This window comes from Hydractinia symbiolongicarpus, chromosome 12 (genome assembly GCF_029227915.1).
Source record: "Hydractinia symbiolongicarpus strain clone_291-10 chromosome 12, HSymV2.1, whole genome shotgun sequence".
Lineage (NCBI taxonomy): Eukaryota > Metazoa > Cnidaria > Hydrozoa > Anthoathecata > Hydractiniidae > Hydractinia > Hydractinia symbiolongicarpus.
The window spans coordinates 9,445,835-9,502,500 of record NC_079886.1 but is presented as its reverse complement, the minus strand read 5'-3'; the positions used below and the strand labels follow the sequence as shown (position 1 = coordinate 9,502,500).

General features: G+C 32.6%; 5 protein-coding genes and 1 long non-coding RNA gene across 9 annotated transcripts in view; 3 read left to right on the top strand and 3 right to left on the bottom strand.

Annotated features, from left to right (window-relative positions):
* The window catches only part of LOC130621952 (apoptotic enhancer 1 protein-like), a 3,327-nt gene extending 503 nt beyond the window's left edge, over positions 1-2,824 (bottom strand). Inside the window, exons 1-3 of one of the 3 annotated variants that reach the window (XM_057437328.1) lie at positions 2,732-2,750; positions 1,408-1,460; positions 1-1,015 (exon numbers count right to left, since the gene is read on the bottom strand). The exon at positions 1-1,015 is cut by the window's left edge and continues 503 nt beyond it. In XM_057437328.1, the coding sequence (XP_057293311.1) occupies positions 1-974 (974 nt within the window). In that variant the 5' untranslated portion in view covers positions 975-1,015; positions 1,408-1,460; positions 2,732-2,750. Of the gene's footprint in view, positions 1,016-1,407; positions 1,611-2,731 lie in introns of those variants that run through there. The other 2 variants (XM_057437329.1, XM_057437327.1) reach the window with 2 other exon arrangements.
* Positions 2,825-10,749: 7,925 nt separating this feature from the next.
* LOC130622459 (zinc finger protein OZF-like) lies at positions 10,750-12,201 on the top strand. The gene is made up of 3 exons (XM_057437919.1): positions 10,750-10,894; positions 11,001-11,154; positions 11,493-12,201. Exons 1-3 carry the CDS (start codon positions 10,862-10,864, stop codon positions 12,083-12,085), a joined length of 780 nt encoding a protein of 259 aa, XP_057293902.1. The 5' UTR covers positions 10,750-10,861; the 3' UTR covers positions 12,086-12,201.
* An 8,771-nt stretch (positions 12,202-20,972) lies between these two features.
* On the top strand, positions 20,973-25,426 carry LOC130621723 (uncharacterized). Its single transcript, XM_057437060.1, has 7 exons — positions 20,973-21,099; positions 21,226-21,538; positions 22,074-22,164; positions 22,821-23,007; positions 23,479-23,819; positions 24,341-24,471; positions 24,582-25,426. The coding sequence occupies exons 1-7, from the start codon at positions 21,062-21,064 to the stop codon at positions 24,597-24,599; spliced, it is 1,119 nt and encodes a 372-aa protein (XP_057293043.1). The 5' UTR covers positions 20,973-21,061; the 3' UTR covers positions 24,600-25,426.
* Positions 25,427-30,178: 4,752 nt separating this feature from the next.
* LOC130621722 (uncharacterized) lies at positions 30,179-34,286 on the top strand. The gene is made up of 4 exons (XR_008980913.1): positions 30,179-30,311; positions 33,039-33,075; positions 33,167-33,226; positions 33,416-34,286. It is a non-coding gene; the product is annotated as an uncharacterized LOC130621722 (long non-coding RNA).
* Positions 34,287-35,877: 1,591 nt separating this feature from the next.
* Positions 35,878-36,855, bottom strand: LOC130621231 (melanocortin receptor 4-like). The gene has a single exon (XM_057436543.1). The coding sequence runs from the start codon at positions 36,853-36,855 to the stop codon at positions 35,878-35,880; it is 978 nt and encodes a 325-aa protein (XP_057292526.1).
* Positions 36,856-38,542: 1,687 nt separating this feature from the next.
* LOC130621720 (uncharacterized) lies at positions 38,543-53,638 on the bottom strand. 2 transcript variants are annotated; one of them, XM_057437058.1, is made up of 6 exons: positions 53,419-53,638; positions 47,162-47,245; positions 45,838-45,941; positions 45,600-45,695; positions 44,899-45,158; positions 38,543-40,620 (listed from the first exon to the last, which is right to left on the bottom strand). In XM_057437058.1, the coding sequence occupies exons 1-6, from the start codon at positions 53,515-53,517 to the stop codon at positions 39,116-39,118; spliced, it is 2,148 nt and encodes a 715-aa protein (XP_057293041.1). In that variant the 5' UTR covers positions 53,518-53,638; the 3' UTR covers positions 38,543-39,115. The 2 variants fall into 2 exon arrangements, with proteins under 2 accessions (XP_057293041.1, XP_057293042.1); XM_057437059.1 differs by lacking the exon at positions 53,419-53,638 and adding an exon at positions 50,429-50,464.
* Between the last annotated feature and the right edge of the window lie 3,028 nt (positions 53,639-56,666).

Sequence of the window (56,666 nt, the reverse complement as noted above, 5' to 3'; positions counted from 1 at the left end):
TAATCCAGAATTAAAATGCGTTCGTAATTTATAGATAGCTGAAACGGAGTCACATCTCCATTGACACTTAGCAACGGGTCTCCACCGCCGATGATTATTTCGTGTGTTATATACAAATCGCCAACATAAACTGCTAAATGTAAAGGAGACCACCCATCCTTTGAAGGCTTGTTAATAGGCGCGTTGTTCTGAACAAAAAATTTCACAGCATTTAACTCTTTTGAAAATATCGCTGTATGCAATGGCGTCCATCCGTTTTCATCGGATAAATAAACCGAATAACCGTTTCGGGTTAATGTCTTTAAACATTTTGTGCAGCCTTTATACGCAGCTTCGTTCATTAAAAGAAACTTTTCCTTTTTGTCAAAATCTACAAGAAGTCGTCGTAGTAAGGTCTTTAGTCTTTTACAGTCGTTGAGTTGGATAGCGAGCAACATATCAGAATGTGTCTGTTTTCTTTCTTCTTTCGATTGGAGATTGTTTGGGTCCGATTTTCGACCAATAAACGGTGAAGTTAGGGAGGCGAACCTTTGCAGCGGAGATAATATTCTTCCTTCCTTCAAATTATTCGGAAGACTGTTACTCTTCTCCTCATCCTCGTAAATAATATCGCTATCTTCCGAAACTGTCGAATCTCTTGATTTACGTCGAAACATCGATACCGGTACATATTCATTTTCCAAAATTTCACTTTGACCAAGATTGAAAATTTTTGCAAATTTCGAGCTAGTTTTCTTCTGTTTTGTTAAACTTTGCTCACTATGTAGGTCTAAACTCTGCGCATGTCTCATCTGAGGATTTCCAGAAGTTGACCGAGACCTCCTTCGCTTACCCGAACTTCTTTGATATACAGATAAATTATCAACGCTTGTTGACTGAGAAACTCTTTTTTTCTTAAAATCCATCTTCGGCAAGCTTGAGGTTTTCAACATCACTGTTGATTCGTCGTCTGAAAATACGTCATTACCTTCCATTTCTGATGGTTAAAACCTGATATTTCTTGTTAGGGATGGTTCTACAAAAAATTAAAATAATCAAACAATTTAGTTAAAAAAGTTACAAATAAATACTTAAAAATAATCTTATTAACATGATATAAACGTTTCGTGTTAATAACTGATCACTAGTGGTGTAAAAAGCACAGATGCAGTTACTTGATGTATGACAAGAATTTACACAGGATTTCCTCTATACGTAGCGACAACATTGTGTGCTTCATAATAATCCTTACAAATTCACTCAATAGTATAAATTGTAATATATAAAAAAATATTGTTTTTAATCTTATGCATCTGTTGGATTAAATTGCTTGACTATATAAAAAGATGGCGAAATGGTATTAAATTCTATATTTGTACTGGGAATAATACATCGATGTTTATTTCTGTATTGGAAATAAAACCTTACCGTAGGTATATGAGAAAATATACAATGTTGAAATTGTCTCGGAATGACACCAACTTTGATCACGAGATATATAAAAAGATATAATATTAAGGGAATAGGTGAAAGTTAATACAGAATGCTAATCTTTAATAAGACATTGCATATTTTAAAATGACTTTGTATTAATACCAAGATCAGAGGCCTTCCTTATTCTCAGCAGTTCCCAACCTCTGTCTCAATTTTCAAAAATAAAAACACACTGAGTAGGGAATAATTGCATGATGGATGGAATTAAAACATGTTTTTATTTTATTGATATTGGTGAAATGACGCATAAAATAAAATGATTTTTAAGAAAAGAATTTCAATTCGTTATTAACAATATAAAGACACGGAAAGAATATGAAGCTACATAGCTACTTCAAGTGAAGTCAACCTTATGTTATAAAAGTCCAGGGACGAGGTTGGACTAAATTTACTTTCAGAATAAAGATTGTGAAGACTGCTTAAAAAATTGAAATTAAAATTTCAAAACGTATATAAGCACGAGGATTACTTGAGACATCCTTTTGTGAAGAAAATGTGTGGTATGCAAAAATATTGAAGTTATTAAAAATTTTTGAAACGTCCCCCAGAGATTGTTTTATTTTGAACTGTCCTTACAGCATACCCTAGAGACGGACATGTAGGTATCGAAGAGGGATCTATCATATTGGATGATGATGACAAAACTATTGAATATATCTCGATTGTATTTAAACAGTGCAATAAAGTTCACGCCAAAATATTATTTTGCAGGCCGAGAGCCGAAAAAAAAAGATATGATCTAACTTCAAGAAAAAACAAAACAAAGTCATTCAACTAAATTCCATTAATCGGATCACTTCAGGATGATTTACTTATCAAAAATTCTACACTATCGACAATCCGATGTTTGGAATGGAGGGGTTAAATCTTTTGGCATTAAAATATTTCATACCATGAAACATCAATTTCTTGAAGAAAAGAAAGTTAGTTTAAATTGATGCGTCACACGGTCTCATGTGTGAGTTCTTAAGATTTTAGGGATTGGCTGAAACAGGGAGGGAGAAAGGAGGTAAAATCTAAACGTGGAAATGATTTTTACCCCAGACTTTTTCGATGTCATTAGTTCTACCAAAAGAAAACAAAGGTAAAAAAGTAAAAATAGAAACCACACCTACGTTTACCCACTTTTAAATATAAATACATCTTTTTTTCTTGTTAAGAAGGAAAGGGAGCTACAGCTTGGGGTCAAAATACCTCATAGGTCAAAATTAGATCCAAAAGATCACTGACACGTTTTTTGAAAATCACAACGAGTTACCGTTTAAACTTGGTGCTTCCATGCGCATGTTTTTAAACTGATGTTACTATATCGTTTGTATAAACAAAATTTCTCTCTTCATGTTATTAAAATCGCATATAATATTACCGTGCAGTGTCTCAAGGTAATTAAAACTTTGTTTCCAAATTAGCACAACGATATAAAACAAAAACAGGTTGCTAAATAGGTAATTTGTAAAAAAAAATTAAATTTCTAAAAGAAAGAAAATTACGCACACAAAAGACAACCGTTGTTCACATCTTGTTCTTATTAATAGCGACCTTCTTTTCTCAGGGAACTTTCACGCGTGAGGATATTTAAAATTTATACTGTTGGAAACAAAATTTAATAATTTTATCAAAAGTCAGTTTTAAGCTGAACGATTATCAATGACATTTAATAATCGTTCAGCTTAAAACTGACAGTTATGTACTTTTAACTTATTTTCGAACACATTGAATTTTAACATATTGCTTTACCTCATCTTTGTTGGTATTGAGCACTTTCTTAACAGAAATAACTTTTGAAAACTAATTTCTCAAAAATAATATAATTTTGAAAATACTGCTTGTGCAATGTTGGTGTGACTCACAGAAATTTTATTACACCATACACGATATTATATCCTTTCTCCTTTTCTCTCCCTGGCCCCTTTGCGTTTTTTATATGCAAGGAAACAGCGATTTAGACCCTGGTACCGCTGGCTATAAAACCATTAATTTATGAGTAATATACACTAATTTATGCAATCAAAAATTGCGGAACTTCAACGGCCAAACTTTTGATGGTAAAATGTCATAACGCTGGATTATCCAATGTTTAAGGAACTTTTACGATCAAGAAAAATTTAATATACAGATAAAAAAATAATCTACTTTAGGGTTGAGACAAACGATCTCCTAAAAAAGAGGCTCGAAGTTTATCTTAAACAGCTCTGCGGTCGAGAACACCTTTGTAGTTAGTACTTCCTGAGAAAGATCTGCGTTCTGCCCAAGAACATTTCAAACTTTAAAAAGAATTGCTTAATACAGCATTGTGACCTAAAATATTGTGTCAAATTTTAGGAAAATTTACAAAGAGGGTAAACCTAAATGCAAAATAAATGCGGCCTTATTTAATACATACTAAATCCTATTTTCGATGACCATGGTGGCTATGACCCTGGGTTGGTGGTTATGGCCTTAGGCTGGTAACTATACAACTTTTAGCATCATTTCACTTCTCATGGACCCTTTTACCCTGAAATTTTATTTTCTGTTCTAATGCAGCACTTATAAAGTAATCTTTGCCTATTCTGTATATTTCTAAGCGAAGTTAAAAGATTACAATCTGTGTAAGAGTGTGATAAACGCATTGTTTAACCTAACACGAGCATCATAAACATGCGTACGTTTACATGGATTTCTTTTCCTCTAGATGAATCAGATGTTGGCTGTTTGCACTATCAGAAATTCAATCATCTACAATCACAAACATTTTTGGTATATTCTTTCTCCTTATTTCTTTAGCCGAAGCACTGCACACATAATGGAAACGCAACAGTCCGCATTGTTTACAAGATTGAATAGAATAATAATTATGTCGGATGTGGGCTTTTTTGTTTGTTAATCACTTTGGTTAGCGTGGATATTAGTCCAATTAATTTCTCCACAAGAGCTTACAAGTCCACTTGTAAAAGATATGCCGTGGCAAATTTCTTGCTGGTAGCTAATACATGTGTTCACCCTGCAATCTATACGACATGAAACGACAGATTCAAAACATTGATGGAAGAGATTAATTTAAGTTCATAAAACGTGACCATAATTTCTAATTTTTGGCATTGATAATTTTCATATGCTGATTTGGAATTTAGTAGCTATGGGATCACCTCTTGGCCCCAGCCTTGCTAATGCTTTTCTTTCGCACCACGAAAAGACTTGGTTGGATAATTGTCCATCATCCTTTAAGCCAGTGTATTATAGAAGATATGTTGATGATGTTTTTGTGTTGTTCTCATCTCCTAGCCATTTGCCTCTATTTAAGGACTATCTTAATAGGCAACACATCAACATATCTTTCACGTCTGAGTGCGAGGCCGATAAAACTCTTCCGTTTCTTGACGTATCTGTTTCTCGCAATGAATCAAAGTTTGTAACATCTATCTATAGGAAACCTACATTTAGTGGTGTTTACACGAATTACAACAGCTTTTTGCCGGAAGAATATAAAACGGGTTTGATAATGACATTGATTTTTCGGATATTTAAGATTGTTTCTGATTTTTCTAGGTTTCACTTAGAAATGCAAGATCTTAGGAACATTCTGTTAAGAAATGGCTACCCATCAAGTTTGATTGATCAATGCATTAAGTCTTTTCTCGACAGAATGTTTCAAGATAAGAAAGTTTTCAGTACCGTACCTAAGTTAGAAGTTCTTATTATTTTGCCATATTTGGGTAGTATAAATTAACTTGAATTTTTGGAGCCTTTTTTTTGACCTGATTTTATATTTTTTAGACAAGGATTTACAGTATAAAAAAGGGTAGAATCGAGTCCGATAAAACTGACTATGAATGCGCACAAAATGACAAATTATTTTTAGAAGTAATGACATAATTTGATCAAATTTGAGGAGAATCTAAACGAATTCGGGAGGCTTTAATTTTTAAGACGATTTAGGAGAATTTAGAAAAATTGCCCATCTTGTGTTGCACTTAGGATAGCACTTTATCGCTGCTTGTATATAATTATTTTAAAAACTCAATAAAAGAAAAATAAATGACAAACCTAAACCAATTTGCATATATTTTGATTTTTGTTGTCAACCTCCGGCTCCGTCGGCTCCGTCCCGTCAGAATACCATATCCTGGGGACAAGGTTGTTTAGTTGTGTATCTTTAAACCTCTGCTACGGACACTAATTAGAGAGGGAAAGGAAAACTGAGCAAGCGAGAATGGGGTGTGTTATTAATCCATGATTTTTTTATTTCGCGATCTGGGAACGGTAGTTATATTTTTGATAAATTATCTTAACAGTAACACTATTTAGACACCCAGGGTTTTTTGACTTTTTGATATAGGAGAAAAATGCCCTTGGCACGAAGATGACTATTTAGCTGTCCTAAGTAAATTTATTCTCACAGGTATCAATTTTCACGAAATTTACGAGTTTTCATTAATTTCGCAAAAATTGTTCCCGCGAAATTTGCATTTCGTTATTTTTGAAAAATCTCATTTTACTATGTCTGTACCAGAAAATACCTTTGAAAATGGGGGAAATATATTCGTGAAGGCCGGAGTAAACTGACAAATACAGTGCTGGTACAATAAGTAGTAACGGCTCAGGGGGCACATGACCCTGGGGACGTGGTCGACTAAGTAACTAACGACTAAATACCACGAAAATCATTTTCTCTTAACCCTGTTTCAATCTAATGTTGAATCTAGAAAATAACAGCAGAGAATTTTTCTCGTAAAGAACCAGCTATTTTTAAAATCTTGCGTGCTAACGTCGGCGTTTTCCCGCCCATCATTATTGGAGTTTTTTAAAATGTTCAATTTCAACGCCCATGCTTAAACTTGCACGATTACACAAGTTATCTTCTATAAACAAAAAAATTCAATTTATCTTCCTCAATTTGCATGGAGTAAACATGCTACTTGAGAAAGAAAGATAAAAATGAAATTTTATTTTCTAAAAAACACACAAGATGTTAATAAAATATTAATTTATTTGTAAAAATCATAACTCTGTTTGGATTGTTTATTAGTGTACTTTAACTACGCAATTCAATTTTCTTTTAACAAAAATGTAAATTTAACTGATTTAAAAGTACTGTGCATTTTGTCTGTCAGCTAATTAAAGCTTCAAGTTTTTTTCACACGGTTTTATGTTTCGAATTTGATAAAACATTTGTGTTCTGTTGACACCGACTTGTAGTATTTTTACGTTGATAATAGAGCGTTGGTGAACAGGTGTAATTTCGAATGAAAACGGCAGATGTTTTCGAGTAGAATTTAACGACGTATAAATGTGTTGTGCCAGAAGATCATTCAACAATAAAAAAAAATAATTGAAAATAATATGTCTTGTTGGAGCTTAGTTAGTCGTAAATTTTCATGCCGTGGTGAACAAGTCGGCATTGAGAAATCAGACTGGTAATGTTTAGGTGTTAAAATGTTAAAAACAAGAACGCACGCTAAGGAATTATTTCTGCAGTACATACCTAGTATAATGTTCTGTAGGGGAAATTCAATACAACATTTTAAAATTAGAACGCATTCTTTAATTTTTATCGCGGTGGGGAAAGTTAGAGTTACTTATTCTCGGTAGTAAAGAATATAAAAAATCTTTTTACGATTTTTTGCATTATTGCGTCAGTATTGAACATAGCAGTCCCAGACCTCCTACCGCGTTACATTTTTCGAATATCTCAATCACCTTCTTTGATATTGGAAACAACATCATACCTAGGAAATCTATCAAGTTCCTAAAAGAGTCTAGGCTTTACTACCGAAGAATTAGATCTAAAGTGAAACCACCGGTAAATTTCAATATGGTATCCTAATTCCAAAACCGCGGGTTTGGAAGACAATTTCGTACAGCGAACTACTCTGTAAGACAACCTTGTCAATTGGCTCTTTTATATCCATGTTATGTTGATACAACGAATCGCTACCACAACAGAGCAATTCCGTTCATTCCAAATTTTCTTGATTTTTTTCTGGAATCCACTTTTTTTATTTTTATTTTTTATTTTTTATTTACTAGTCGATAAAGCCCGTGGAAAAGTCCACTTACGCAGGATAAAAATGAAAAGAAATCCAAGCGTCATTTGAATTTTGATGACGTCGGCAACCCATCCACAAAAAAAATTAGAATCTTGCTTTCACGTTTCACTGCTGATAAAAAATGTATATCATCATGTGCTCTTGGTGAGCGATTATTGAGATATAAGGGTTTAAAAATTTTGCTGACGTCAGCAATGGCCGTCAAAACCCTAAAATGTTTTTTTAGAAATTTGTATACCTGTTACCTTTATCGCATAGATCTTGAAACGCTGATTAAGAGAATGTATAGGATCATGTAACTGATAAACGGTTGCAGAGATATTAGGGTTTAAAGGTTTTTGATTACGTCATCAACCCGTCTATTCCGAAACGGATTCGGGGACACAGGCTTGGAAAAATTACCAGAATTGGTCCTACGTGGTCCCTAGTTACCTACGCGGTGACAAATTATTGACGTCACCACCTCGTTTCTAAGTTACTTGGCCTAAAGTTTTAAGTGCACTGTCATGGCTTCATTAATTTAATATAGGATACTGACGTTAAAGTAATGTTATTGACGTCTCGCCGTAACGTCATAAAATTTAACATTTAAGACATACTTTTCTCGGCGACTTCAAAGAAAATTTTGGCGACAAATAACGATATCCACTATGACTGTCACAAACACTCTGTATTATTATATAAGAAGTATCTGGAATTTTTTTCACTTAATAATTTTTGTGGTCAAACCATTTCAAAAATGTTGTGTGTACACTCTTTTTTTAAAGGCAAAACTTTATAAGCAGCACGAGGCTGGAATGTTATGAAATTTTAACCAAATGATAAAGTCAGATTCGGATGGATAAGTTAAGGCTTTTTTCCCTTTACGCTCGTACTTGACTCTTAACAGGAGATATAAAGTGTGTGTGTGTGTGTGAATTCCTAGGAACGAGGTTGGAAATGATTGGTTACTTCATTTGGGACATTTAAGCAACAGCTAAGTGACAAACGAAACTAAAAAGTCTTAAGCAACAGCGTGGCTCGAACAAAAATTAGCGTAGCTATAAAGAAAAATCTCTGCGCGTATGTCTTCATGACAATGACAAGAAGTGAATTTCAGAGCCATAGCGAGATCTTTTCACATTTTTTTCCAAATATCTCCTTCCTCTATTTGCTCTTATTAATATGTTTATGATTGTCATCATATTTTAAATCATATTTACATCTGTCAAAATATATTTAAAATAAAAACTCAAGAACCTTGTTTGCTTTTTTCGTTTTAATATCAAAATGTCTCTTGAAAGTAAAATGAGTATTTCAAAAGATGTTACTAAATTATCTTTTGTAACTTAATGATTCTGCTTCTGTTTTTTTGTAGTCGATCATTTTGTGTCAACAACCAAATCAAACTGGTCTGTTCTCTTCACACGCTTAAATCTTTTATCCACCATAATATTAAATTTCGACAGATTTTTGTTAATTTTATTTTCATTGGTGTGTTACTTCTTCACTTATTCCACCTACACAAGTTTTTTCTAAAGAACTGGTCAGTAACCCGTGAAAAAATCCACGGGGTCACCTGTCGGAAAAACTTACAGGGTTGCCCGTCTTTAAAGTACACGCTATTTCGTGTGCCCGTAGCACGACGTGTTTCTTGCGGACAGACAGAAAGACCGAATACAGTTATTATTAAAGAGACTATTTAGTATCCCTGTCGGAAAAACGTACGGGGTCGCCGTCTTTAAATTACACGCTGTTTCGCATGCCCGTAACACTACTTGTTTCTTGCGGTCAGAGAGACAGAATACTGCTAATATTAAAAGAGATACATTAAACATTGGAATGCGCAATCGTTTTAAAAAAGACCACTTTTTCCTGATCAAAAAATATCTAACTTTCCAGGAATTTGAGCAGCAATTTGGGGCTAAGAAAAGGACTTAAGTTAAATGGCTCATGCTTAGTACTTTTAGGTAGCCCAACATAACCTCTTTCCAAAACACTTTTAAATTCAATTTAGCCCTTAGAGTTATGGCGGTGCAACTTTGGGTCAGTATTTGCCCAAGTTTTGCACGGATATTTCCGTGACCTGTCGCCTAGGGGTTAATTTGTTAAACAATTCCTCGTTTGGAACCTACGTATGGGCATAGATAGTTTGAATATCCTAGATTTTAAAAATGACTGGAATACTTAAATAAACAAAATATTTAAACTGAATTTGAGTTTGGTTTAAAATTTGGTTTAAAGTTTCAAGTCCAAGTATTTTTTTTAAAACAAAAAAGTCGGCTAAAAAAAGCTAATTTTTAAAATAATAACAAATTCAACGAAAAAATGTAGGTAAACTAAAAACCGAACTTTAATGCACTAGAGAAACCAAAAATTGCCAAAAAAACAAAAATATAAAAAAATATTAATCACCGTGCCATAAATTTATCCACTTTTTAATAACGTAAAATTACTACGTTTATTTATGTTTTTTTGTTGTTGCTGACGTAATGCCAAAGGTGGTTTTCGCCGAGTTGGTGTTGAGTTATTAAACCAATTCGTTGCTTTATACATTAAAGGTATATCATAAAGTATATAAAATTTGAACATGAAAAAAAGGTAAAAAGAACTACCATCCTTAAAACATTCTAAACTCTTTCATTTTCTGCATTATTTCAGGTTTGCTGAGATTGTTCTTTTTCGCATTCGAATCAACGATATGGAAAACAAAATCAGATTTGACAGCATGCGGATTGATTTAATTGTTGGTGAGATATACTTTAACCTGAAATTCAATTATGCTAAAACGAAAGATTACTTTCCTTCAAACCATCAAAAAATATTCATTCAATTTTTTGGTTTGTCTATACTTACTTCTTTTATTACTTACTACGTATAAATCCTTTCATAATTGACTGTTGATGGTTTGTTTGTTTGTTTGTTTGTTGTTTTTCAGTTTGTTTATTTATTTGTTTTTGTTTGTTTATCTGATGGTTTGTTTGTTTTGTTTCTGTATTTGTCTTGTTTTGTTTACACATACATTACTAATTCATCAAAGGTTCTGTGCATCCCCGAACAAAAAAAAAACAAAAAAAGATTACAAACGTTTTAATTGCAATTATTTTAAATTAATTTCATTTTTATTTATTTCTACTTTTTATTTACCGTTTTCATAAAGACTGAGTATGACAACACTTAGTATAAACAACCTTTTTGCGTGTTTACTTTCCAACTAACGTGCTTTCTTATTAACGTTTGTGGGAATTCGTCAGCTTGTTTTAATTTAATCGCATATGTCATTATGAGTGCGATGTTTTTTATTGCATAAAAAGCCTGTCTTACGCCATTCACGAGTAGTAGTTATTCTATGAACATAACGAACACACACAAGCAACTAAATGGTGCAGCATCAAAGCTCTTGGGAGTTTGATGTAAGTTTTCTTCAAACGCAAAACTTTATGTACCTCCTTTGAATAATATTGTAGTTGTACAGCTCAAAATTTACGATTCCTTTACTTTAACGTTCTTTTATTATAGTCTCGATATCTTGGAATGTTGAAACCAATACCGGCCTCGTATAGCCATAGGGTGGAAGATCTGCTCTCGTCATCTAAAATTCGTTGCCGTTGCATGTATTGTACTCCACCGATATGTTATCGTAGCTGCAAATGCGCATTATGTCTTCCGTATGGTAAGTTTTTGAAGAAATTTTGTACTTATAGGATAGAATTTATATTTATGAACAAAAGCCTACTGTCTTACTCAAGCTTTATTTTTGTAAAAGAGCTTTTCGGCAAAGGCAACATTAACGCTGTTTCGGATAATTCAGCGTGATCTATATCATAATACGTCTTTGTGTCTGTCACGCAAAATACTACCGCAAGTAGCGAGATACACGCAATGCAGGATAGAGAGGACGGGCAAACCCGTGGATTTTTTCACGGGCCACCGACTAGTTAGAACTATATGTTGTTGAACTTAGATAACATTCGCTACACAAGCTTCATTTTATTTCTCTACTTTCTTCAGATACGATTTCTAGAAGACGCGATAGCATTGAGAGTGTCAGCAATGCCACCAGAAAGGGATTTGTCCTTGCACAGAAAGAATTGTTCTATCGTACATCTGAACAGTATTATGAAAAATGTCGCGAATGTGAGAAAGAAAAGGAGGAGAAGAGAAGATTCCACAGAACATTAAAGCCCTACGCTAGACCAACAGAAGATATTTTTTACAGCTTTATAAGGAGAAAGTCGTATAGAAGGTATATCCCTGAGAAATCAATACCATTCTTGCCAACAACCTTCTCCCATGACAACAGCAAACAAAAACACAGCAAACGCTTTCAGTGCTTATACTGTGACAAAAGTTTCGGAAAATCCTCCCACTTGCGTGACCATCACAGAACACATAGTGGAGAAAGACCTTTCACGTGCAGCTATTGTGGTAAAGCTTTCTCCCAATTTTCAAACTTGAGAACACATCTGAGAATTCACACTGGTGAGAAGCCATTCACGTGTAAGATTTGCGATAAATCATTTACGCAAAGGGTAACATTAAAAAGTCACTTGAGAACACATTCTACGACAAAGCAGCGTCCATCAAACGAACCTAATTGTTAAAGTTTTTGTTCGAAAACGGCAATATGATTATAATGTAATTTAGTTACAACATTTTTAAAGTTTCCTTCGTACGATTTGTTGCAAAAGAGGAAAAGAAGTATTTTTATTGGTGAACATTTTCGCCTTTGAAATCATTTTATGAAAACAACCCCTATCAATCCAATAATTCTTCACCTTTTTTGCTTATGGCTCAAAAATTATTAAATAAGCTCTACATGTTTCTAAATAGGAAAAATGTAATGAACGGATAATGCACCTCTATAAAAATTCAGAACAAATATTTAAAATGTTGACTTCGCTTTTTCAAAATTCTCATTGCAACATTAAATAGCTTCTTTGACAACTTCTTTTTCGATAAATCTTTTTTCATTTCTATCACCTATCAAATTTGCAACCATAAATAAAATCTCGTAATACTGTCTTATTTGTCTCTCTGTGACAGGCAAAGGGGTTTTCTACAATTTTCAAATTCAAAAATAACAAGAAAACCCATTTGGCTTTAACTTCTTATATTTTCACACCCACCATAACCTACCTATGCCAATTTTATAAGAAACATTACGGGGGCACATTGTAGCCATCTTCACCACAGGTTTCGTGGCTTCTTAATGATGTTCGGTATTAAATTAACTTTAGCTGTCAATCTATCCTATTCTGTATTAAATTTCTTTGAAAAACATCAAGAAAACATCTAGAGAAAATAATTAATTGTTGGGTCATTACTGATTTCCCTTAGACGCTTGGTCTTTTCCAGATTCGTTTTATTTTCCTCTTCGCTCTGCTGTCGAAGTTTCTTTTAATTTGCAATAGCTTGAGATATTGATGTCAACTTATCTTCATGAGCTTCCTTCATTTACTGGAAGGTAAGAGTAAATGTATGTTAACAAATTGTACCAAGAAAAATAAAAAATGCCTCTCTATTGGTTTATATTATATTATGTATTGCACAAACTGGCGAAAAATTTAAAGAGCAAAATGTAGTGGGAAAACTGGTTAGAACTTTTTTCAAACATCCTAACCTTTTTCACAGAATCCATGCCAATAATACCATGAGTGTTTGTGCAAAGTATGATGATGAAGGAGTTGGCGAATGTGTTTAAAGTACGCTTGTTCTAGAAGAAACCAAATGCAAAATACACTTTAACATGCGAAAAAGCTTAAGCAGTAATATTGATAACAGTAATAATTCGTTCTCGTTTTCCCGTTTTTCAACTGAGGAGCGCAGAGAAAAGAGAATGGTCCATTTCTTGGTTTCACTATCGGGCGAAATTTTGCAAAACCGTGCATTGTAGAAAACTCCCAAAAGGAAACATCCTAAAAAGCATACACATCCTTTAAGACAGATAAGAAAAAATGCCTGGACGATTCCTTAATAAACCCTTAACCTCTCCAACAGTCTAAAGTAGACACACAATTTTTTCAGATTCTGCACGGTTATTGCCACTAGAATTTACCTCTGTAAAGCGGACAAAGAAAAAGTTGGACCATAATATCAAAAATCACTTTTTGATTGTTTTTGTTTTCTTATTTTGTCCAAAAAACTGTTTACAATACTTTTTTTCTTATGAAATTAATTTTATTCGATAGCCAAGTTACAGCTTTTTATAGCCATTAACGTGGTAATACAATCCATATCCAGATCCTCGGCTGACGTAATTTTCCAGTCACATCTGTTTCAATATATGATCCTGTCAATTTTAAACCGGTAACCGTAAAGGAATGTGTCCAACACGGCGGACACGTCTCTAAAGCATAAAAAACTATGGTCGCGTAAGCACCCATTTTAATAAAAGTTTCATTGTTTTTTATTTTATCATGACTATTTGCACAGAATAGCAACTTTCTTTTTTTTGGTACTGTCATTAATGAGAGGTCTCTAGAGGGGAAATCAAGCGGTGAAATTAAGCGGCGTAAGCTAAACAACTGATCAATGAGACAACCACGATATTTTTAATGTTGAACGCTAGGTAAAAAGGATAGATTCACAGTTTTATCATCATTGGTATGACGTGACTGGAGACACACCCACGATCTGTCGCACTGAAACAAATGGCTCTACTCTATTGCACAGCGCGACTGGCTTACGATGATGATCCAGTAGATTGTTTGATCCACTTATAGGGCGTAAAAAGATTATTCGTTCACAAGACAAATTTATTCAAAAATGCAATGAAAGCGGAATTCAATTCTACTTTCTTACGTACCCAAAACAACATGTTCGATTAGATCAACTGATTCTAGTACTATCACAATTTCCGCATTAAACTTCAAACCATCATACAATTAATTAATTTCCATTTTCAAGCTTTCTGGAACCATTTTTACAGTCCTTTACGACGCAAAAATAAGAAGTTGGGATCTCTTTGATCAGATCTAAAATGAAGCATAAACAGTCCACAACCAAGAAAAGCAGCTGCTAATAACAAACAGCTCAATTTTTTCGTGCGCACCTTACATGAACCCAATTTAAAACACACGAAACTTTAAACAGCGGGAATTTTAAAAGGTGTATTGACACTTTTATTTGATCCCGTCGGAGTCCTCTATTAATGATTTGTTTGTATTTTGACTTTATATGACCTGCTCCCACAGATAAATTTTGTATAAATGTTGTATATGTATGGAGCTTCTTGTGCGAACTATATTTGGGATTACTGCTTTGAAGAGACTGGATTTAAATTTTCCTCAAAAATATTTCATCCAAAAATTTCTTTGCGTGAAAATTGACCGACTCATTTTAGGACCATGTAAGAGGATGTGAAACCAACATATTTGCTATCCACCTGATTAACCCTATTCGTACCATGACCGGTTAATGGTATCCACCTGATCCGACCTAAATTATTAATATGTGATATATAAAAAGTGGCATACCTGGTCCATTTTATGTTTAGTTTTCTTAGCATGTACAAATGAATTGTTTTGACAAAAGCTATTTTACCTATTTGTTACCGCCTGGCCATAAGTTGCAAAAAAAAAAATCTTATCGCCCCTTTTTAAAATGCCTAAGTTCTGAATTAGATTTTCAAGAACTGGGGCTGAGAAAGTACAAATATGAATAATAGCGTCCACAGTTGAATTTTTTAACCATTTGGATTTATTCTCATTATTTAATGCTCTCGGTTAAATATATTGTTTCCATTTTGTGTTTGATTGCTGAAAATTATTTTTTAAATACTTTGAGCACCCCTTAAAGGGAAATAACAGTTGAATAACGATTTAACTTGTGTTGCACTTGTATTTATGTTTAGCTAATTTTTACAAATGGAATATTAAACTACTTGGTTAATTGAAGTGAATGATCTAATTAGCGGACACCACAGTGTCCGCTAATTGGAGAGTATACTGTATTGTAAAAACAGAGAATAATAGTTGTCAAATTAGTAACACAAGCATATCATATATATATCATATATGTAGTTCTTTATTTTTCTTTGTCTTAATCCACCTGTATTTTGTTCAACATGTCTGCCGCATAGCTACTTCATGCTAAAGATACACGAAATAGCCGTTCTTGAAATATGTATGACAGATAAAAAGTCGATGTCCGGTATCTAAATTTTATATGTTAAATATTTCATATTATTTGTTTCAATTAGCAGATTAGCTCCTATTCAGGTACGCATTTTGTACGCCTTTTGTACACCGTCAGTACGCCGTCAGTACGCCGTCAGTACACCGTCAGTACACCGTCAGTACGCCGTCAGTACGCCTTTTGTACGCCATCAGTGTCAATTTTATTCCACCTATATGTGAAAGTTTGTTATCGCCCAGGCGCCGCGTTTCGAATTTCGCCAGAGACACTGACTGCCGCGCTTTAGGTCTTTCTCATTTGGTTTCTATTGCAAAAAGTCAACATAAGCATCGCGTCCCGTGTTTTTGTTTAAACCTAAAACAGATGACACACGATTTTTCAAATAATAGCTATAAAGATAGATGTTTTGTTTAGCGGCTTGAAAGGTAATTAATGGCCTTTATCCAAGCTGGAGGAATGCTTTTTAATTTCTTTTCGTAAGGATTTTGTTTATTTCGACTTGCTTTGATCTTTTGTGACATCTCTACGTCTTTAACAAAAGAAACGGCGCGTACACGACCATACAACATTAAAAGGTCTTCCAACAAGTTCAATGCAACCTAGCTGGTGAACATTTAATATATCCCCTTTTATTTCCGATTCTGGTGATCACCATCGGTGTCGTAGGACAAATGCAGCTTGTCTAGTCAGGGATCCAGAGATTAAATAAGAAAAATTTGAAGATCAAAATAGCAAAAATGTGGAATAACATGTGACGAACCATTTTTATTATTTTATGCTACTGAACTTACTGAAAAAATTTGCGAGTAATATAAATAGAGTAAAGACTCATGAATAAAGATGAAGCGACCATATTGCGCCTTAGATTTGTTGGCGCCATCTCATTATAACAAACTTTATCGTTCAAAGCTCGTTTGTTGTGTAAAAGGGATTCAAAACAAGAAAAAATATCGTTATTGGTTATGATAGATATTCTTTAGCTGCAAATAAATTTAAACGAAAATTATATATGCTGTTGTTACTACAATATAGATTACCATTATAATGCGTAAAATATTCTTGGTTATCTAATCTTTCCTCCAAGCTAAAACCTTTATTAACTGTTTTTCACACAATCCGCAGGAATGTGTGTTTGGTTTAGCCTTTCTTCGTCTCGGAATAAAAAATGAACACATTGGTGAGTATTTTACGCGGAGCCAATTCATCTGCAAGATTACATGAGAAACTAGCCGAGGCGGTGAAAATTTTATTTATAACGCGGGTTGACATTGATTTTTAAAAGAATGTCTTAAGATCTAGTGCTCATAATGTTGTATTTATTATAGCGTAGTTAAGTCTAGCTTAAGATAAACGTATTTCATATTCCTGTACAAGTTACCGACTCACACCTTAGGTGGCTAGTGTTTGGAAACGAAACTTCAGGAACGAAAAGTTGTTTCATGGCGCGCCGTTTATTCATTTTTGTGCCAAAGGGGCATATTTCGCTTTTCACCGTACAAAATTTTGACTGATTTTTTCTGTCATTATGAGTCTTATCCACATGTGTTGGATGTTGGATGGTTACTGACTGGCTACTTGTCGTGGATTTTAGTCCTTATCCTAGTCTTTCAACTATGTTTTTATATTGATATCATTTTGATATCAATTATAAGGAACTTATTCGGCGATTCGGTTTGACGTCATAACAATTTTTTGGGAGGTGAAAAGTTTCCGTATTTTAGGTGAAGAGAGTGCAGAGCTAGACACATTTTGGAGTTTTAAGAACAATATTAGGAAGTTTGAGGAAGGATAATTTTTCGGAGTTAAATCTACATAGCTAAGCATCATTTCCAGACAGATTTTTATTCTGTTTGCCTTTTGTTAGCTGGTAAATCTTCCATTTTCACATTTTTTAGCATTCTTCCCCCTACGAGCAAGTTTTGTTTTCACAAAGCGAAATTTTAAAAATGGCCGATGTAGCACAAATGTGATTTGTCAATTAAACAAAATGTCCATCATCACTACAGCAACAAAGCTGAACCGAATCGCCGAATAGCTAGCTAGCTATAGCTAAATTAGGTGCATGTTGGAAATTCATTCTGCAGACTTTGATTCTATTTTTTATTCCATCTTATTCTATTTCTAAATTTTCTAACAGTGTTGCTGATGATTTTGTATCTTCATTATGATGATACGATCATTTTGAAATTAGTCATTTCAGATGATTCTTCACCCCAAAAGTCTTGACATCGATCAAATATCATTTTAAGCACAAGGTTTCACTTTATCATAGACAACAACATCATTGGTTACATCACAAATTTATTGCCAATGAAGTCCAGAATTTTGCATTTGTTATGTTGCTGAGATTTTTCAAATCGAAGGGAAATAAGCTGCGTAGGAGCTTTTATATTATTTAGTATGTAGCTATATGTACAGCCTAGAGAATCTTACATTGAAAAAAAAAACACATCACATAATTAAGACGTAAATCACGAAATTAGGACGTTTTAGCTAATTCATCTTTTGTTCAACCGGGAAAAATTTCCACTTTGTTTACTTGTATTTTTGCAAAATTATTTTGTAGAATAAAAACCACGAGGGTGCCGATAAGCCGCGTACACCGTAAAAAGTGCGGGTGATTTCTGGCGAGTTCGGCGTTTTGCAAAAAATTTGGGTATTCGCCTGAAAAAACCCACATAGAACCGAACAATGCCCGAACAAAAAAAAACAAACAAATTATTTAAAAAAGGTAAAAAAATTAAAATGAACTAACTATATGGTAGCGAAGTGCTTAAAAGATCTGTTTTTCATGGTTTTTAATAAGATTTACTTGATAAATAACTTATATATAAACTTTATTAACTCCTTTCTCTTTAAGCGCATGCTTTCAACTGTCGTTCGCCGTGTTTATGTTACAAGGTGTTGCATTTCGGGAATGCTCCGGGCAATTTCGGGAAAGTGCGGGTGGTTTCAGCGGACAACCGTCAATTTAATTCGAAAAATCGCCCGAGCTCGCCCTTATATTTGCGGGCGTTTGCGGCTTATCGGCACCCTCGTGATGAAGTTATGTGTTGCGAGATGAGTCACCAGATCATCGGTGGAGTAATACAAGGATGGTAGAGAAAAGATTTCACTTTCAAAAAATGCAATAAATATAAGAAAGAAAAACAATGTGCTTGCCTATTATATTTTATGTATATATATTAATTATTTATATAATATTGTTATAGAGATTTATGAGAATAGCTGTCAGCTCCATTTTCTCAGTTTTAACGTTTATTGTTGTATTAAATAACACAATTTTTGAGGATGTACTTTTTTCCTGATGTTACTTCTATTACGATATGTTTGTAAAGATTTTTGAGAATCACATCCAAACTGCTACTTTTTATAAATTCCTTGTCTTTCATAAGTGATATTTTTTCTCATTTGCAAATTTGTTACTTAAAATTGCAGTAATATGATGTGCTAATGGTACAAACAGGACTTGTCTATTGGGATTTACAGGAATCAATTTTTCGTATACCAAGTGTTGCATCTTTGTCTTTATTATATATATACTTACAGATATAGTTAATTGTGTATTCCTTTGTTATTCATGGTTTTTGAAAACAATTTATTAAAAGAAAAAAAAAATATTACTGATATTTTTTTAATAGTTAAAATTCTTTACATACAGTGTTTTTTTAAGCGATATCACCCTCTATATGCAAGCACTGCTGCCTCTTATAATAGAACATTTCCACAAAAGCGTAGATAGTTGAAAACCTTCTTGTTTTAACTGACAGAAGGTAAGAATAGCCTTTTGGCAGTTGCGAGTGTTTAAGCCGTCCCACTTTCTTGCATAGGCAGATTTCAACCATGTTCTAATTGATTTATTAGGATTGGATTGTGTTCAAACCGACAGGTTTTCTTGTTTTTAATTGTTTCGGACAAACTATGTGATAAAATAAAGTGATTTGATTAGCTTGAAAATTGTATTGCATGCTAATTTCAATTACCTGTGACGGATTCAAAACACCAGGGAGTTTATTTGTTATGAATTAAATAATTTCTTAGTCCGACAAACACCAATTAACTTCAAATAATAACTCATTTCCGCTGCTCTAGACGTTGGTTTAAAAAATTTCGGAAAGTGAAAGCGTTTTAGAGGTTTTTGTTCCAAATCTTGTGGCTACTGTTTTGAATACATACAGTAGCTAGAACCGCAAAAAATATTAATAATAAACCAATTATTTTAATATTCTATTAGTTCAGCAATTGAAATTGCCTTCTTCCGCCATCTTCATCAAGAAGCTGATACTTATATAGATATATTTATCACTTTAAGCAGAATTAACCGATATGCCTGACGTCAAGTGACGTAACTGTTTTTACATTGGCTCGTTGTTCAGTGCGTTTGAATTTCAGAGGATTGCAATTTTGCAACATTGCTAACAATATGAATGTCTACTGTTTAAATATTAATGACTGAGAACAAATTGAATGAGGTTTATCCGCAGCAGCCATTTATCCATGCTTGCGCTTTTTCAGGCTAATTTCGTTAAAATCAAACGTGCAATATCTCTGATAAAGAGAAAGACATTGACGTAAATTTTTTTTGATTTTTAAAAAGTTCGAATTATCACTAGTGTTTACTTTTGGTTGTCATAGCAATCTTCCTTTGTTTCCGGGAGTTCTAAATTTACTAACAGAAACGAAAAAATAAATAAATGTTTAAATAATTTAAAGTTCAAGTTCCCAAGCGGTTTACTTCACCATTACTGATAAACAATCATCTCTATGAATTCAAATTGTTCGTTGAAACTTCCAGTACAATTTTTTATTCATTTCTCATTAAAGTGATTGAATAAATCAATGATTCTATGATATTGGTATTCATGAATATTAAGAGTGAAAAAAAAAAATTGCAAAAAATAAAAGTAAAAAGGAGAAGAAGAAGAAGAAGAAGAAGAAGAAGAAGAAGAAGAAGAAGAAGAAGAAGAAGAAGAAGAAGAAGAAGAAGAAGAAGAAGAAGAAGAAGAAGAAGAAGAAGAAGAAGAAGAAGAAGAAGAAGAAGAAGAAGAAGAAGAAGAAGAAGAAGAAGAAGAAGAAGAAGAAGAAGAAGAAGAAGAAGAAGAAGAAGAAGAAGAAGAAGAAGAAGAAGAAGAAGAAGAAGAAGAAGAAGAAGAAGAAGAAGAAGAAGAAGAAGAAGAAGAAGAAGAAGAAGAAGAAGAAGAAGAAGAAGAAGAAGAAGAAGAAGAAGAAGAAGAAGAAGAAGAAGAAGAAGAAGAAGAAGAAGAAGAAGAAGAAGAAGAAGAAGAAGAAGAAGAAGAAGAAGAAGAAGAAGAAGAAGAAGAAGAAGAAGAAGAAGAAGAAGAAGAAGAAGAAGAAGAAGAAGAAGAAGAAGAAGAAGAAGAAGAAGAAGAAGAAGAAGAAGAAGAAGAAGAAGAAGAAGAAGAAGAAGAAGAAGAAGAAGAATGATTTGTATTATGCTGCTCTTAGTGCTGACATACCAGTTTGTTTATTTCCTACTTTTAATTTTAGGAGTCTAGGAATCATAAAAGAACAATACAATCTAAAGTAAACCATAAATCTTTTTTAAAAACTATTTGTCATTGAAGAAGTTGCTTTTTTATATTAGATATGGTTTTAGTGAAGCATCAACTTGCGAATCGAAATATAAATGTAAAGAGTCAAAAACATCCGCCACATTCGCTTACATCAGCATGAACAAACTCAACAACACAAAGTTGAATGGAACCATACTATCAACACATTATGTTGAAAATACAACAAGATGTAATAAACTGTGCGCAATGCATGATGGATGTTTTTCAATCAATTTTGGGCCAAAGAACGCATCAACGTTTGTTTGTCAATTGCTTGGTGAAGACAGACGCACGAATGCTGCGCTTCTGGTTAACACAACTGGATGGTCGCTTTTCACGACAGCTGTAAGAATCTTGATTTACCTCTTTTTCGTTTATCTTTTAGAAAGCACAAGGTAATGTCCTTTAGCAATAATTTGATGCAAACAACATGTATATAAAACATGTATATAGAATAAAGTCGCTTGTTCATAACATGATAATATTTGTATTATTCAATGTATATTTTACCTTTTGTTAAACCTAACTTATTTTGCTCAAAGCTGACTGCATCTTTAGGTTGTTTAAATATTTCAATTTAATGAATAAAATTATTGTTTAACAAACTTTTCTTTTTGACCAAACAACAAATCTTCTTGTTCCTATTGATGGAGAAAATTAACATTCACAATGAAGAGGTTCTCTGTGGAGTATTTGTCTCCTCAAATATCTTGCAGTGCAGTATTCATTGTTTGTTGTTCTGTATATTGTTCTATACACATTGTGTTTACTCTAATAATTGGAATAAAGTGGCTTACCTAGTAAAGCGATCGACATCTGGAATACTTCCAATGCAATGTTTTTGATCATCATGATATGCATAAATATTTTTTTACTTTAGAGTAAATGTGATGACAACCCATGTAAACCCAGCATCGAGAGATGTCTTCCACATTATCGAAATGATTCATACGCTTGTGTATTTTCAAATCGTAAGTCAATAACATTTTGGTTGTTATTATTCAACGTTTCTAAAACAAATGATCTGCTAGTGGGTTTTTTTTTCTATTAACAATAACAGCTCTAATTTTATAGGAATCGAAGGTGTTTAGAAAAGTTTCAAAATCACATTCTTTAACCGAAAATAATGATAGCATGCCCATATGTAAAAATATACTATCGCGGTAATTGAAAAAAGATAAAATGATTAGCTGATGTTCTCAATAGATTTTCGCTGAACGTAAATATATATATGTTAGAATAGATATAATTTCCACTATAAAAATAAAATTATAATTCCTGAATACATGCTAAATTAAATAGAAATATTTTTCAATAAAGATATAAATATTTATTTTAACTGTTCGTTTTTGGAACAGTTTTGGCCCATTTCGGATGAAGAAACTCATCCCTAGCCGTGCTCGAATTAAAATGCACTTTGATCCTGGTCTGCTGTAGGTGCAAGAAAGCCAAGAAACAGTGCCATGTTTTTCTTCGTGTTAGCCGCATTACAGATTATTATAAGAACAATTTCACTACAAAAATGAGGCTGAAAAAGACTGAAAAATAAAGTCCGAAGTTTTATGGATTTTTTCTTTTTAACTAACTCTGACAAGAAAAAAGAAATTAAAATCAGTTTTCTTTATAGCTTATCACCTCCCATTGATGAACTTCACATTTGATGAAGATAATAAATGCTCTGGTTGCAAAGCCAGCGCGTATTGGCCGGGTGGAAAAAGAATAAATGTCCCTGATCGAATAACCAAAGTGATGTATTTGCCAGAATCAACTAAATACGGAAATGGAGCTAGCTTAACTCCTGTTGGGTGTCTTAAGTAAGGATTCAGTTGCGTAGTATAACTTTAAACAAACTGAACAACTTTGTTTTCTTTTTTGTTATTATTTATGCTGGTCACATCCACCTAGCCGTCAGGTTTCTTATTTTCATGATACTAAATAACAACTTGTTGATTAAACTCAATCCTGTCTGTGGAGCTTTTTTGTTTGTTTTTTATTGAAACAAAATACAAAACTTGGTCCACAATCACACTGAAACAGATTCTTCAACTTCTCACTAATTGAAATTATTTTAAGAAATTATTTAAAAAACAACTTAAATTCAAATTATATCAATAAAATGCAGTGTACCATAAGTCTCTGTGACTTTCTTTGACGGCGTTCATGAAGATTCGTTGAAAGTACGACGAACTTCCATTAATTTCCAGTTTTGATAAAAAAGAAGGTAGCTAGGAAAAAAGTTCAATCTATATAACACTTTATCTTACTTAAAAATTATTAATACTTAGGGATTTGTCATCTGCGTTTCCTGGAAGCTGTGATAGTGATGGTTTTGTATTTTCCTTCTGGTACAGAACATTCATGCGTTCGCTTGGAGACGCCCTTTTATTTCAGAGTTTCAATAATGGTTTCTATGTCCGTATCAATTATCGAAATGCTGAAAGAAAAACTGCGTCCTGGTCGATTTATTTACATACGTCAAGTTATGACTATCGTTTTGTAAACTATGAAGGTCCTGATGCTTCTCAATGGATTCACTTTGTTTTCAAATTTGATATTGCAAATGACCTGTTTTCTGTATTCATTAATGGAATACATGCATTTAATGGGGAAAAAGTTACCAAATCACGTAAGTCATTTACGTTTTTAACAATTCCTTATAAGATAAATTGAATGTGGAATAAAACATCCACCATGGATAACAGTAGAGTATAGCTACAATTCTAAAATCAAATCATGCGCAAAACAGTTGAGGTAATATTCCAATCATATTCTGACCGGGACAGGCGAGTTCTGCCCTAATATTTCTGGGCTCCTTGCCTCCATACCTCCCAGAGCCTTTGATATTGGCTATGAGCCAAAAATAATCCTTAAGTTGCCCGTGCTGCCCCCGGTCATGTATGCTCGAAAAACTCCGACCGAATAGGATTAACTTAACCTGTCCAACATCAAATGACATCCCGCTTTGCACCTCTTATGACCTCGAGGAAAAATGGAATGTAGAGTTTAATATCTTGTGTGGCCAAGAAAATTTTATATGACTTTTACTTTTAATGCGATACAACCTCATAAAAGAAAATTAGTTTGAAATTTTAAATAAAAATGATAATAATAAACCAGATAGTTTGAGAACTGATTGGTATGTTTCAGGTAATGGTGATAACACTCAATTGAAAGTAGCTTGGAAGTACACAAGTGGCAAGAAATACAACGCGATGTTTGATGATATTGTGTATTATAATCGTTTGCTTTCCAATGAAGAAATTCTCAATCTCCACAAGGTAAGATTACAGCTAAATTTTCATTGAATATACTTTTTAATAGTTGAGTTTACAATCCAGAGAGGTATTACTATTTCAACTTAAAATACTTCATTGTTTTCTTTATTTAGGAGCAGGCCACGCATTAATGAAACACCGGGATGATGTTATCGCTAGTTCTCTCAAAATTGCATATCATAGTTAGTTTCATTGGTTCTCCTTTATTTGATTTTATTTATGGGGAATTTATTTATGTGAAAGAACAAGCATTAATAACAGCACTGTGCAAATTTGTAAATATACTGATGTTTTTTTACGTGTACAATTATATAGATTCCTGGTTATTCGAACAAGCATTTACTCGAAATTTTCGGCTACCATTTTTGTTTCATATGTGACATCATGTAGCAAATTTGATTCTATTTTGGAAAGCCTATCAAAATTTATGGATTGTCGGGAGAATAACCTGCTACCGCCTTCTGTACTGAATAGGGTTAAGGAAAAACCAAAGGAAATAAAAACAACTTTAAATAAGCGGAAATTTGAATAACTGCCGACTTGAGCAACCGGCAGTCAACAATGTAATAATTTTACATCACTAGTCGTTATCCCGTGGAAAAATCCACGGGTTCGCCCGTCGCAGCTAAGCTACCATTTTGCGTGACAGACAGACGTATACGGGCATTATAATATAGACTAGTCGTTACCCGTGGAAAAATCCACGGGTTCGCCCGTCCTTTATATTTACCCGTCGCAACAATGTGGATAAAAATATATCACATTTGATATTCGTGTTTCCGTAACATCATTTTCTAACTCAGCGGGGGGTCCGCGCAGAAACAGACAGACGACGGCTATTTTATAATATAGATACACACTGAGCATCAATTATTTGTAAAAGCTTTATGTTGTAGATAATTTTTTTGAGCTATTATCATGTAAAATTTTGGATCTTTTGAAAATCAATTGTACACTTTATGTGACTTCTTGAATGACTGTCTTAGTCATGTTTCAATTGATTGGATACATTTCGTGCAGAATCAATTGACGTAAAGGATAGGCCTTCTGTTTCTATTGGGACGAATTGTGCCGAATTAATTTAGGTATTGGATAGCTACTGGGCCAAGCCGAAAGTGATACGTCTCCTATCGGATAGCTTCTTCTTTTGTTATTCTGTACATTTTATATTAAGACGTAAATGTTTACAAAAAGGCTATTTAGCATATGGAAACAAGGCTGTGCCGGTACTGTATGTATGCGTTTCTTTTGTACCGGATCATAAGTTGATTCGGCGCAAGAACCTATGGTATAGCAACATCAAAATCTGAAGTTGTAATTACTCATGTTACTATACCCTTAACCCCTAACCCGCAACCCTTAAGCCACAAAAGATATTTGTTAGCACATTGAAAGAAAATTGGGACAAAAAAATCGAATGGGGTGATTCAAGATTTGGATTCAAGGTTGGGAAGACTAAATTATGCCAAAACCAGAACGCACTTAATGAGTAACGATGATGATGATGATGATGATGATGATGATGATGATGATGATGATGATGATGATGATGATGATGATGATGATGATGATGATGATGATGATGATGATGATGATGATGATGATGATGATGATGATGATGATGATGATGATGATGATGATGATGATGATGATGATGATGATGATGATGATGATGATGATGATGATGATGATGATGATGATGATGATGATGATGATGATGATGATGATGATGATGATGATGATGATGATGATGATGATGATGATGATGATGATGATGATGATGATGATGATGATTAAGAATCCTCTGGCACAGATGCTGTTGAGTACGAACAAAGTGGTTCATTCTGATACTTCTTCTGACGATTCAACAACTGATAAAGATGAAGGAATATAAAATGTACCAAATGTTACACAAAAAAGAATATATATCATCGAAAAAAATTTATTCAATTTTTCTTTCTCTTTTTTCCTTTCCCTTTTTTCATACTCGCTTATAAGCTCACCCGTGGATAAGCGCACCCTCAGATAAGTGCATCAAATTCTTGCTATCACCATTGATAAGCGATGCGCTTAATTTCGGCATTTTACGGTACTTAAGAATTGCAAAGTTTTGGCTTTTGTCATGACAATTGGATGATAAGGCAGGACACTTAAACAAGTATGGGAGTTGATACTAATTTTATATCGTGAGGAAGTACTGGAGTAGCTAGACGAAATTGTAAACATTAAATCAGATAATCCTTAACAAAGTTAGCTTTGCAGATATATACAGTTCTTTAATATACCTCATCCTCATTCTAAGATTGCTTTTTAATACGGATAAGAAGAAAATAAGACGGTGCCATCATTTCCAACATTTGTCTAAAATTTACAAAAGTTTCGAAAGATTTTTTGCACATGCTCACTCAATGTTGAAGGTTAAAAGCAAAACCTATACTAAAATGGCTATTAATAAAATTCATAGTTTTTTCAGGTCAAAAAAGTTGAAATTGAAATTAATCTTTATGTATAATCTCTTTTCTTTAAAAAAGTTGCAACGATTTTAAGCGAATATTCATTTTCTACTTACAAAAATGAGTGTGCATGTCCATCATTCTCCACGTAAAATCTATATCGTAATGGCTTAAACAAGCGCCAGGGCGCTTATAAAATATTTCCGCGTTTAAAGGGGGTGCTAATTCGGAGCAGGCGCTTATTCGAGACGGACGCTTATAATAAAATTATTTTTTAAAAGTATTAAATAAAACTGCATTTATAAAATCTTGGACTTGGCTTGGTCGTTTCAGCTAAATACAAAGCTACAGAAAAAGACATACGATTTCCAAACACCTTGCGAGAAAAGTTAGTGGAAAAAAAATATAATTGCTATTGGTTTACTCTATAGCGAACATAAGAAATTCCCAGAAATGAAAAAGATTATAATTTTCTAAACAAACTGCGTTTTTCTTTCTATCTGGTTACCCCTTTTTCATTAAAAATTCCGAGACATTAAATTTCTTGTGAAATTCGAATAAGCGCCCGGCCTAGGCCAAAAAGGGGCGCTTATTTGAGACGGGTGCTTATAAAAATATTTTCTAGAAAAGAGGGGTGCTTATTCGAGACGAGCGCTTATTTGGAACGGGTGCTTATTCAAGCCATTACGTACAAGCGTGTCATAATCTATATATTAATACGCCTTGTGTGTGTGTGCGCACGGTGAGGCCACGTCACACAAATCACAGGTCACTTTCTTACGACGTGGTGTTACGCTAAAATTTACCAAGTTAAAAAAAACGCAAATCAGGGGGTTACTATATAAATATTTAATTCTCTTTTCTTATTTTTTTTTAAAATAAAACTCTTTTTCCTTACTCATTAAAACTAATTTTTATTTTAATTTCAAATGGTTTTATTTGTTTTTTTGTTGTAAAAGCCCCGCTGGTCGTTTAAGATAGAATAATTAAATTTTACCCCCGGTTTACCATGTGCGCGCCGTATCTCACGGAAACAAAGTTTATTAACTGAAAATGAAAACCGAAGCGAAGAAAGTTGTCTCTTTTTCAAAGTAATCCTGAAAAAAGTTATTTCAAACAAGGTTTACTCATCACGAGGTTAGATTAAAGCTTATTTGTTTCTTCTATCTTTTTTGTGTTCTGGGACCGAAGTTGCTTTCTTTTAAAAAAACTATCGAATTCGAATGATAATTCGAATCTAAGAAGTAAAGAACAAAACTGTTGTCATTGTAGAGCGACTGTTGATGTCGAGCGAGAATAAAAAAAGTTTATGTTGTTGCCAGAAATATTTGTTATAAAGAAGAAAAACGTACGATAATATAACGTCAAAAAGAGAACTGATTGGAAATGTATCAGACAATTGTAGCTAGCTATACATTTTAAATTTGTTTTCTTTGGGATGAAGCGAAGTTTAATAATCGAAGTAAAAAACTGATTGGTCTTTTATCCAGAGACGCTAGCTAACTGAGAATGCCAAAGAAAGGCAGTTGTGTTGTTTAGTTTATCTGGTAAAGAGATAAGTTTAGGTGTGTAACGTTTTTTTTAACCGTTTTAACTTTCAGAGCTCAGCTTTTCCTTTACATTTTTAGTTCCTTGTTGAGTCTTGAGCTTAAATGCGTTTTCTTTTGACACAATTTTTATAAGAATCTAAAATGTAAAGCGACGTTTTTAAGCCGTTTACACGCTTCCAGCTAAACTTTCCCTTTAATATGAAGTTAAATATGTTTTGTCTTTAGCCTGAACATATTTAACATTTTTTGTAAGAATATACTCTAAACAATGGGTCAGAATATCCTAAGAATATGTCTAAGCTTGGTTGTTTCTTTTAATATAAAAATTTGTATGACTGAACCTTTTTCTCTCCAAAACAATGGGCAAGTACACCAGGGAAAGCTAAGAACATAAAGGCCGAAACGAAAAAAAAAACACTATTCTTATAAAATACAGCGTGTATATAATAGAGAAGAGTTTATATAAAATGTAGAAAGTATTTTTTCGTTGTTACTGTTTTTAACGCTACGAAGTGGTTGATGTCGTTATAATAAGCCTTAATGTAAACAAAGTTAAATCAATGTTTACATCTGTTACGTTACCGTTTAAAATAATATTCGATTCTTCAATTCGAAAACACTGCATTGTTATCATGCACTGCACGTTTGCGCATTGGGAAGGATTGCTATATGCAATAGACTAAATAGCTAATTTGGTATGATGCATTAGAAGCTGTACGTTGTGGAAACTTTGCAATAACCTTATTTGTGTGACTTATCGATTTTTTCTAATGTCTGGTATACCATTTTCCCTTTTATATTTCGGGTATGGCAAAGCAAGTATATAGTTTTAACAGATTTGTTAGCCACCTTCGATTTTGTTAAACTTTTTGCATTTTTATTTGTTGCTGGACATACTTATATTTTTAAGCGTTCTGTTTCAGCGGGTACAAATATAACGCAGATTGTGAGCAACTTCAATCCCAGGTTTTTTTTCTCTTTTATTGTTATTTTTTATTGCTGCACATATTTATTTTTTTGGACGTTTTGTTCTAGTGGTTATAAACTAGAATAATACAAATTGTGACTTTTAAAAATCCATATTACTGTGTTGTATGTTTTTGTTTGGTATCCCTTACATCGGTTTAATGAGAGATTCAGTGGATTCCCCTACGGGTATTCAGCTAGTCTTATATATTAATTCCCTTGCGTGAGTAAAACTGTGAGTCCACGACACGGAAATCACGGGTCACATTCTTATGACGTGGCCGTACGCTATAATTTACTAAAAAAATAAGTAAGCCGCCAAATGAGAAAACAGGGGGTCCATTTGTCATTTATGCTACAGCGCCGTTTTCGGCCGTTACGGTTAAAATAATCTAATTTTAACCCCGGTTTACCATGTGCGCACAGTATCTCATGGAAACAAGTTGTTTATCAACTGACAAAAGAAAACCGATGTGAAGAAGGTTGTCTGTTTTTCAAATTTATCCTGAAAAAAGTTATTTCAAATAAAGTTTACTCATTGTAAGGTTAGATTAAAGCTTATATGTTTTTCTATTTCTATTTTTGTGGTCTGGGACCGAGGTTGTATCGCATTCGAATATGAATGTAATTTGAATCTTAAATGTAAAAAACAAACTGGTGTTGCGAAAATATTTTTTAAAACGAAAAAAGACATACGATGATATGATATCACAAAAAGAATTTATTGGAAATGCATCAGACAATTGTAGCTATACATTTTCAATTCGTTCTCTTTGGGATGAAGCGAAATATAGTAATCGAAGTAAAAAATTATTGAACTTTTATTCAAAGAACCCTAGCTAGCGACCTAACTGAGAAAGCGAACGAAAAGCAGGTGTGTTGTTTAAATTATTTGATAGAAAAATGAATCTTGGTGTATAACGATATTTTAACCGTTTCTTTCAGAGCTAATTTTTTCCTTAAATATTAAGATTGTTGTTGTGTCTTGAGCCGGAAAATATTTTCTTGAAGCACTTATTTTGTAAAGAATATACTCTGAAAAATAGACCAGAAGTTTAGAATGTCCTAAGAATATGTCTGAGCTTGATAGTTTAAATATGAGCATTTGTATGACGCACAAAATTGATTAGAAGGTTACTTTTTTTATTGTATATCAAACTAACTGAACTTTTTTGTGTCCATGCAATGGCAATTAGCTAGCTATAGTAACTTACAGCATGCTTTATTTTATTGGGGCATTAAAGGTATTTTCAGGCCATAGTCATTCTAAGAGCATATTGAGAATAATGAGGATAGCATTTGTCAAAAAAGTTAAGAACATCGAGGCTGAAACTAAAACCCACTATTCTTATAAAAACAGCGTGTATATCCTAGAGAAGAATTTACATAAAATGTAAAAAGTAATTTTTCCGTTGTTACTGTTTTAACACTACCCATTGTGTAACAAACCTAAAACCTAAACTTAAATTGTTAAAGTGTTGATGTCGTTATAATAAACCTAAATGTAAACAAAGTTAAATCAATGTTTACATCTGCCACGTTACGATCGTTTGAAATATTATTCGATTCTTAAATTCGAAAACACTGCATTGTTATCTTCTTTGATTTTATGCGTGATTTTCTTGATTATAAGTTTGGGTCTGTTAAAGCTAACTGTTCTTTTAATATTTTGGATTGAAATATTTCAGTAGATATACAATATACCAAATGATTCAAGTTTTTATATTTCTCTTTTATGTGTTTTTAACTATTAATTTCTTATATTTTGAGTATAACTTTGGAAGGTTTGCCGTATGCAATAGACTGAATAGCTGATTTTGTATGACTTAACGAAAAATGTTGGATTATTTTTTAATGTTTGGTATCCTTTTTTCCCCGGTGTACTTCTGGAATGGCAAAGCAAGTATATAGTTTTAGCGTATTTCGCTTTTTACTTAACGGTTGTTAGACGACTTTGATTTTTTTGGACATTTTCCATTTTTATTTATAACTTTTTTTGTTGCACATGCTTATATTTTTAGATGTTTTGTTTCAGCGTTTATAATTATATAATAATGCAGATTGTGAGCAACCTCGATCCCAGGGCTTTTTCTCTTTTTGCCATCCCGTTATAAAAGAAACAAAGAGCCCGGGGTCGAGGTTGAAATGTGAGTTTTGAAAATTCAAATTACTGTGTTGTATGTTTTTGTTTGGTATCCCTTACATCGGTTTAATGAAAGATTCAGTGGATTCTTCCACGGGAATTCGGCTAGTTAAGGTATTATTTACTGTGCTAAATAATAACGTAACTTTAGCCGCCAAATTTTTTAACAGTAGCTACAGATTATCTAGATTTACAAGAGAAGTTGTTTAGAAACTACAATAAATATTCTTAACAAAATGCAGAAAATTCTTAAACCTTACCTTCTTCCCTTACCTCTTGAGCACTCACTAAGGGAGGTGAGTGCTCAAGAGAATTAGTTTGGGCTTATTTTGGCTGGCGTTCGTTCTAGTATTTCGGAGATTGAATTTTCTTCGTCATTTTAAATATTGCTATAAATACAGTTGACTTCCTCTAATTCAAATCTCTATAATTCGAATATTTCTATAATTCGAATGAGTGTTCTGTCACCGTCAATTTTCCTTAAGAAACTCTTATAGAAACTTTCTACAATTTGGATTTCTCTAATTCTAAACTTTCTATAATTCGAACAGTTTTTCGGTCCCTTCAGCACGATTCTCTTCCTAATTCGAATTTTAGAGTGTAAACAGGGCTTTGACAAATTCAAATTACACCATTTTTGGTGTCGTCTTGAGAAAAGCACTTGTACTGCCGATAGAGATCGTCTCTCCAATGTAAAGCAATCAAATATTCAACAGTTTTTCAAATAAAGTTTCTTTTTTGTGTAAACTATGGAAATGAAGATTGAATGAAACTTGAATTACGTTTTCTCGATTTTGAAATTAACGTGATTTCTCTCTGTCAATTTGAATTTTCACTCTCGGAAGCTGAAAGTTCGAATTACAGAGAACTTTCTATAATTCGAATCTCTCTATAATTCAAACAAAAATTTTCCCCAGTGGAAATTTGAATTAGGGAGAGGAACCTGTATGTTTTTCTATAGGACTATCATATATGGGTAGTTCAATATCTTGTTGTGTTTGAATTTCTGCATCTTTCTTCGCTGTAAGCCTGTGAGGTTTGACTAAAGGTGGATCAAATATAAGACTTGTTTTAATACAATTATCTTGCAGATTGCAACGGCAAGAAAATATTGAACTACATACGCAAGATAGTGAAATGTTAAACATTTTAACTCTAGAGATATTTTTGTTTATGTATATAACAATAATCAGATGAAAAAAAAGTCCACCAAAATATTACTTTGGTCCTCTTAACCCTTCTCTAACGCCGACCCTTACCCGTCCTAAAATTAGCCTAGCGCTATTTAAGCCTTTCGCCCGTCAAGTACAGAAAAACAAATGTTTGACTAGTGATGTCATTTGTCTTTTTTTTCCTAAAAAGAAGCTGTAGTTACTGGAAACTTTAGTTATGTCATCAGCGTAATCTATATATGTATGTTTTACATTTGTGGAAGTTATATTGTGTGAATTCTTCTAGTATGGCTGCAAATAGATGCTAAAGATTTGGCTAGATGGTATGTACATTCATTAGAACTGACACAATCTCCTTGTGTTGCACCTGTATCTGTCTGGATCTATGTTGTCTTATTTATTCATTTTATATAGCACCAAAAACCTTCATGTAACAGATAATCAGGCAAACCAGTGCTCTTGTATGAGAAAAAGGTATAACAAGGACATTTATTTAGCACACAAGATTACATTTTTGTTTTATGTAAGTCTAGGCAAAAAACAAATTCAAGATGTAGATAATACACTAAAATAATCAAAAATATTCGTATTAGATAGAAATTCCCTGTTACATAACAAAAGAGCTCTCTCTCTTATGTATAACAGGAATTTTAAATTTTTTAGGGACTGTTGATATAAAGGCAGGCTGGCTCGGAAAACCGAGCTGACTCATCTCCAGGCTGGATTTTCACTTGTGTTTATATTATTAAATTTAAAAACACTAATGGCGCTCATTCAATCTTTCACTGCAATTAGAAGGTCCCATAATAATTAAAAACCACTGCACAGCTATTCTATAATAAATTAAACGTTAAACAGTTTAAATCCCAGTTCAAACCCAGTTTGATTTTGTTTTTTAAAAGTAGTATTAAACAGGTTTGTTATTTTTACCGATGTTCCAATATGGCGGCCACAAAATTATCTTATTCATTGCAACAAACTTTAAGATCAGTCACTAATCTTGAAAATGTTTCGTTGGAAGATTTGGAAGTAAATAAAGAGCGGGAATTTGTTTCCGAAAAAAATGAGATTGAAACAAAATTGTCATGGAAACGACGTGATGAAATCGACAACCCGACAAATGCGTGCATACAAGAAATTAACGACGTAAAAAATTGTCTAAACGACCTCGAGCTTGAGAGATTATCGTTGCAAAGAGAATTTCAAAAGTTATTTAGAGTGAACGTTTCGTTAATGAAAGAATTGGAGACATTCGAACACACTGTTCGAAGCGCACAAACAAAACAGAACCCTGTACTCAACCGGCCAACTAAACCAAAAGTCTCTCTACACACCATCGTGAATTTAAAAATCGGGTTAAAAAAATTACGACATCGAGCTGCAAAACACGCGGTCGCAAGGAAACCTGATTATAATGGCTTTCCAGAACTAAAACGAGACAGAAAATATTAACTCGGATTCATAAGAAGTATTATATATGGTTTTAATTTATTGACAGAATTAGTCTGAATAATAAACAATTTCTTAAAATGTATCACTCATGGCTTCCTTATTTTTGTGACCAAGCTTCCCTAACAAGGAACTCCCTGTCCTTTCAGGAAGACATCTATGTATAAACATTTCTGAAAATGTTTTAAACAGAGTAATTGTTCACCAACCTTTTTTGTTTCATCATCAAAGCATTTTAGTTCAGAGTTTTTATGTTTAGGTCTTAACAGTATATACCCAAAGCTTGGATTTGTTGTTGGACAATCGAAATACATCAGAGCCAGCAAGTATTTTGTACAGCTTTGCTTTCCTGTTAGCATAGCGAGCAAAAATTTTGAACAGAGACAGGAAAAAGGCATTGTTAATATAGACTAGTCGTTACCCGTGGAAAAATCCACAGGATCGTCCGTCTTTAAATTACACGCTATTTCGTGTGCCCGTTACACGACAATTTTCTTGCGGACAGACAGACAAATTACGGCTAATTTTGTGGAGATTTTGATTATATAATGCAATAAGCGACGCGTTAACCATGCTTTAACCATTAACCATGCGTTAACCAACATTTTCTTACAAAGAAGGAAACTACGTCGCTAAACAGAAGATTTGTGCTGTTTACTAAGAAGAGTATATTTTAACCCTATTCGGTCCGGGGTTTTTCGAACATACTATGACCGGGGCGAATAACTTTTCATAGGATTGTTCAAATTGAATCAAACTTGGCACACTTATAGTACGTCATAAAATGAACAAAATGGCGGCAATAAATTTTTGCTTGCGTCAGCACATTTTCTGTGACTTCATCAGAAGCTTGAAAATTGTTAAAAATGCCACTATCTGCTTAAAATATAATTACTTTTGTTCTAGAGCAAATTTTTACATTCTGTTTGAAGTTTCTGAAAGCTAAATTAAATGTTTTTAACATATCTTCCGGTTTGTACATGAATCGGATATATAATTGCCAAAAATTGCCCGAAAATCCGTTTTTTCCGATTTTCGGGTAAAATCCGACAAAATCGGAAAATCGGATTAGTCACGTGTCAAAATTATTCAAAATGATTCTTCTTGATGAAACAAAGTTGTGTTGCAAGTTTCAAGTTCTAAGGATGATCCTAACAGGAGTTATTATATTTTCCCCATTATAAGGATTTCATAGAGATTTTAGGGGTAGTTTCGAGTAATGGCCAATATTAAAGCCTCTGAAAGGTATGGGACCTAAAAATTTAGCATGCAGGTGTCTAATAGATAAATGTTGAAACTCAGTAAGTATCATAGCCATATAAGAAAGCAATCAGGAGTTATTAAAAAAAACCGTCAGGGGAGGCGGAATCCGCCTCCCCCGGACCGAATAGGGTTAACATATTTTGGCTTGATAACTCTTGAAACAACAGTGTGAGATAACATCTAGCGGCCTGATTATCAAGGAAAAAGTTTGTTAGTGAATTTAGTGACTCGATAGCTACTGTCGTTTTCTGTTCATATTAAAAAATTTCATGTTGTTTGAAATACGTTGTGTTCATGTCCATAAATCGTTATACAAGTTGTATCGCCAGAATAACATGGTCATGTTGTCTGCATAGTAAACTATGGAATAACTTGTCTCTAAAAATTCATTCTGTCTGTGAAAGTGTGGCGATTTATCTCCACCAGATCGAAACTGCCTTCATTATTTCAGTATTGTATATTAAGATTATACAAGGATTAACAAATGCATTTAAAAACAGCACAGTGTCAAACATGAAATGAACGATATAATGGCCGTTCCCTTTAAAGATCTCGTAACTGTTCAATGCGTTCTTTGTCAAGTTAAGAACATAAAAAACAACCATGCAAATGAAAAGCTTAAAGTAAAATGAAGAAATTTGAACATTTTTTTGAAACTCTTCTTTCTCTGTCACAGATCTTTCTGTCGGTTCCATGCCTCTGATGATATAAGCACCTTTAATTTTTGCTGTTGGTTTTCCGTCCTGCCACTTAAAATCCTGATACATGGATATGTAGCAAAACGAGCAAACAGCCAGCGAGACTAGAATAAATGTGACAATGATTCTGGTCCCAAGCACAGGATCACCGGTTATGAACGGCAGTACAAAGCAAAATAGACAAGCTGCCCAAATTAAAGCGATAAACCACGTGATATACCTTTTAGTGAAAACTTTTTTGTAAAAATTCGTGTAATGCATGCTGGTATACCTCTCCATAGCAATTAACATATGCGTCACCATGGTAATAACGATCAAAACAGGTACAGCGTAAATTAAAAAATTCGACAAGCCACAGTTTTGTTTCTCCTTCGTCACATGTATTACGTGTGCTCCGAATATTGGTTCTATTAATGCGCCAATTAGAAAATCTGCTGCACATATACTGAAAAGCAGTCTACTTGATATTGTTCTTATATTTTTTTGTTGGACAAATACGTAGATGATAAGCAAATTTAACACAGCTGTCGGTACAATCGCAACAAAATTAACAACGGCTAGAAATGTCGATACGCCGACAAAACCGTCACTAAGTATATACGTGTAAACCTTAGCTTCATCTGAATGTGGACCCTCGCAAGATATGTTGTAAAACAGAGGATCTACAAAAGTTTGATTTGATGTCACATTCATCTTCGTTTTTATATTAATCCCAATTAAAACATATTTGATAATCTTTCATATATTTTTCTTCGGTTGGTGGATAGGAATCAATAATTAATCGAAACTTTGAATGACGGTACCTGCAACACATATATATTTTATATCGTAAATGATAAGGTTAACCCCAGGGGTCTTATTCATCTAAATCGATTTTAATTAAAGGGGCTTCAACGGAAGGGGTTTATTTGAGAGTGGGATCTTATTTGTTTGAGTTATATTTGTAATAGAATATTTTTATTTCCACAATGGTTAATAGAAATGCAATAAAATGACAAAAATACTATCTAATCATATCGATATCCACCCTCGTCCCCAGGAATTTTTGCCTTTTAAATATGGCAGAAGACGGCAAAAAGTCTTGAAATTTTATCCCTAGGTTGGCTAAAATGCGCTCAAATTTTTTGAGACTACGGTATAATATTATAAACAACCATGCTTCTAAGTGAACCTCCTCTTCATAAGTATGCTTAACATAAAATAAAAAAAAATAAAAAGGGGAATTTCTGGAATTAGCAACCCTGGGTTACCAATAATCTGGAAAGTCATGAAACCTAAAGTGGCAAAAATCACTGAAGATCCTTAAATTTCCTAATTCAATGAATATTATGGTATCAACTGTCAGTAATTGTCAGTAATCATAGTTAACTTTGTTAAATTGAATTCAATACAACGAAATTAAAAATTAAAAAATTATAGATTTTAAATTATTCGAAAAAAGTATCTTGTTATCGTGTTACGTAAAATATTGATGATTTGAATATAATGACTTCTCGGTACAGGTTCAATGATTTATTGCCTGTCGAGATTTCAGATTTTTACTACCTGTCAAAATGCAATAAACGTCTATTCACAATGCTAAATTTGCCTAAAAGCTACAATTATCACGGACGCTTTCCACGTGATACTGTGTAAGTTTTTCACGGGCCATTATACATAATATTTGTTATTAAAGCTGTCATTATGAACTGATTAATTGACTATTAAACCTTCACAATTTCAAGACTGGGTCATTCAAGGATCTTTTTTGTGTGTGTTTTTGAATTTTTAAAATGTTTTAAACACTGGTTCATCCTTGCTATTTGGCTATACTTTAAAGTGCATTTGTATGTAAGTTTGTTCTTAATTAAGGTTTCTACTGTGAAGATTTGACCGTGAAACGTCCAAGTTTTACCCCATCCGAATGTGAGTACGGACAGAATATCACGTGAAAAGGAAGACATGCGAGAAAGAACTTTAGGTGTGATGTGATGTTAAGGTGGTGTTAGAGTTTCGGATATCACAAATGCGCAAAATTGGCCTGTGAAGAAGTAAAATGGCATCCTCAACTTTATTAACATCTATGACGTCAATCATCTTGTAATTGAATTACGTTTAAGTAGCTGATAAAGCAAATTAGACTTTTTTTCTAATTTGTGCATTCTTTAGGATAAAAAAAACATCTTTTTTGGAAAGCTGAATTTTGGTCTGGTTCGAATTTTGGTCACTAATCTTCTGGCGCATCTTGCTGCGATGCATCAAGAAGTTCTTTATGCCCATAAGAACGCTTTAGGGTCGTTGTAGTCAGTACCTTAGCTGGGTTTTACTCAATGTTAACCAAGGAAGTCTAAAATGGCATTTTAGGGAAAGTTAATCCAAGAGACAAACACAAGAAACGCAATTATTTTTTAATACAATGTTTATTTTTACAAATCAAATATTTTTTTACATAAAAATATCGTTTTCAGAAATTTATTTTAATATAAACGATCAACATATAAAATTCAATTCGAAACAAATTTTTTCTTTGCGCTAAAGTCTAAGAAATAACGGAACCAGCCTGTTATTTCTCAATGCAAACCTTTTTTGTTTGAAGTTTGTTTGTGTACAATAACATCCCCACTTTCACAGCCCGCTGTAAAATGGGAGAATCATGTAGAAATTAATCTATTGTTCATTTCTCTCTTATTTACCATGCATTTATTTCACAATTAAACACAATATTAGAAAGGATAAGAAAAAAATTAGAAACAAACAAATAAAACCAATGAATAGGCTGGAAAAAATTATTAATGCAGTCAATGCAAGAACAATAATTATAAATAGCAGTAAATATAATTTACAAGCAACTGCTTATCATATGTAGAAAATAACATCAAACAAACAATACAACACAACAACAAACAACAAACAACAAACAAGTAAACAAAAAAACAAACAACAAACAGACAACAAATCAAGTAATGAAGACCAATCATACAGCAATGATATCGTACGTTTTCAATAAAGACGTAATCGTATCTTTCCGATTCACGACGTTTGATGTCTTTCTCAGTGGTGTCGTTTGCTCTGTGACAGTCATTTCTTCCGCACTCAATCGATAAGACGACGAGAAATTGCACTCGTTACGACACAGCGAGACACAAACATGGGTATCCTTGGTAACTGGTGTCAATTGTTCATTGTTAATTGTAGATGTATCGCTTTCGTGTTTATCCTCTCTATGTAGATTTTTCTCACAAACTTCTAAAACATTGTTTGATTTTTCAGAATCTTTTTCCGAGGTTATAAATATTTTTGTGCAATCGTTTATATAAATCTCTGGTGACGTCACAGCGTCAATATTTTCATTTGATATGAGATCATCGTTCTCTTCGACGGCATAATTTTGATTTTGCGTTTCATTGACGGTGACCGAGGATACACGAAAACGACCTTTTTGCTCTTCGTCATCGTTAGACATTTTTCGAAATGATACTAGCCGTACATTTGGAACGCGTTTTTTCTTCTTCTTAAAAAAGTCGTAAAATTTTGACGGCGCGATATCCTCAGCTTGTGTGTCGATTGTATCTGCATGACTGTCGTGGCTGTTATACATATGTTTATGTATCGTCGTTAAATAATCGGCGTCTGATGTCAACTGTTGTCCGTCTGATTCAGACTTATGAAATTTTAGTGTGGGAGAAAGATATTTCTCATGAAACGTTTTATTTGAGTTTTCATCAGAGAGTAATAATTCCTCTTGTTCATTCACTTCTTTTAAAATGCTGGAACGCATATCATACACGCCATGATATGTTAAACTCCTCTTAACACCAACTGTCGCCTTCTTATTTCTTATTGGGAATCTAATATTAGGCAAAGATTTGACTTTTCCAGTTTTTAATTTATTTTTACTTCGTGCCAACACTTCCACAATACCACCCTCACTGTAACTATTTGATCGAACTTTAACTTTTGGCATTGATGCTTTGGGGTAAGTATCATCGTCTACAATTTCTGTAATATCTAAATCATCTTCGGTATCAATGACGTCATATTCCGACTCATGAAAGCAATCATCGCTGTCTTCCTGAGAGTATAACCGATCTGTAAGCTTTGGGCGTGTTTTTATAATTTCTAAAGCTCTGTCTAATGAATACACAGTGCCTTGATTGTCCTTACAAAAACAAAATAATTCATCATCATCATCGTCATCATCTGACGATTCTAAACAGTCTTCGTTGTTATTTTCTTCGATTATTTGCCCGTCGATTTCATCGTCTGCATCATAATCATTACTGTGAAAATATTCATCATCCGAGGAGGAGTGAAAAGCAGAGTGGTCTTCATATATGTGTACTCCATCGTAATTATGACATGCTAGTTCAGATTTAGAAAAGAGTTTACGCGAAGGCGAATGAATCCTGTCCAAATCTAGCGGAGATGATAAGCAATGTCCATTTCCGATTGGCTTATAAGAAGTAGTATGGGGCGCCACTAAAAGAAAAAATATAGCACATAAGACAAAACAGTCAAAAAATAGCAACTATAGAATATAAAGTATATAAATATAGTCAGAAAAAATCGTTTATATCAAAACTATGCTACTACCTAATACATATTTTTTCCAACGAACTACCCACTTTCGACCGATGTTATATCGCATGCTTGAAACTCAAAGAATCATTAATAACCTTGTACAAAAACTAGCTCCTATTTGCTTGTTATCTGTTACTAAGTGACTGCATTCAATTAAGCCAACAATAAAGAGTTTTATCATAACATGTGATCACAGTTATTTAAGGGAGTGGAAGATATATAATAAGCAATTGTTATTTCTCCCTATGACAACCTTATTAGAACGGTAATTCCTTGTTTTCTTTTCGAAATTAAAATAAAGTTAAAATTTCATACAATAACAACTTATCTGAACTTTTACGAAAGTTTAAGAGCGCGTGTGTTTATTTTATCAGTGGCAACAAACGACAAGAATTTGACAGTTAAACATGTCCCAAACGTTTAGCTGTCCCTGACGATTATGCAATAGGGGAAAAAATACGCTGATTTTATGAAATTCAACTGATTTAGATAAAGAACAGAAGGGGGGGAGAAAAACTTGCTTATTAGTCCTGCAAATTTGCAGATTTAATTCCTTAAGAACTATAATATATGGTTTAACCATTTATAAGACGTTACGGAAAAGGTACATTGTCTATACTTTTAAAGTCTTAAATAGCTCATAGGGTTAATAAAAAGCTTTTAGACAATAATAATCACTAACTCGGAAAATGCCATTATCAGATCTACAAAGATACTAAAGATAAATTACCAGCAATTAAAATATACAATTCTTCATATTATAACCATTATATTCAAGTCTAAAAGTTCAAAGTCGAAAATATGTCAAACAGACCGTAAAGATCATGATATCTTTACGCTCTTTTTTAAAAACTAAGTATTTTTTTGAGGTATATAATTAAAAAATTTTTCGCTGATTTGAATTATTAAGTAACGCCTGTGAAAAATCCACGAAAATTCACCTGTCAGAAAAATCCACAAGAATTCGTCCTTTTCTACTCACATCTACAATATTTGGCCCGCAGACGAACGGCCGGGTATTATTGCATAGATTATGCGAGGGGATATACATCTAAGTACAATAAAGATAAAAACTTATATGGAGAGCTAAATGGTATTTTAATGCACATACCAAACGCAGTTTAAAAAGTAGCTAAAAGATAAATCTTGTATTTTTGTTAGTTGAAGAAAAATAATCAGCAAACAACGCTTTAAACACGTATTTAGGGTGACTTAAACTGAGCATAGATTAACCTAGTTGGCACGATTAAGTTTTACTTACTTTTAAACTGTAACGACAACAACTCTTCCAATCCTTTCAACAGCTCGCGATACTCCACAAACATTATTATAAAAGTTATTAGCAGTCGTCTCAACTTATATAGTACTTGTGAATGACGTTATAGGAAAGCGTGAAGTTTAAAGATCTCTTATGTGAACTCAATCAAAGGTCGCATGCGTCTGACTATGTTCAAAGAAAGCGCCATTGTTTAATAATCTTAGCAAATTGGATGGCCTTGGCTTGAACTGAGTATTTTATAAACAGAATGGTTTCTACAAGGTGTGATTTATTAATTAAGTTTGGTTATAAAATTGTAACTGTTGTAGGAACCAGGCTTAAGTACACAGATTTTATTTCCGAATGTTAAAACAATGGCATACAAAATGTGCTATTGTGTATGCTGCGTAATATCCACTCATTTCTCTTAGTTTTAATTTATTGCCACATTTAAAATGCCTGCGGATTTTTAGACATCTAAATTACTTTGACGTCTATGATAATTGACGTCAACTAGGGTCGAAGGTCTATTTCGTTTAAGAAGAATTTTAGAAAAGAAATAAACCAGAACTAAGAAATACTTCAATTTAACGTTATAATAGTATCTTGGAGGTTTACCAATTTGCCAGTTGTTTGGTGATGTAAAAAACATTGTTTATCAACAACAAAATATTTTTCACTGAAACAAAATTGAGATGGAGTTACCCTGTAAAATTAAAATAGTTTTTTGCGACACGTGATGTTTGAAAGTTTTATGTGACCCCATTAAATTCCCTATGGTTAATACAAAATGGATAATTATTTATTTCTTCTTCGTTATAAACAAGTGTAATTACAATAATTTGTTGTGTTTTAAAGTATTCCAAAATTCTCGTAGAATGTCAAAATACGTACACATCCGTTTGTCGGTTCACCTTTAACCGTCTCCTGCTTTACCGACTATACCGTTTGAATGGTGAGATGTCAAACAGTAAATTTCATGGCATTTTCTGCAACGTAAATTTTGCATTGAGTGAGCGCAAAATTGACCAAAAGATTGAGATCTAAAATTTGGATAAACTAGTCGTTAGCCGTGGATTTAAATTTACCCGTGGCAACAAAGTGGATAAAAATATATCGCATTTGATATTCGTGTTTCCGTAGCACGATTTTCTAACTCAGCGGGGGTCCGCGCAGAGACAGACGAAATACTGCTATTATTAAAGAGACTACTCGTTAGCCCGTGGAAAATCCACGGGTTTGGCCGTCCTTTTTATACCGCATTGCGTGCTTCTCGCTATTGCGCAGCTAAGCTACCATTTTGCGTGACGGACGGACGGACGGACGTTCTAATATAGATGTTTGGATCGACAGGTCAAATTTGCAACAAAATTAACTAGTGACTGAAAAATCAAACCAATCAAAATATGAACTATCTAGTAAAGATTGCAGGCATAATCATGCATCAATGGGACGCTAAAACTAAATAATGGACAGTATTTGATATGAATAAATATTAATCGCTATAACATAATATGTAGGGGAGGAGGCCAAACATATAGCGTGAAGGTAAACACCGCCTTTTGTATTATCTATCTACCTTAGTACGTTGTTAACAGGTACTACCTATCTAGCTTTGTACCTCATTAATACCTACAAGTTATTTAGTTAAATACCTTACTAATTAAGTGTAACTATTCTGTCAGTACCTTCATTTTAATTAATTTCTTAGGTATGATAGTAACTTCATGTACTAATGGGTAAGTTACGCAACTGTCAGTTTAATGAAATTCTATCATTTATTGCAGGAAATTAATAAATTTAAACGACCCTGATGTTAGGTGTGTATGTTTAAGTATGAATCACACGGAGTGTATGATGGGTAGTATATGGTATGTGGTAGATGGTGTGTGAGGTTTTGTATAAATTTCCTTATTTTTTTAATGTACAATTAACTATTTGAAAAAACATTTACGGTCTATAATGACTACGCGAAACAATTAATATTTTGCATTTTCCTTTCCATTTTCTCAGGAAGATGTAAATGCATGTCTAAGATGTGTGAGTGCTTTGGACTTCTAACCCTAACCCTAACCCTAACGGTGGACTTTACTAAACGCTTCTTTCATCTTTAGTTAACTTAAGGCACTAAGTTTAAAAATTAATCCATCCCGAAATCTATTGTAGACTGCTTCAAACATTATTGACATGGAATAGTAACTAGTAATGTCATGTTAATGATGTCAATTCAATTTCAGTATATAGAACAGACGCAGGAAATAATAGTATTTTTATGTACGTTACAAAACGTTAACCTTAAAAAGGTAGTACCTATCATCTGAAGTTTTAATCATTTTTACATGATGACAACATTGTTATAAAGAATGGAAATGACATCACAATTTCATTAGGTGGTAAATGTAGTCAACTCCCAGACAACATTTAGGAAATAGTTAACTCAAAGAACATGCGGTTCATTGAGAATCCTGAGCAATTGATGGCATGGTTAAAACTAATTAGCCAAGGGACAATCTTTCGCAAGTCAATAATTTCTTTTCTATTACTTTCTACTGATAAATTTTGTTTTCATTGGAAGAGGGAGAAACTCTTACGCTACAGTATAAGTTAAAATTAAGAAAAGAATAAGTAGGAAATTGAAAAGGTCGAGAACGAAAATAAAATTAACTTAGAAACTCACAAAATTAAGGTAAAATCTACAAAAAGAAAGCTAAACATTATCAGCAGACAAAAATTCTATACTAGATCTGGTTTTAGTTATCCTTTCTATGAAATGAAGGAGGACTTGTACTGAAAAAAGCTAATGCAAAACTGGCTACAATAAATACTTCTTTTTAAAACTAAACTAGCTCTCCATGCACACGTTGGCTACTTTCTCTCACGAAACACTGGTCGGATAAAAAATTATTAAACATTCTTACTTCCGTCGTTAATTGAACTTGTGGTACTGTAAGAAAATCCGCTATCGTGTTCAAAGTTCATATCATCAACACCATCCACATGTGATGAACTTCTTGACAGTCCTCTACCACGTGATGCACAAGGTGATTGTAACACTTCTAATAATTCTCCACCACTATCTGTACCGTTTAACCTTTTCTCGATTTCCTTCACGGAGAGTTTAGTTTGCAGAAATAAATGAACTGCAATGTCCGAAAGATAAGTAGGTTCGTTCGTTATTCTAGAAATAAGCAACAAAACCATCACTTATGACGTCATTATTTTGTATTAGTTTCATCTTTCATATATTGTCATGTTTTTTATATTTAACTTACGCAATATTTATAAACCCTACCCTAAATGCATGACTTTCCCATGATATTATTAGTCTTGTAACAATTGCAATTTCATTGTTTTATGATACTACATATTTTAATTTTTTTACACAATAAATGTCACGTGCAGGGAAGAATTTTGTGTACTAAAAGTCACGTGTTCGTGATATAAACAAGATAATGAGACTGGGGGAACTTTTCCTGTTATGTAAAATCCATCTTTCTTATTATCCAGAAGAAGAGTAATCACAATTAAAATAGGGAAGATAAGTATATTAAAAAAATTATATATAAATATTAACCCAATAATATATAAATAGCACACGAAGATTGAAGCAGTTACTTACTCAACTAAAAATCGTTGTAATCCCTTTTGTCTGTGTTTTAAAAATGGTCGTTTAAATCGTCCAAATAATCGTTTTGGAGGTAGCTCCGGTAAATGCCTGAAGTTTTAAAATATATAGTATATAGATATAACAAAGATATAATAAAATAAATATTTCTATACTCAGACGAGGTTCTAATTTTGACGGCACCCATGATATTAAAAAACAGTGAATAAGCATATTTAGATACTAAACTTACTGGTCAAGTCTGTACTGACTTAGCAAACGCGTGTAAAGCCATTGGAAGTCTGAATATCTTCTTCTAACAACAGAATCAGGGCTTGAGAATGCGATATTGTTAGTCTACAAAGTATAAACAAACAGAAAGTTAAAAAGTGTCAACAAAATCAGTTATGAGAGTAAATTTGTTTATTATTTCTATCATTGTTCAGCTATTTCCTTTAGGTTTTTCGTATGGCTGTAATATTTGTAAAGAATTTTATCGCTTGTATCTTTATAGCGCATGTGAGACCACAAAAAAGAAATTTACATTTGAAGCATTATGCGAATGGGGAATATTATAAAGCCCTCGACATCAAAGTAGATAATTATAGACATTATAAACTAACAGTAATTAAAATAGAAAAAGAATTGACAATGAAAGTTTTTTTAATATAGATGAATTTATTTTTTTTCTTTAAAACTGTACACAAATTTTAAATTTAGCATGACATGTTGTCATTTTAACTGCATTGACAAAATATGGATATCTTCCCTTAGTTTATAATGAAATACTAAATGATATGATCTCTCATTTCTTTAAACTTGGCGCGTCTAACATGACGTCTAAATTAAATATTATCTTAGTAGTTGAATGTTAGATTCGTCTGGGGTAGTTTTTGCTTCTCTTTTTTTGTTTTGCACAGCCTACTGCGAAAAAAATTATCGCACGTCAATAACCTTGGATTTTTTTAATTTTTTTGCCAAATCAGGATTTTTACCAATGGCCGTAAAAATACGTGTTTATTATATAGGATTCTGGTGACATTAAACTTGTATTATTTTATTATCAAATTGATAAAAGATAAAAACTACCATGCTTTTGACAAAATTTGTAGGAGATATGTCTATTCGTATACGTATTTTCTCCCATAAACGCCCCCCCCCCCCCTTTTTAACGTCCCAATCCAATAAACGCCCCCCCCCCCCTAAAATGTGAAAAATTTTATAAACGCCTGGGAGAAAAATACGGTAACACACTTCTTAAAAATTGTGTATTAGTTAAAAAAACAGCGTTTGTTAGAAAGATACAGATAACGTCACATATTTCTGGCTACTCCTCAAGTTTCAATTTTGACGTCAGTTCTTTTTATACAAGGTGCGGTTAAGATATTTAACCATTAATAAAAACGCTGACAAGAAACTCTTTACAAAGTTTGCATATTATGAATATCATATACATTTTTAAAATATTTGACTTATTTTTAGGTTGTCCACAATTATTAAAACTTCTGAATGTCAGCAATAGATAACGCAAATGTAGCAACGTCAACAACAACAATAACAACAAAAACAACATTCACCTGTACTGTAATTTCATAGTCGGTATACAATGCCTTTTCTCGACTTATATGTGTCCTTGGATTTCGAACGTCAATCTTTATAAACTAAAAAAAAAGTGACAAAATTTCAACAACCACACTTACTAGAAGTGATTTAAAGATAGTAGTCCATAAATCTATCACAGAGTTTTATGGCTACACCAGCAATTGTTGTAACGAAATCTTCTATGACACTTGAGATGTAACTACAAGTGTATACAAAAAAGTAAGAACTTAAGTACCATAAATCCAAACAATAAATAAAATAAAGAAATGAAATCTAACCATAGTTTCAACGGAACAACGTTGTGCTACACTTTCAATATCAGTATACATCATATATCGCGGTTTACAGTCATTTCTTTCTCGAATTATTTAATTAAAACAGTAATATACTAAATATTTCCTGGTGAATTACCGATATAATTAAATATCTTATAATCAAAAATACAATTAGCAAGTTGTGAACACGTGTGTTACTTAGGAAAACTGTATGTTTTTATTTAGTTTTATTTGATTTCCCAATTGGCAGTAGATAGTTAAAAAATAGGACAGAGGAAAAATAGGACATAAATTTTTTTCAGATGTGTTTGATTTTTTAGTTGAGTACAAATGAAATGATCGATTAATGACCATGTGATACAAAACTATTTTAATATGAAAAATTTAATATGACACATTGTATCATTTCATAATAAGTCTTTAATCCAATAACCAGAAGTAATGGAAAGCATGTTTTAATGACTTATTTCACACTTATTTAATCTTATCATAACTTGGTAATGAATTCCACTTCGTGTGTTTTCCACATTCGAATCATTACAATGTTACTATTTATAGAACTTACAAGTTTACAATGGTGCATGCAAAAGATGTGGTAGTCATTCAATGTCCCTTAATATCATCATGGGTAATTAAGTTGCTAAGTTTTCTCGTGTAAGTAAAAAAGACTAGCTCTTAGCTCCAGTGAAAAGTTGGCGTTAATAATGAAATATCGAAGAGTGTAAAATTGGGCGTTAGATTCTAAATATTTAAATCTTTATTTGTATCGCTACTTTTCTAGTAGAAGGTCAGGAATATCTTATAGTTTACATGCCTCTTTATAAAGCGGGTGGCAAAACATACCACTTAAGAGCGTTGCAGCAATTCTTGTCAATTCTCTTTACAATCTTAAAACTGTTACCTGATTTCTGATCGATTTGCGTTTTGGTACAAATCCATTATGTTAATGAAAAGTGTATATACATGGAATATTTAATATAAAAGTCAATAATAGCAATAACTAGCTGTATGCCCGTGTAAATAATAAAAATAAAAATAAAAAGCGAAAAAATAAATATGTGATTTATGGAGACAAAATTTAGATGTTAAATTATGGGCTTTGTTTAGTGCAAGAATATAGTTGAAACAAACAATAAGTTGAAAAATAAAATTGCGGAATAACAATTTTCTTGTTAACTTTAATAAAATGATCATGTGTTTCGATATGAAATCCAATAAAATGAAAGTTTAAAAAAAATTTTATCGTGTGTCTATCGTCGGCTATGTATCATAATTTCAATTTACTTCATGACGTTCATTTTAGTTGCTAAGCAACAATGGACAACAAGGAAGGTGTGAACTCTACCACAAAACAAATCACATACTTTTTTGTTTACAGCCATAGATAGTTCTGACTACACTTCCTGTATAACCTAATAAAAGAAACCATTTCCTATTTCTTATTCTATTTAAGTGGTTCTTTTGCTCAAGTGCTTTTTTTTCTTTGGGTTAATTAACGTCGGAAAAAACACCTTTTTTGAATACTTAAGTCTCCTTAAGTCAATTTCAAACTTATGTGTTTCTACCTCATTTTTAAGGGCTGGAAGTTCTATTTCCTATATTTTATGCTTATATTAAAGGATAGCTATTACCCTTCGTTTATTTTAATTTTTGGAATTTTAAGTCTCGGTATTTATATTCAATGAAAAAGTGTATAAACTACTTGATGTAGGGTCAGTCAGTTTTTAATGAGTTTATATATTTCTAAAAAATCTTGTATATCTCTTCTTCTGAATGCATTATCTGGCTTGGTTCCAAAAATGTACGACGGTAGGATGGTCTTGTAATTTGATTGCAATCTGGAATCTTTGTATAAATCAAAGGTGTTCACTTAATTAAATTGAGTCTTTCTAGTTCCGTTACCGTGCTGGTTAAACTTATCAGGAGTGCACTAAGTTACGTCAAATGCTGTCAAGGATAACATATAAGCATCAACAAGGGAACGAGGTCCGTAAATACTGTTATGAGGGATGTGGGAAGTCGTTATCAAATTTATTGAGATATTGATTAAATGATAGCACATCCCTTTGCTGTTAAAGATATTTAAAAAGTACATAGCATGTTTGTTATGCCACTTATATTCATGCCATTACCAGAGGTTTAGGATTTAATTAATTCGTCCAAGATTAATTAAATGATATAACATTAATTGAATGAACCAAAACACGCGAGTCATTACAACTGTTTTATAATATGAATAGGAATGCAATCAAAATTATTTCCACATGAAGTTAACCAGTAACGTTTTTCACAAGTAACTTTATAGAGAACCTAATTGAATTATAAGTCGTGCGTTTTATAGACGTCTTTCATTTTTCCCGCGATGAGCTGTATCTCATGTATCTCATAAGATCTGATTCTAGCTCTTTCGTGGTATAACCATTTAAATGATTATTAAGTTACTGCAGCAAAACACAAAATTTTGAATATGATTCCCGTAAAGATGTTTTCATTTATTTCTTGGGAAGAAGACAAACAGTGATAAACTGTTTACATTTCTTTAGCATCGACAGCTATTTTAATCCAAGATAAAAATGTGTAAAAGATAAACATTAAAATCTTGGATTATCATAAGCCGAACTGGAAAGAACTCACAAGAACAATTTAAACTGCTTTTTGTCAGTGCAAAATAATAACCAATAATTGAAAAGGTGAATAAAATTTCAATTTTTATAACTTACCAATATAGTAGAATTTTTCAAAATAAACTATTTATATATATTGACTAAGAAAATATTTAAGCAGAGCTTTGACATGAATCTAGAAGGACAATCTATTTCGTATCATATTTTACTGCCACTGTCTACAAAAAGGACTTACACAAGAGGAATAACATTGTACTAAAAGCAGTGATTGCACAAAACTGAGAAAACAAACAAAAAAACACAAAAACAAAAACAAAAAAAGAAACAAAGAAATATACCGCACCGAATAGCTTCCACCAGCCATGATGTTTATGGATCATTCTTGTATTTTAAAAAGTTAACTTGCAAATTTCATTTTTTTTATAACACACAAACAAAAAAATATCTAACGTTATTTACATTCACTGTCTACGTTTGTGTTATAAAACAAACAAACCGTACGTTGTTTTGGATATTCTCCAGAACAGGTTTTTTCTTTTTTATCGGAAACACTTGAAGCATTTATAAAACGTCCACTTGATGGAAAACCTCTTTAATATGATATTTATGTTGAAGTGTTTTGGCTTTTTATAACATAGTGGTTTTCTTAAGCATTTTGCATAATTTGGGTGAAAACGACATTCTGGAATAATCGTTGCAAATAAGCACATTCCACTGTAACAACTTTACCTGCTGAAACTTATAGAGCTGAAATTTTTAATCATGTTTTAACTTTTTATTACTATTATTTACCCAGGATAGCCTCTTCAGTTCCTATTGGTACTGCTATCAACGAGGGTCCTGCGAAGGGGGTCCTAGCGCATTTAAAGCTCCCATTTGAGCTACGAAAGTCGTGGAAGCACAGCAATCGCTCAACTGGACAACCGCCTAAGATATCAATACTATTCTCATGCTGAGCGCTAAGCAGAAAGGATAGATTCACACTTTTATAGTCTCTGGCATGACTCGGCCGGGGTTTGAACCCAAGACCTCCCGCACTGAAAGCGAACGCTCTACCACAAGGCTATCAGTCGGTGGCTGCCTAGCTACCTGTGACAGGCAGTGCATTTTGCTTTAAAATTTGTCAGTATAATTTTATTTTCCTATTACTTATGAAACTTATAATAACTCATAATGATTGCAAAATAAAGAGTCACATCCGATTTTTTCTGCACGCGAAAAATACTGATATGTTCCTGTATTGAAAAGCATTGCAGCTATAAACGACCTTTTTATTTTTTATTTTTAAATTTTCATATCGTGGGAAAAATATTTTCAAACTGCAAAAAAAATCTCTTGCGTGAGGTGTAATTGAAGTCAGGCTTCTGCAATGACGTCATAACAGCGAAAATAAGGTAGTCATTACCTTATTTGAGATTATCTTATTGGTCAACGTAACAAAGTAAAGCAAATCGCGTGCGCAGAAAAAAATGCTCTAACTTGAAAAATGGTTGCATATTTTTGAAATTATAGTACATTACCATTAGCCATGATTAGGTGAACTTTATCCAATTGCGAAAGCTAAATTTTGAAAACGAAAAGCAATCGCGTTCTTTATTATATCCTGGGTATTTCGTGATTTAGAATACGGAACTCTGGTTAGATCTTACACGCCTATTCGCAAATGGAATCTCAACCAGTGTTTCGTAACGGTCAACCGAATCCTTATTTCTTTTTAACGCGTTTACTGCAGGATGCGAGACTTCCTAATATTTTATCGTTCCAAACAGGATAAATAAAGATCGATAAGTAGCAGATTTTGTTTTAACCACAATAAACAAAATGAATTTTCACCAGGAAACAAATATTTTTAAACGCAACCACAAATTCTGCATCGGAAAATAGATATATATTCATCATCCATTTAAGGGCTATCTAAAATTACGACAATTAGTACCAAGCCTACTTTTTCTATGGTTGTTATTCATTGGGTACATTTGATTGGATGCTTAGTATGATATAGTTTCATTCGATTGAATTACAATTGCTTTCAAGGAAGTCTGTATTTTATATTGGTGTCGTGCGATTTACTAAATTAACTTGCATGGAATGTAAAATGTTCACCCTTACGTGCTTCTAAATAGTGTATAGAATCATACCCGTCAGTTAAACGCGAAAATCATCGAGTTTTACCGCGCCAACGAAACGAACACGCATGTTATTGTATTCGACACACCTCTTCATTCATAACTTTTATACCATGAGTCAGTACTCACATTTTGTTATTTTATTAAACTTGTTGATAAAATTAAAAACCTCAAAGAAAATAGCAGTTTTAGTAATCGATAATATCCGTTTTCGAATCGTGAAATCTTTTGTTATTTTTTTTTGTTTATTTTTTCTTTTCTTGTTTGGGTTTCTTAGGTTTTCCGTCCTTTTCCTAAATAGTTTAATAAATAAACACTTTTCTCTTTAATCAAAAATACTATCCAGTCTGATTAATTTTTTTTATACCTGCGCACAATTTATCCAAAGGTTGTTTTGTGAATTTCATGCCTATGTATCACAGATTCGACTTTCTAATACTATAGTTGATTTGTATATATTTTTAAATCTTGTCTTAAAAACTGAAGAATTTAAAGTAAAACAGTATTAACCAATAACTAGCCTGGCAAAAATAATAAACATAAATAATAAATATTTACTGATAAAAATATGAAGCATTGGATTAGCTATGTAATCCCTCGTCCGCGCTTAATTTTCTTGCAGTGGGCTGGTTGCAAAAAAAAAATCTTTAGTTCCGTGAGAAAATAACAAGCTGTCTAATTTGAACATAAAAATATAGATGTATGACTATTAAAGAAAAGATATAAAGCGCCTATTTATCAAAGCAGTTTAATAAAAATCAGTACTTAACTGAAAGAAATCAGTATGATACCAAGAGTGCTATAACAATCATTTGTTTATAAAGAGAAGGTAGCCTAGAACATGCACAGTCAAGGCTAAAATCCTAGCTTCTACATATTAGATACAGATAAATAAATAAAAATCCATGGAGCGATGACATTTATAAATTTCAATTTTAAAAAAAGACAGATAGACATAACATAAGTTAATTAAAAGAATGATTGAAGGTCATTTATATATGCAAGTTTTAGTTGTTTAAAGATCTATAATCCTGTTATCTGTAAAATAGAGCGGAAGGGGACTAAAGCTTCAGTATTAATTAAGAGTTATTTTTTCATCATTGCTTATCATTTCACAACTTTCTGTCCTAAATTTAAGTTTGTAAACAAACACGTAAACACGAAAATAAACAAACAAGTAAACAAAGGTTAATCGTCTTTAACTTACCTGATCTTTGCATGATCGTGCTGTCGTCATCGCATCCACATCAATCTCGTCTTCAGATGTATAATAAGAATATACGTTCCACCTCTCTAACATCCTCATAAAACTGTCTTTAGTCCACTAAATCTAAAAATGTGATTGACATTCTTTACTGTCTTCGTTAAACATTTACTGAGTCAACAAATTTTTGTTTTACTGTGAAAATTATGTTTATTTATTTTGTTGGTGAGGTATGTTTACAGTGTTCTGTCAATTGGCATAGCATTCGATATGTGGATCAATTAATATACTTTCATTGTAATTACAACCTAATACGTAGATTAATCACATACAACCTGGTTTTCCCCGGTGATCTTTTCTGCAGTGTAAACCGTTTTTTATATAGCAACATTAGAGCACAATGAAGGAGAGCCATGGTAAATTATTTTTCGCGCCACTACTTGGTTTTTTGATTTACACAATAATGTGAAGCAACAAAACCACGTGACTTCAAAACTGATAGTACGTTTTTAAGATCTGAAAATGCACATGAATGAAAGTTTAAAAGTATGGTATGCTAATTTTAGAGAAAGAAGAGCACATAACACTGGTAAAACTATGTTACAATGTTTTTCTTTTAAAATGATTTCAACAAGGTTCTGTAAAGTCATATAGAAACCATGTCAACTACCATCCCACCACAAAACATAACACGGTCACTACGCACTAATTACTCTCTAAGGTCCGCGTGCATACTGAAGTCAAGAATAGGTACGCTACGAAATACCTTACGTGGTAACAAATTTCAGAAGAGAACTTAATAGCATTCCTGACGGGCTTGGTATAGGACTGTCTTAATCAATCACTAATTTACTACCAATCAAATTATTCTAATTTAGAAACAAAAGTTATGTTAGGAATGCATGAAAAACTTTTATGATTTTCACAGGAAAGCTAAATAAATTTGTGGTCAATGAATACAGCGTAAAATTTGAAAGGCGCTTCCTGAAAAATGTTTCAGATTTATTTTGAATTTTTGTGGCATCCTTACGTAAGATTATTGACAGTAAAATCATCTTCTCGATATAAAAAATATATTTGGTATGTTAACCTGTGCTTATAACCATGCTTGTGAAAGTATTAATGAATCTGCTGATATATTTCAAGCGCAACAAACGCTTTCCGTATGCACCGTACGGACACGTTTTTCATAAAAACACCGAATTAAAAAAGCAAGTTTTTATAGAGGATTCAAAATAACTTCTTCGCTACTTCCTAGCAATTCCCACAAATGTATGTAAAATTGTTAGGACTTAAAAAAGAGTCTGTTCTATAAAACTCTCTATTACTTTCTGAATTAAACTTTAGCATCTTTTTGTTGTCTAAATGTATGTCACACCAGAAATGGTGTATTAAAAGTGTATATTAAAAATTGGCGTGAGTTGATTTTTGGATTTTGATTGACTCATACATGATTTACTTTTCGTTATGTTACACCGTGATCACACAATGTAGGAGACACAAAATATAATTAAAGAAATAATACACCTTCTCTTCTTTGTTTCCTGGATGAATTACCCTAGTTTGTTTAAATTACATGTTTGTCGAAACCAATCAAAATAAGTTCACATAGGCTGTGCATTATTTTCTTGTAATTCACACTCTTAACCAGTATGCATAGTAATTAGATAATGAAATACAATGAAAGGTCACTTCATCACAAATCATGATAACAAAAGATTGGGGCTCGTGGTCGTTTAAGCCGCATATCTACAAGTGAAAGTTGAAAATACTTCCTTAGCCTGGACTGACAATTCATACTAAAACAGGAAATTTCATTAGAGTAATGATTACAAATTTGCTGGGATGGTTTTATATATAGTATATATATAATATATATATAATATATATATAATATATATATATAATATATATATAATATATATATATATAATATATATATAAAATATATCACGGAAAGGGTGTTTAATTAGCACCATATTAAAAATTAAAATCAGGATATTTCGTTGTCGAAAGACAATTTGTACAAACATTTAATTGATACAACCCACTTTTACCTGCGTATGATGAAGAATATCCTCTTTGCATGCAAACGTATACAAAGCATCAGGGGAGAATTAATTGTTGGAAGGAAAACATATATTTTATATTACTTCATCACTAATAATTTCTTTATATAGTAGCTTTCATTGCAGCATTAGGAAAATCGTTTTATTTTATACATGTAACAACTTCTCCTTCTTCTGAATACAACTTAACTTGAAGTAGGAAATATTAAAAAAAAATCAAAACGTTTTATTTTTCCTAAAAATATTTTCGAGATTAATTTAAATGAAGTCTTGTCTCCAGTAACTAAATTAAATAATACTTAACAGTAAGAATTGGCACTCTGACAGAATCTGATTGCAACAAAGAGTTTGACGTGGAATTTTTAAAAATATGTAAAAATAAAACCCTAAAACCACGCCCTTATGGTTAAGCGGAAACAAATTTTCAACTAATATAAACCATTATTGTTGCTACTTACAAATATTAACGAGAAACGAAGTATTATAAATGGCCTTTGTATATACAAGACTGCCAAGCTTGCAAAAAATGCATGACAAAGAAAAAAGAGATGGAAATAATAATAATGTTATACTCCTGAAAATATCACCATTAATCTTCACTGTATGTTTTTATACATTAGATTATAATAAAAAAAATATTTTTTAGATAATCATAAAAATAAACATATAAAAATGGTACGGACATCGTTTACGCATACGCCGACAGACGATAGCTACATTTAAAAAGCATTACAAATACTTAAAAAAAGCAATTAATAAGTTAAAATAAAAACTGAAAATAAAACCGCCAACCTTTTGATAGTAAATCGTATAAGATGGTGGAAATACGGAAAACTTAATGTCAGATATTCTCATAGGCGCAGACACATAAAATCGTTAAATTAATTTTTGTCAGCTAATTTTTGTAACCTTACTTTATATAAACCTTTTCCACTGTGATGCTCATGGTTTCGCCTTCACCATTTTATCAACAATAATATATCGAAGACAGATTTTATCAAACTGTTATAGATTCCCGATAAGATAAATATAAACCTCTAAACTCAAAATCTATCTTTTATATATCTTTTAAGTACCTGTAAGTATGCCTCGTCATAACTTCAGATGTTAAATTAGAAGTACCTTCACGTTGTATGACGTAGGAATTATAGACAAACAAAAAAGATTTCAAAATGAGAAAAT

Excerpts from the sequence above, each read along its gene's own strand:
- LOC130622459 (XM_057437919.1), top strand. The coding sequence starts at position 10,862 with ATGGTGCAGCATCAAAGCTCTTGGGAGTTTGAT. Across the intron at positions 10,895-11,000 it reads AAAGCTCTTGGGAGTTTGAT|TCTCGATATCTTGGAATGTT; the intron begins GTAAGTTTTCTT and ends CTTTTATTATAG. Across the intron at positions 11,155-11,492 it reads CGCATTATGTCTTCCGTATG|ATACGATTTCTAGAAGACGC; the intron begins GTAAGTTTTTGA and ends TACTTTCTTCAG.
- LOC130621723 (XM_057437060.1), top strand. The coding sequence starts at position 21,062 with ATGATTTGTATTATGCTGCTCTTAGTGCTGACATACCA. Across the intron at positions 21,100-21,225 it reads CTCTTAGTGCTGACATACCA|ATATGGTTTTAGTGAAGCAT; the intron begins GTTTGTTTATTT and ends TTTTTATATTAG. Across the intron at positions 22,165-22,820 it reads CGCTTGTGTATTTTCAAATC|CTTATCACCTCCCATTGATG; the intron begins GTAAGTCAATAA and ends TTTTCTTTATAG.
- LOC130621231 (XM_057436543.1), bottom strand. The coding sequence starts at position 36,855 with ATGAATGTGACATCAAATCAAACTTTTGTAGATCCTCTGTTTTACAAC.
- LOC130621720 (XM_057437058.1), bottom strand. The coding sequence starts at position 53,517 with ATGAGGATGTTAGAGAGGTGGAACGTATATTCTTATTATACATCTGAA. Across the intron at positions 45,696-45,837 it reads AGTCAGTACAGACTTGACCA|GCATTTACCGGAGCTACCTC; the intron begins GTAAGTTTAGTA and ends TTAAAACTTCAG. Across the intron at positions 45,159-45,599 it reads TTACAACGATTTTTAGTTGA|AATAACGAACGAACCTACTT; the intron begins GTAAGTAACTGC and ends GCTTATTTCTAG.